The sequence below is a fragment of the Ceratotherium simum genome, chromosome 8 (assembly GCF_057802395.1).
Source record: "Ceratotherium simum simum isolate JZ-2026a chromosome 8, ASM5780239v1, whole genome shotgun sequence".
NCBI classification, from domain to species: domain Eukaryota; kingdom Metazoa; phylum Chordata; class Mammalia; order Perissodactyla; family Rhinocerotidae; genus Ceratotherium; species Ceratotherium simum.
In genome coordinates this window covers 34740223-34801170 of record NC_141907.1, presented here as the reverse complement: position 1 = coordinate 34801170, position 60948 = coordinate 34740223, and the positions used below count along the sequence as shown (strand labels likewise).

The 60948-nt window shown below is 37.8% G+C and overlaps 1 protein-coding gene across 1 annotated transcript; it reads right to left on the bottom strand.

Moving 5' to 3' along the window:
* Nucleotides 1-11004: 11004 nt before the first annotated feature.
* On the bottom strand, nt 11005-33839 carry TMEM33 (transmembrane protein 33). Its single transcript, XM_004419015.3, has 8 exons — nt 33708-33839; nt 33444-33515; nt 30552-30646; nt 29877-30064; nt 26070-26137; nt 24843-24976; nt 20009-20092; nt 11005-16971 (listed from the first exon to the last, which is right to left on the bottom strand). The coding sequence occupies exons 2-8, from the start codon at nt 33486-33488 to the stop codon at nt 16842-16844; spliced, it is 744 nt and encodes a 247-aa protein (XP_004419072.1). The 5' UTR covers nt 33489-33515; nt 33708-33839; the 3' UTR covers nt 11005-16841.
* Between the last annotated feature and the right edge of the window lie 27109 nt (nt 33840-60948).

Below are 60948 nucleotides of genomic sequence, written 5' to 3'. Positions count from 1 at the left end.
GTCACTTGTTTCTTTTTAATGTTTTTAATGTGCTACTAGAAAATTTAAAATGACATACGTGGCTCCCATTTGTGCCTTGCATTGTACTTCTATTGGACAGCGCTGCTCTATACACACACACAGTCTCTTAGTCCTTCTGATAGACTCACTCTTTCCCTAAAGTCCCAGCTCCAGCTCTTTTTGGGTCTTGCCTCCAAAGGATGTTGTCAGTCTTTCTCTGCTCCAGCTGGTTCTGCTATTGATAGTGGGCAGGTTTCAGAGCTAGAGTATGCATGAGGCAGGGTGGGGAGAGGTCCTCATGGCGGTCTGACCCCCAGATAAAATATTGCAATTAGATCCTTCCTCATTGCACTGATGCTTTTTCTCCTTCACCACTTTAGGTAACATTATTTAAAAAACACTGTTCTATTAATGTAGCCTTTAGAATTTAACATTCTAGAAAATAGAAGGGAGTTGTAGGGAAGAAAATTTCATCCCACTGTACATTCATTAATGCTTTTGATCCTATATCATTCTCTCTATTTTTCAAAAGAGGAAACATGTGAAGAGTGGTTAAATGCATTACTCAAGGTCACAGATCTGTATGAAGTAGTTGCTACTAAAACCTGCGTTCTGACCCTTACTCTATGCTCTTTCCATTATAACACAGTATCATGTAATCTCCAAAATTTAAACTTTCTTTGACAATTCAAAATTTTACAGTACCTGGGTAGGGGAGAAGATGGGAGGTGGTCATGGTTACAAACATCAATTATTACTAAACATACCTGGAAAATAATTATAGTTATTTTCTGACTGGGATATAGATAAGTGGCAAATTATGTTAACAACTACTTCATTTATTCAATAAAGCTTTCCACACAATTGTTCTAAATTGCAGATGATGACAGCCAAAATGTTGTGAGCCCTTGTATGTGGAGCACTATGCTAAACAGTATGTGCTTGAGCTCATTTTATCATCTCACAATGTATGGGGTATTATTATCCCCATTTTACAGGAGAAACAGAGATCACACAGCTAAGAAGTGACTGAAACCAGGTCTGTTAGACCTCAGAGCCCTAGATCTTGGCCATGCTCTACTGCCTTCCAATGATAATGGTCTTATCTCCACAACATCCTAGGTGTCTCACCTAGGATGAGAATCAAGTCACTTCCAATTTCTGGCAGATTCCCTAAAGAAGACAGAATTGTAATTCTGGGCCTCATTTTCTGCACATTAAGATAAATTTAGTTTTGAGCATTTCTTAGACTATTTTTTTGCATCCTTCTTATGCTTTCATTTGGGATAGTTTAGAAAGAGCATGCTTTGGAGAGGACTTTTAATCATTTACTGATTTTGAAGATGTACTTCTAGAGAGAGCTCTTACAGAGGTTGATCTGATTTTGCCAAGTAATAGCACTTTTGCTCTCTGTCCCTTGCATAAGCCTCTATGTCCCTGGAATTGTGAGAGTAAAAAAAATATCTAACCATCAACACAAGGCTTTGTATTTTAATGAGGGAAAAAGAAAAAAAAAATTCTCTTAACAGGTCCAAAATTTCTTTTTTTCCCAGAAAGGTGTTGAAACATGGTAACATAAGTTCTAACCAACACTGACTCATCAAGTAGGATCTTGAGGGATGTTCTTTAAATTACAAGAGTCCCAGAATCTCCTAAGGTAAAATGAGAAGCATAATTTTATATAAAATGTAGCTATTTGTACAAACCTTTACAGTATACAAATATGTTCACCTCAAACATTCCTCAAAATAATTCTCTACTGCACCACATTCTACAAATGAGGAAATTGAGGTCAAGGGAAACTAAGAGAATGTCTAAAGATTGGAACCACCATCTATGGACTTTCTGACATTACTCCTGATGTTATATGTATTTGTAACTCCTTGATCATGTTTTTTTTTTGCCCCCTGAGGAAGATTTGCCCTGAGCTAACATCTGTGCCAGTCTTCCTCTATTTTGTATATGGGACACCGCCACAGCATGGCTTGATGAGTGGTGTAGGTCCACACTCGGGATCCAAAAGCCGTGAACCCAGGCCACCAAAGTAGAGTGCGCTGAACTTAAGCACTGTGCCACTGGGCTAGCTCCTCATGTTTTTTTTGTTTTTTTTTTTTCCAGAGAGGAAGATTGCTCCTGAGCTAACATCTGTTGCCGATCTTCCTCTTTTTGCCTGAGGAAGATTGGCCTGAGCTAACATCTGTGCCCATCTTCCTCTATTTTGTATGTGGGAAGCCGCCACAGCATGGCTTGATGGGCGGTGTGTAGGTCCGCACCTGGGATCCGAACCTGCGAACCCCAGGCAGCTGAAGCAGAGTGCGCAAAGTTAACCACTATGCTGCTGGGCTGGCTCCCCCTCACGTTTTAACATATGAGCTGATATGTTGCTTGAATCCATCACCAGAAAGAAAACTGGAAACATCCTGAATAAAAAGGGAACCCAGAGAATATGGCAAAACATTTATTTACTTTTCCCATGGAGTGTTTTATCAGATCATCTCAGAGTCCACCTCAGAAAGACAGTAGTCCCATTTCTGTCTTGGCTCCTTACCTCTCCACTGTCTCCTTCCCTCTATCCATCCCTTCTTCCAAATCTTTTCCTGCCCCCTGCCTCCCATTAGGTTCCCATCTCTACCTTGGACTGGCAATAAAGGATCATTCAGGTTCCATCTATCTTGGGAGGAGGCTTTGGGTTTTTCAGATTCTAGAATGAAACCCTCTAAACCAACGTTTCTGTTGTTAATGCTGACCAGTTCTCAAATCTCAAAGCCTAACTTTGGACTGATTCTTTTCTAGTAATATGGTTGACTAGACACCCCAAATAATCTTTCAGCTAAAATCAACCTAAAAAAATCATGTTAAATAGGAAAAAAAATACCCTCCCCACACACACCTTAAAAGCAACCCCAAGTTGGAAAAATGTAAAGAATTTTCAGAATGAGTGAATACACACGGGTAATCTATTCTAGCTCCTCATAAACTTGGGGTAAGGGGTGGGAGCCAGTACTGGACACTGGAAGGCAAGAGATGAAGAGGGACCACTCAGTGTGGGGAATCTAATAGATGTTTGCATAATAAACCACTGCATTTATTTTATTTATTTTTAATGATGTTTTTATTTATTTATTTATTTATTTATTTATTTAGTGAGGAAGATCAGCCCTGAGCTAACATCCATGCTAATCCTCCACTTTTTGCTGAGGAAGACCGGCTCTGAGCTAACATCTATTGCCAATCCTCCTCCTTTTTTCCCCAAGGCCCCAGTAGATAGTTGTATGTCATAGTTGCACATCCTTCTAGTTGCTGTATGTGGGACGTGGCCTCAGCATGGCCGGAGAAGCAGTGCATCGGTGCGCGCCTGGGATCCGAACCCGGGCCGCCAGTAGCGGAGCGCGCGCACTTAACTGCTAAGCCACGGGGCCGGTCCTAAACCACTGCATTTAAAGTCTAAAGAGACAGCTAGGAAAGTTGCCTTTTTTTTACCTTGGTGCCAGCCGAAGGGAAGAAGAATCTCGCTAAGAATTCATAACCACAAGCCACTATTCATAATGTTTGTGCCCAAATTTACACTTCCTATATTAAAAAAAAAAAATCTAGGGCCGGCCCAAGGCTTAGCGGTTGAGTGCTCCCGCTCCGCTGCTGGCGGCCTGGGTTCGGATCCCGGGTGCGCACCGACGCACCGCTTCTCCGGCCATGCTGGGGCTGCATCCCGCGTGCGGCAGCTGGAAGGATGTGCAACGGTGGCATGCAACTATCTACTGGGGCTTTGGGGAAGATAAGGAGGAGGACTGGCAATGGATGTGGGCTCAGGGTCGGTCTTCCTCAGCAAAAAGGGGAGGATTAGCATGGATGTTAGCTTCGGGCTGATCTTCCTCACAAAAAAAAAAAAATAAAACATCATTTAAAAAGAAAAAATCTAGAACTAGAATTTTTTTTTTTTTAAAGATTTTATTTATTTATTTTTTCCCCTCAAAGCCCCAGTAGATAGTTGTATGTCATAGCTGCACATCCTTCTAGTTGCTGTGTGTGGGATTCGGCCTCAGGATGGACGGAGAAGTGGTGCCTCGGTGCGCGCCCGGGATCCGAACCCGGGCCACCAGCATCGGAGCGCGTGCACTTAACCACCAAGCCACGGGGCCGGCCCTAGAACTAGAATTTAAGTGGTCTCAGTTTGGTAGTGTCCCAAGGCACCTTGCAGAAGCAAATTTAAATTCTTTTAACCCAAAACTTTGTTAAGTAAGCATGTTCAAATTGCTAAAGTTTAATGGAGAAAAAAAAAAGCAAGTGTGTATACATTCCAAAATGGTAGAGGGGGAAAAATGGGGTAGGAAAAAATAAAAAAAAAAAACCACCAAGCAAGAAAGGAAGTAAAAAGGAACAGAAAAGCCAGGACAAATAGCACAAAATAAGACACTAGAAATAAACCCAGATATATCAGTAATAACAGTAAGTATACGCGGATGAAACTATCCAGTTAAAAAACAAAGTTATTGAGCCAGCCCTGATGGCCAAGTAGTTAAAGTTTGGCACGCTCCACTTGGGCAGCCCAGGTCTGGTTCCTGGGTGCAGAACCACACCACTCATCTGTCAGTAGCCATTGCTGTGGCGGCAGCTCACACAGAAGAACTAGAAGGACTTACAACTAGAATGTACAACTATGCACTGGGTCTTTGGGGAGGGGAAAAAAAAAAAGGAGGAAGCTTGGCAACAGATGTTCGCTCAGGGCGAATCTTTTCCTGCAAAAAAAAAAAGGTCATCAAACTATTAAAAAAAAATTAGCTATACATTATTGTCAGTCAGGGAAGCAGAGCATTGTGTTATGAGACAAGGGATTTATATTGAAAGTAGACTTTATACAATTGTGGGAGGAGATGAACATCTGGAATGGGGAGATGGATAATCAGACAAAGATACCAACTAGTGCTCCTAAGCACTGCTGTGAGTGTTGAAGATTGTAGGGAAAAACTGAGAAACCAAGCATATCTCATCCAGTTGCGAAGTGGGAACACAACAGGAATCTGTGGAGAGTTCTATGGGAAGCTATTGCCACTCTGCAGCTACCACCTCTGTGGGTCCACAGCCAGGCATCTGAGGGGCTCACTGGGCAGCGTCAGGAGGAAGAGCTGGGTGAAGCCCAAAGAGCAAGAACACGCTGGACCCTGCCAGGCACCTCTCGCAGTTTATTCATCACCTGGTCTTCAAACCTTCAAAGTAAAGGCCAGTCCTTCACTTCTGCCTGTCAATTCTCACACAAATTTGTCTTTGGGCCAACTCTAACCCAGAAAAGTGAATTCTGGGAAAATGTAGTTCCCAGCTTGACCAAGCTGACAGTATAACAAACCAGAACAGCTGTTTGTAAGAGACACACCTAAAGCGTAAAGGACAAGAATGGGAAAAGACACATGACGCAAAAATGAAGCAAAAGAATAATATAGGTGCACCTATATTAAACAAGGGTACCTATATTAAAATCAAACAAAATAGACTTTCATGCAAAAATTATTTTCTAGAGTCAGAAGGTCATTATATAATGATAAAGTGTTCAACTGGAAGATAAAATTCTGAAGTTGCAAACACGTAATAATATAGCCTTAAAATACATAAGGCAAAAATTGAGAGGATTACAAGGAGAAACTGACAAATGTGTTATCACAGGGAGAAACTTTGACATACTTTCTGAGATTTAATAGTAAAAGCAGATGAGAAATAATAACGAATATACAAGATTTGAACAACAGTAAACAAGTGTAAAGGAAAAATAGTGCTGTGAGAGAGGATGGGGGACATATACTTTAGATTGAAGGTTGAGGCTTTGCCAGGTAAATGCAACAGGACAGCGGGGCAAGTGTTGAGGATACTGCCACAAGACAGGTTCAAGAGATGTCCTGAGGTACTTGGAGAAAAAAGGAAATAAAGACAGGACAAAGGTGAGGAAGAGGGAAAAAGTAGGAGTGTCTGTGGAATGATGGTTCCCCCACAGGCCTTCCAAGGATGCTGGGGGGTGCTTTTCACCTAAGCTGAGCTCTAGACCTTGGGGAGTTCTTTCACCTGGATTTGTCTTTCTCTACCTCAGAGAAGAGGGGAATGGTGCCTGGGAGCCATTCAACTAAGCCTCAGGCCACAGGGCCCTGAGGATCTCCCCCTAATTGAGAGGAGCCCATTCTCCTTTCCCTTCCCTCCTCACTCTGGTCAAAATTGAGAATTGTTGGCAAGAGAGTATGAATAAGATTGAAGCACTGCAGGGCTCAAACTTAGGTATTTTCTCTCCCAAAAGGCATCTGGGTCAGGGACAAGATCTGTGACATGGATGGAGCACAGGGTAGAGAGATGGGGAAGAATCTTTAAGCCTGTTTTAGTCAGCAAAGGAATGAGTTCTTGGGGTTAATGTAATCCAGCCCAATTTACCAGGATGGGAAGTCAAAGAGGGTCTGGGTCAGAGCCCTTCACTGTTAAACAGTGTGCAGTGGCCCAGGACAAGACCACAAGCTGGTGGCTTATAGCTAAATTGGGTCCACAGAGTGAGACTGGCAGTGTTTAAAATTGTTTGAATTTGAATTTGAATGCCTTTAGGGGAACCATGTATTTTCCTGCTCAGTTCAGTCTTCCTGATAGTCTTGTCACTAGCCAATTCATCTATTCTTGCCAGGGCCCCTAAATACTTTGGTGGGTGTGGCATTATCCTTTCAGTTTATTTTCTTTGGGTAATAGTAAATACCTAGTTGAAAACTTGGGATCCTGACCATCAGTTTCTTTTTAAGAGCCTTCATCAACACTCAACAGCAACAATAAAAAATAAAAACAAACAAAAAATCTTCAAAAGATTCTACGTGACTTTGCACTGTGATTTATAACTAGATTTACTGAGTTGTTAATTACAACCCAAATTTGTTTTATATTTTTCAAATGGCTTTTTGTATATTCCACTTAATAGTGAGAATAAAACATGAAAATATAGTGAATGGGCTAAATAGTCTATAAAAAACAGATTATACAGAAATAACACTAAAATAATTAACCAGTGTTAAGTTTTACTGATGTCTGTAAATGATAATGCATAATTTTGAGGAAAAAAAATTGAATATTTGGTGTACACCGTTATGCAATACTTTTTTTCTTGGCATAGTAGTTAGGAGCTCCATTTATAAGAGAACCATAATTGATAAAAATGTTCATTTACAGGAGAAGAGTATCTCCTCTTTTCCTTGCTCAAAACTTTGAAGACGTGTCTAAGATGACTTTCTGAGGCTGGGCAAACAGCAAATGTATGGAGGCATCTCCTAAGTAGTGAATCATTCATTTTACAAATTTTAAAAAAAGAAAGACCTAATCATATGAATACCCAAATTATGCTGTTATCTTAAAAAACATCCATGGGCTGCTATTTCCTATGACTGTCACTTAGACTATAAAAATGCACATTCAGTGAACATGGTCTATGTGAGGGTTGTACTCTATGATTTCCTTCACAAATGATCAGTCAGGAATTCCCAGCTTTCTCAGTCTTAAAATAGAGACAAAACAAAAAACAAAAAACAAAAAAACTCTCTACTTGTCTCATAAATATAATGAAAAAATTCATTATCTTACTTAGATATCTTGAAAACTATTAACCAATGATAATGGTCTAAAAACTCTTCATAACATTAAAAGGTTGAAATCATGAGTAAGAAGCCCTTTATAACCTTGATTGGTGTGTAACATAAAACCAACTGGAAATAAATCAAGAGTCAAGCTGTTTCTCCCCCTGGCCTCCCTCCCACAGTTTGTTACTATATGCAAAATGAGAGCCACTAGAATTATTTTTCAGAAAACTTGCCACCAGGGGGCAGTTTGCTTGTAATTAAAATAAGATTCTAATATTTTAAAATTTGAGAATCTAATAACTACCAGTATATAGAAAACAAATTTAGAATGAGTTTATAAACCAGCTTGTATTATTTGGTTATTGTATTTTAATGTCAAAGGGTTAAAAGATATTATTATTGAGCATATTAGTACTATATAATTATGTACAGTTAACTATAGCTGTCACAAAACCATTTCAGAGCAAGTAAAATGGACATAAAAACCCAAACAGAGTTGTAATAAGCCTTACAGGTCCTTTGACCTTACCACAATATTAAAAGTCAAAGAAAAAAAATCCTCTGGTAGGTTCTAATTATTAGGGTAAATGTTTAATTACTCACTTTGAAAAAATTCTTTATTCCCAGCAACATATCCATGTAACTAAAAATATAAAAGAGCTCAGATTAAAATATTTTTCTAAAAACTGTTCCAATATTTTTGTAAGAAATGTTCTGCTTTTATTTTGAAATTGAGGATTGTCCTCAGGAAAGGGAAATATAAAGTTCATATAAAAAAAACAAATTCAAGGGGCTGGCCTGGTGGCATAGTGGTTAAGTTTTTGTGCTCTGCCTCGGCAGCCCAGGAATGGTGGGTTTGGATCCTGGGCATGGACCTAGCACTGCTTATCAAGCCATGCTGTGGCAGGTGTCCCACATATAAAGTAGAGGAAGATGGACACAGATGTTAGCTCAGGGCCAATCTTCCTCAGCAAAAAGAGGAGGATCGGCAACGGATGTTAGCTCAGGGCTAATCTTCCTCACCAAACAAAAAAACCCCACCAGATTAAAAATAAGCCCAGGGGCTGGCCCGGTGGCACAACCCTTAAGTGCGGGAGCTCCGCTTCCAAGGCCTGAGAGTTCGCGGGTTCCAATCCCGGGTGTGCACTGATGCACCACTTGGCAAGCCATGCTGTGGCGGCGTCCCATATAAAATAGAGGAAGATGGGCACGGATGTTAGCCCAGGGCCAGTCTTCCAGGGCCAGTCTTCCTCGGCAAAAAGAGGAGGATTGGCATGGATGTTAGCTCAGGGCTGATCTTCCTCACAGAAAAACAAAAAAAAAAGCCCAATAGTACAATTAGCCCAAAAAGGAAGTGTAGCCTTTTAGATAAAGGGTTTGTAAAAGGGTAATTTCTAAACACTTCAAAAGATGAACTATATGCTTTAGATATTATATGAATCTGACAAATTCATAGTATTATGGACCATTATTTCAGATGGGAGAAATCTGTATACAACTGTATTTTTGTGAGTTAATGACAAAAAGACATATCCATTTCATTCTCAATCACTGCAAGCTTCATTTGTCTTGAAGGTTTTTGGTTTGTTACTTCAATGAAATGGCCTATTGCTCTAGGAACTCTAGGTAATAATGGTTATAGCGCTACAAATTTAAAGAATTTAATGAAAAAATACTACAGACTACTAGGTATTTTTTTTTAAGGATATAAATTTAAAAATAAAATAGGGAATAAAGTGCCCTAAATCTCACAATTTAATTATTTGGAAATACTTACATTTTTAAAGGCTATTTAATGAGAACAATGATTCTAATATTAAATCCCTCTTAATTTAGTGGCATAGCCCCAAATTACCTACCTCTTCTTTGGTTAACAGCACTCCCTTCCTTTGAAGAACTGACCTGCCTCCACTGTTTCTGGTAAGACCGCCAATCAAAGTCCCACACTCCCATGTTTTCAAGGAAAAATCATTGGATACACTATCTGCTTTAGGAGGAAGAGAGCAGAGTGGGAAGGCAAAATCTCCTATCACTTTGCCAAGAGGTGGTGGTCTCTGTGTCTTTTTCTGAGGGCAGCAATATAGGGAAAGAAGTCTTCCTTTTACTGAAAAATACTAGAATTTCTCCCTCCCTTCACATTATGCCTGTTATAAATCATGTAAGCCTTTTTCATATCAGGGCATTATTCTTAGTCAATCACTTCTAGTCATCCAGTCTACAAGACCTGTTATTTATTGTTAAATTTTTTATATTGATCTTAAAAAGGGTCCTTACCTTTTAGATATATATAATGAAAAATTTTAAGTGATATAAAATTATTTAAACCAGGAAAAGAGAAAGTCCACAGAGGTGAAGATAAAGCAGGGTTGGCCATGATGGAGGATTATGAGGCCTGGGTGCTGATAATACAGAGGTTCATTTTACCATTCTATTTTTATGTATGCTCAAAACTCACCATAATAAAATAAATTTTAAAAAATTTTGTTGACAGATCACCTGTTTAGACTGATAACTTTCAAGGATCTCAGCTGACCACTTCTTTGAGGAGTCTCTCTGTTCAACCAGCCTTGAGGAATGAGATGACCTTTCCCTTCCCAAAGCACAGAACTATTTTATAAACAGCTCCATATATTCCCATCCGCTAAAGGAAAGAGCATTATGAATCAACAGTATGTATGTCCCTAAAACCTTACACCATTAAATCTTTAGGAAATCAATTTTTCTAATACTCTTTTTATTTATTGGGCTACCAAACACTTTTCCCCTTATGTGGACAACTCATTTACTAATTCAATATTTATTCACCTCTCAGAATTGCTTTATACAACTGATTTCCATTATGCCCCTTTGATTATAATCTCTAAATGGACAAACATTTGTTTAGCTTGCTTGTACAGTGTTTTGCTTAGTATTAGTTGTTAAAATTGTCACAGAAAATATCTGCCAGGTAACTCTAAACACCTAGACGGGAAATATATTCCTCTATGTTACCCTGTGTGGATTTATCACTTCAGATATATTGTATACTGTGAATCATTTTAGGGTTATAAAGAATTCATCCACTAGGCTGTAAATTTCACTAAACAAAAAAGTACAGAAGCAAGCAAACAGCTGAGAGATCCAATATAATTCTTTTTTTTCTTCCGGTTTCACCGTAGGCCACATTTTGTTTCCCAGTTTCACATTAGACCACAAAATTACACCACTTCTATTATTTGGGAAGAGCTGAGGTCAACAGAAGTGTTCAAATTCATCTGATTCTAACACTAAGGCAATGAAGCGCAATGGAAAGCTGAATTCTAACTGTAAATGTCTTTTTGCAACATATTTTCAAATCTGCTTAAATCCAGAGAATTTATTACACAATTTGATTTTTATTACACAATTTCATTTTTACATCAATAAAGTCTTAGATACAACAATATAGATGAAAGAACAATTTAATTCGTACTGAAATAAATATTAGATATACAAAGCACGTACAGTGAAAAGGGTCACAATAAATTACAAGTGGAGACATTATTTTGCTCAATCACCAAAGAAAGCCCGTGACACTTTCAATTTCACACCATCAAATTTATCATTCTTGCTGATTTAAGCAGAACACAAAACAAATATGGATCCCAGGGCTTACTTTCACAGGTACCAGCATAGATAATTTACTACAGTGATCCAATTTGGCAATCAGTAGGGACCAGTAAATCGCTGCATAAAAGAACGAGCGAATGAGGTCCTTTTTCCTTCGTGTCAGCAGGCTATGATTATTATGTTTATTAGATTTTCTTGAAAAGACTTCACATTTTCTCAAATATTCAGGAGAAATATATTTTCCCTCTGAGCCCTACATTAGCATTTATGTACTTTGGTCTTGAAAACAGGGAATGATAAATTTTTCAACTTATTTTATAAATTTATACAGTCTGGATAGTATTGGCTGAAGAGTATAACTCCCCAACCTGTACAATATTGGATATTAAAAACGGATTCAAGAGAAATTACTAAGAAATGCTGACATTCTGTATATACAAATTTTCTAGTTCAATATATCCCATTATATAGAGCACCAGAAGAAATGCATTTATAAATCAAGCAGTTTTTTCTGACTCTTTCTAATCTTTGCGACCCTTTTCCATTTGTTCCAATACACACACTTCACTAACGTTACCTGCCCAAGACTTTGCCCATTTGGTCTTAATTTACAAATATATATGTAAGCAAAAATTCATGTCAAAAGCAATTGTTCTATTTTAAAGTTACGAAAGAAAATAGTCAAAGTTTGGAATTAAACTTTCATGAACCAAGAAAAAAAGGTCTGTTTACAAGTACTGAGCATGGGGCTGGCCCGGTGGCGTGGTGACTGGGTTTGTGTACTCTGCTTCAGCAGCCCAGGGTTCGAGGGTTTGGATCCCAGGCGCGGACCTAGGCACCGCTTATCAAGCCATGCTGTGGCAGGCATCCCACATGTAAAATGAAGATGGGCATGGATGTTGGCTCAGGGCCAATCTTCCTCAGCAAGGGAGGAGGATTGGTGACAGATGTTGGCTCAGGGCTAGTAATCCTCACCAAAATTCAAAAATATATATATTAAAAAAACAAAAAGTACTGAGCATATCAAAAAAGTAGCTTCAGAGGGCTATGAAGGAAAAAGTAAAATGATTCTTGGGCATGCTTTTGTCCTGAAATATGAGCTAATTTTTAGATTCCAGCAAAGACATCCATCAATAATTTTTTTCCTATCATTTTCTAAGAAAAAGAATCTGCTTTAGATTAAAAAATACTGTACTTCATCTCTTATCAAATCAACTCAAACTCAATGCAGGTCAGTTTTCCTATCTGCACTGCACAAGAGAAAGACTACTCTAGGGTTAACCCCTTACACAAGAACGTGTTCCTTCTAAGAACCCACCTGAAGACCACATTAGAAGATACACATGTCCTAGAATAATCACTACCAGGAAACCTCCCCAAATTTTAGCAGCTCCTTTCTTATCCTTAACGCCAGATCCAGTAACAACTTTCCACCCAGAATACTTTAAGAGGACTGCTCATCAAAAACTCTGGAAATAACTCCTGGATTTATAAACGGGTGCCTTTGGTAAACCATCTGTTGAGCTATACTATCATATAGCTCTGTAAAATTGTCCTAATCCTAGAGAAATTCCAATGAGGTGTTATGAGAAACTAGTTGTCTCTGCAACTCAAATTGGATTTACAAACCTAGGTACCATTCCTGATATAATATCCAAAGATTTCAATATGCTTTTATTCTGTGAGAAGTATAAATTTTAAGAGAAACTGGCTATAACTTGTGTACCTACAAAATGACCATGAAAAAATTTTAAGTACCATTTTTCTACACACCTGAAAATGAAGGAGAAAGAACAATTTTATAATTGATGTGTTCAAGTGATTTAGGCACTTAATAACGAAAAAAAAAAAACAGACCATAATCTGAATAATGCTACTCCCAATTGTGGCCTATTTTACAGTTTACCTAGAAAGCAGATATTAACAGGGTACTTCTTCCAACTTTTGGACATTTCGGTATTTAAAAAATCTACTCATAGTAAATGCTTACTAAATATTTGTTAAATATTAAATAATTGCATATTAAAAAGGGTTATGGAATTCAGATCCTTAGTTTCATGGCTGACTCAGCACTTAAAGTGGCATTTAACCTTCCAATATGGCATGTGAACCAACTCCGGGGCTACTTGAGGAAAGAGTGCCACCTACTGATCATAAACATAACTGTCCGTGGTTATTTTCTCCTTGAGGTTTTCACTTTACAGAATAAGTATCAAAACTAGTCTAGGGCCCAGCCCCGGGGCATAGCGGTTAAGTCTGGCATGCTCCGCTTCGGTGGCCCCAGGGTTTGCAGGTTCGGATTCTGGGCTCGGACCTACACCACTCAGCAAGCCATGCTGTGGCAGCAACCCACATACAAAATAGAGGAAGACTGGCCCAGATGTTAGCTCAGGGCTAATCTTCCTCAAGCAAAAAAAGAGGAAGATTGGCAACAGATGTTAGCTCAGAGTGAATCCTTCTCACCAAAAAAATAAAAGGTAGTCTAAATTTGGGTGATAGCTTTGAGGGTAGCAGATCCTAAGGGGATTTGGGCAGGGGTGGTGGGGGAGAAGTTTCAGAATAACTATAGTAATCAAAATAAATTCCTTAGCATTAGATATGGAATCTCTCAAAATTAATTTCATTCATTCTGCTATCAAACCTTCAAAAAACCTAAGTCTCAGTTCCACTTGTCTTATTACATATACACTCATTTTCCTTTCCAGGATGAATAATATTCATGCCCTAAACTTACAAACCTAATCTGATTTTTTGATTCTGATTTTTAGGAAGAAAGGAAGTTTTTTGATAGCTTTACAATTCTTAGTTATACAACAGACCTTATAAATTTTTCATAACTTCTGGTTTAATATTAGCATGCTTTGATCTTCCCTGTAAGGAAGGTTCCTAAATATTAAATTTAAATTTTAAAAAAGTTAGCTTTCTTTCTTGCTTATGTCCAGGAACATCTACCTTGGTGAAAATTTAAATATGAATTGTTATTTAAGAAATTTCTCTTTGGAATGATGGTAAATGGAGTTTAAATTCATGATATAAAAGGTATATAAAAGGAATACAGAATTCTTGTTAGAATTAAGTAGGTTTTGTATGAGGCTTCCACCTGTCCAAGGTTTAATATCTAAAAGTGCTAGAGTGCTAGAGAACAGCACTATACCACTTCCTAAAGAATTAAGACGTTCTGGATGTTAAGTCAACTTTTTTTAAACCTGTAAGTAAAAATAAGTTCAGCTCTGCAGCCGTAATTTCTCCTACTGCATTCATTCTCTATACTGCTAATGTATTTCCTTAATTGTAATTTGATAGGTGTACATGTTACACTATAATTTCAGATGCCAAATCAGCTGGTTGTACAAATTCATATCACGGAATTTCTAACTACAAGTTCATGCAAACAAAACATCTAGTAATGCTCAAATTGTAAAATTTACTTTTTCATGAGTTTAGGAGTATTTTATTTATAAATCAATCCTTCCTTTAAAGAAGAGTCAAATGTGAGCATATCAGAATTATAGTCCTGCTATGTTATAAAAAGCTTTGACTTTTAAAACTCTGTTCTAAATTATAATAGTTTTAATGTTAAAATTCTTTTTGTTAAAACCAAATAATTATTTTCCTTAGGAAAATCTTTTTGACCAACAGAAATTTTCAAAAGAAAGAGGAAAAACTCAAAACTCATACTTATAAGGTCATTAAAAGTAAAAGAACATCATGGTAAAAACAGAAGACGCAAAAAGAAAATTAATAAATGGAAAAACTGGTGAAACCTGAATAAGTTCTGTACTTTAGAATAGTATTGTTTCAGGGTTAATTTCTTAGTTTTGAGGAATGTTGTATAGTTATGAAGGATATTAACCTAAGAGGAAGCTTAGTTAAAGAGTATACAGGAAGCCTCTGTACGATTTGTTATTCTTCTATAAATCTAAAATTATCTCAAGATTAAAAAAAATTACAGAAAACAAAATAAACTAGTAACTTAAAAATAAATGCCTTCAGCTGCCAAAATTTATTGACATAATTCAAGACAATTTTTAAAAACATTAGAAATTAATAATATACTGTTTACTTAACATTATAGTCACTTTATTGCTCTAGAAAATTTAGTTCTTAAAACCATCAGATTACCTATATAGTGATAACGAGGCTAGCCACAGACACACACACACAGACACACACAAAATCAACTGCATATTATGAGGCTGCTTCTCTAACTTAGTAGATAAATATTACAAAAATACAAAAATAGCTGATTACAGTTGAACTATCAAGTAGTTATCACATTTCTATAGATCGGAAAGTTGAACAAAAAGAAAACTGACGTTACTGATAAATTACTAATGAATGTATTTGAGAAAATCCAAATTACATGCAGACAGAAGAAAATTGGTTACAAAAACCATTATTACATTATTTTGTACTAAAATTTTGGCAATGTTTTAAACATTTCCAATCATGCAACAGTAATAAAGATCAGAATGAATTTTATAAAGGAGTTGATGGAAGCTCAATGAACAGGATTTAACATATTATACAACTCAAATCACAGTTGCATAATATATCCAATTCCCCCAAATTTATTTACGAAATGGAAATATACACTATTCCCCCACAACTCCTCCTCCAGCCCTGTTCCCAACTACCTTACCTATAAACCTTTCCATTTAACCTTTTAAATCAGATTTAATGGGTAAGTATGTAATCTACAGGATAATCTTCATTATTATTTCAGAACAGATACCAAGTATAGTCATATGCTCAATCTTCAGTTACATTCCTTTCAAAAGGCATCTGAACTGCTGCAACTGTCTATAAAAATTCAAGCCTAAGAAACCAAGAAAATTGGCAGTCAATAATCTGGTCTAGGTAATTCTATAAACTATAATAATATTAATAAAACCCATGTGTCCACATTTGTAAAACACGGATTTCCTATTTGAGAAATGTTACTCACTGGCTCTCTGAAAAGAAAGCTGTATGACTATTGCTTTCTGATGTAAAACGGTTAGGTGACCCCAGACATTTACCCAAGTGGCTAACAAGCTTAAAGTTGAGCCTTTTTAAAAAATATTCAAAGCCACAGAAATAATTATGGAAATAAAATTTTGGAAGGTCATAGCCTAAGATACACGCAGAATTCCTCCTATAATGGTACATCCAAAATAAATCTGTCCTAACAAAGCAACAAAAGATCAAATAACAATAAAATACAGAGGAAAGTGCTTCTGTTAAAATTATCAACCAAAATTACTGAATGGCAAAAGAATACTGCCTCAAAATATACTGAATTCACATATGTTAATATTACCATAATGAACTCATGCCAGATATAAACTCAAGTTACCAATTAAGTTGAAACAAATTTTAGAGCTATTTTTGCAAGAGAAATAAATGTACTTCATGATAAAGGCACAGTAGCATCTAAAAACAATTTGATACATTTATCACTAGATACAAATTTCCTTAACCATTAACAACACAGCACAGTAAAATTTTCTTGGAAACTTTTTGAAAGGCTTGATTTAACATGCCAGGAAGATGATTATTTTTCCACTGAGATGCATTTATGTAGATTATGTAAATTGGACTGAGGTCAGTTTTACACCTGGAATTAACAAACCCTAGCAGAAGTACCAGCTGCTAATAATGCTTATATATATAACTTAGCTGGATGTTAAACTATGCAACTGTTGGTGCCAGTCTGCTTATAAAGGCAATGCTCTGGAGACAAAGTCTTCTTACAAACAGTGGGCAAGCAGGTTTCATTATTATATGTTCAACAACAATCCTCAGTTCATTAAACAAGGTCCTGCAAGATAAAACAGTTTTCTTTCAGAAACACAAGAAAAGAGCAACATAATGCAAAGCAAATGCTGATGAAGGAATTTCCCATAGCCGTTAAAGAATTTTTTTTTTAAATAATTTTATTTATTTATTTATTTATTTATTTCCCCCAAAGCCCCAGTAGAGAGTTGTATGTCATAGATGCACATCCTTCTAGTTGCTGTACGTGGGACGCGGCCTCAGCATGGCTGGAGAAGCGGTGCATCAGTGCACGCCCGGGATCCGAACCCGGGCCGCCAGCAGCGGAGCACGCGCACTTAACCGCTAAGCCATGGCGCCGGCCAGCCATTAAAGAATTTGAAGAAGTAAAAGAAATAACTAGAATGTACTGCAGGGAATACACAAAATAAAATTCTCAAAATCAACACCTGTATCTTTTGGGGGGAAAAGTTCATTTAACAAAATCTCTGAGGGCTGAGATTACGGATGATTTGTATCTTCTTTACAGTAGAATTACATCATTTTCTCATTTAATTTAGGCAAATTCAACTAGTTCTAAAAAAGACAGCAATAAAGTGAAAATTATATAATATGGGTAATCCCACCTACTATTTCCTTAAATGAACATATTGCCTCTTAGGGCTTTCCTCATCTGTAAAATAGGAATATGTACTTCACAGAATCGTAGTAAAGTTTAAATGAGACAACATGCAAGATACTCAATACTAATGCCCTCCAGAATCTGGTCTAAATCAAATTTTCTCCTTTAACTTCTGCCACTCTCTGCCATGACCCCTATGTTCCAGTGATGTTGCATGTTTGTGCCTAAAACAGGTTGTAGACTTCCACTCTCTGCCATGACCCCTATGTTCCAGTGATGTTGCATGTTTGTGCCTAAAACAGGTTGTAGACTTTGACTTTGCCTTAACTGTGTTCATTTCCTACAGGGTACTCTATATTACATACATTGTACAGGCTAGCAGACCCAAAATCATGTACACTGTACTGTAATTTATAAGTGATTTGAAAGAACATCAAGGGTAATTTTAACTATTCACAATTTTCACCTTATGTGCTGATTAATCCTGCATAAAGACAAAACTCCTGTTCCACATTTCTGTATTATTTTTATGGTTAGAAAAAAGTAATAACCTACTGTTTTAAAAAAGGATGTAATAAGCTCTCACACAAAGACAAGAAGGAAATTTAGAAAGATGCACATTTATCCAAAAACCTGTCCTTCTTGTAGCTCCTATCTCTGTGACAGCCCCAATACTCACAACTCTCTTAGGTTGCCAGGCCAGAAACCTAGAGGTCTTCTTTACCTCATTCTTCTTCCCCAAGTCCTAAGCTCCTACCCTGCTGGATGTCTTTCAAATTTATCTCCTTTTTCCTTTACTACTGAATTAGTTCAGGCTCTGGACTACTCTAACAGTCTCCAAATTGGTCTATCTTTTTCTCCTCTTGGTGAGCCTGCAATCTATCTTCTGGAATGATATTTCTAAACCAGATGTCATCACATTCTCAACTCTTCTATGTTAACAAACTTCAGATAAAATCCAGACCTTTCATGATCTAGTCCCTGTCTACCTTTCTGGGCACAGATCTTTATTAATTCCCTATACACTTTCTCAACTCATGCAACATGTAACTACCGGTATGCAAGCACTTTCAGGCATCCATGTACCAGAACTCAAACTTGAAAAGGCCTGGCTTATATTACCACCTCCTCAGTGAATTCTCATCTGTCTCCCTCTGTTCTCTGTGCTTCCACAGCACCTTCATCGTCATATTGACTTATACAGCTGTCTAATTCACTCAGCTCTAGGTATTTCAACCCTACATCAACTTGTTCTCATCAACATACAATCACTGTCTTCTGAATAAAGCTAAAAGGCATCTTGAAAATACTCTATTCACGGCCGGCCCCATGGCTTAGCAGTTAAGAGCATGCGCTCCGCAACTGGCAGCCAGGGTTCAGATCCCCAGCGCGCACCGACGCACCCCTTCTCCGGCCATGCTGAGGCCGCGTCCCACATACAGCAACTAGAAGGATGTGCAACTATGACATACAACTATCTACTGGGGCTTTGGGGAAAAAAAAGGAGGATTGAAAATGGATGTTAGCTCAGAGCCGGTCTTCCTCAGCAAAAAGAGGAGGATTAGCATGGATGTTGGCTCAGGGCTGATCTTCCTCACAAAAAAAAAAAAAAAAAAAGAGAAAATACTCTATTCAAAGCCCCTCAGGTTACAGATGAGACCCAAAGTCACATGGCTAGTTCTCTTATTCCTGACTCTATCACTGGCATAATCTAGACCAAGCCACAGAGATCCTTCAGAGCAATACTGACAATAGAACTTGCGCTGATGATGAAAATGTCTATCTGTGCTGTCCACTACAGTGGCCATCAGCTACACAAGGCTTTTGAGCTTTTGTAATGTGGTTAGTGTGACTCATAACTGAGTACTGAATTTTATGAATTTTAATTAAATGGTCAAATGTGGCTAGTGGCTGCCATATTGGACAGCACAGGTCTGGACAATCTACACTAGACATCTACAAAGGACTGATACCACTGACTTGAGAATAAATATCATGATAGGCAAAAACGGTACCAACTGTTGATACTGACTGTCTTAAAACCCTTAACAAAAAAAGTATAGTGTAGAAAACGTAGTTTTATAAACCTGTTTGTTGGTATTTTATTTATTTATTTATTATTTTTTGTGTGTCTGTGTGTGAGGAAGATCAGCCCTGAGCTAACATCCATGCTAATCCTCTTCTTTTTTTTTGCTGAGGAAGACCGGCTCTGAGCTAACATCTATTGCCAATCCTCCTCCTTTATTTTTTCCCCCAAAGCCCCAGCAGATAGTTGTACGTCATAGTTGCACATCCTTCTAGTTGCTGTATGTGGGACGCGGCCTCAGCATGGCCAGAGAAGCTGTGCATCGGTGCGCGCCCGGGATCCGAACCCGGGCCGCCAGTAGCGGAGCGCACGCACTTAACCGCTAAGCCACGGGGCCGGCCCAATAAAACAGATTTAAATTAATCACCAGCTTACCGACAATATGGATTTCTTCGAGAGGAATATCGAAGAGTAAGAAATCTATAGTATATAAAAGGCTGCAGCAAACTTCCTTGACCACTGAAATAAACAAACACAAGGGTCGTAAATATACATCATCAATTCATATGTATACTCTCAAAACTTAAAAGCAATTTTATTGGAGAATATGTGCGCCTTCATTCATCAAATAGTCATAGTAATATCTATCATATCTAAATCAAAGTTATTCTTAAAAAGGAAATAAAAGAATGTAAATGATTGGTAAGGAATGAAATGTACTGGTTAAATTTTTATAAACATGTATTCATGTATTACTTTTTAAATTTTTAAAAGCTACTAAATAAATCAGAAAATGTTATTAAATGCTTCCATAATTACCACTAATAATTGATAATCAAGTTTTAAAACTTTATAACATATTAAAATGAAGTGGTTCATTTTATACAAATAAAAAAACTAATAAAATCACACAGTCTTACTAGTAAATTTACATAGCCTATATAATTATTTTTCTTGGTTAAAAAGCACAATCACATTACCCCAAGAGTCATATATAAGTTTATGAAATCCTAAGTCTGGAATTCTTTTCTAGGAAAAACTATCCGGATAAGATATTTACTGAAATAACTACAAATAAAATGTCGGAACAATCTAACGTGAATAGTTAGGTAGCAGAACTAAGTAAATTATGTTTATCTGATGGACTTAGTACGCAACTACTTAAAATCTTGATTATGAAAACTATACAGCAACTTTGAAAAAAGCAGAATATAAAACTATACATAGTATTACAACTATATTTTAAAACTTTTTTAAAGGAAATACATTAAGATGCTAAATGTGGTTTGTTTTTTAAGTTAATTTTTTAGCCTTTTTTCCTAAATTGTGTGATTTTACTTTCATCATAAAAATAATTTACATGATTACAAGTATCACTAAACTAAATGTTACATCCATTTTTCCCAATAAATCATGGGACAAATCTTTAACTCTTTTTTTTTTTTTTTTTTTTTTTAAAGATTTTATTTATTTTATTTTTTCCCCCCAAAGCCCCAGCAGATAGTTGTATGTCACAGCTGCACATCCTTCTAGTTGCGGCATGTGGGACTCGGCCCCAGGATGGACGGAGAAGCGGTGCCTTGATGCGCACCCGGGATCAGAACCCGGGCCGCCAGCATTGCAGCGCGCGCACTTAACCACCAAGCCACAGGGCCGGCCCTCTTTAACTCTTTAAACTGAAAAATATACATACTATAGAAAATATAGATAGAAAAGAATATTCAATGAAAAACAAATTTTCCACCAAGTTAGCTCCTTCCTGAAAGTTACAGCACAGTCTCTAGTAATACCCTTCCAGAAATTTATATACACAAGAGTATATAATGAGTAACACTAATACAGTGCTCATTTTATAATTCACCGCATCTGTTGAACAACTCTAGGAGGGAAGTGGTATTATCATTCCCATTTTAAAGATGAAGAAACTGAGGCAGAAAGAAATACACGCCCTTAAACACATAAACACACATCTGAAAATATAAATGGGGAATACCCTACAGTTTTTTTAATAAACTTTTTTTTTTTTTTTTTTAAGATTTTATTTATTTTATTTTTCCCCCCAAAGCCCCAGTGGATAGTTGTATGTCGTAGCTGCACATCCTTCTAGTTGCTGTATGCGGGACTTGGCCTCAGGATGAACGGAGAAGTGGTGCCTCGATGCGCACCCGGGATCCAAACCCGGGCCACCAGCATCGCAGCGCGCGCACTTAACCACCAAGCCACAGGGCCGGCCCTTAATAAACTTTTAAACTTATTGTATCTTGGAGTTCATCCCCTATCACAACACATAAATTTACCTCATTCTTTTTACAACTTCAAGTATTCCATCTTATACATGTACTAGTATGTAACAAGCTCTCTACTAATAAATAAAACTACAAGGATCATCCTTTTACCTGGCTTTGCACACATGTGCATGTGTATGTAACATAAACTCACAGACTATGTTTTTTTAAATACAGACCTTTAAGCATCATTGCTACAAATATAACTTAATAAAGCTTTCTAATATTAGACTGTACTTCTACCATGAAGGGTAGCATTTAAGGAATAATGAATTAGTTGTTTTTAATTTTATAGTTTGTGTTATTTTCAAGTGACATACTTAAAGCCTTAACAGCTTTTCCTATTAGGGATTGAATAAAACTTCATAACCTTATTTTAATTTTTTAGAATAACAAAGTGATTTTTCTAAATATTTCTGGTGAATTCTCATCTCCTTTACAATAATCTTAAAAATTAAAATCAGTTTGTACATAAGTGTTTAAATAAAAGATTAAGTAGCACAATTGAGTTAAAGTACCAATGCAGTCAAAACTTGGTGCTCCAACCAAAAATCCACGGCAGTTTCAAAAATGAGGCTTTTGTTTAAGTGTGCATGGCATCTCAGCATCACATTATAATTATCTTAGGCTGATTTAAGAGAAGAATAAATTATTTTGCTTATTAAACAGAATCTGGAGGTTTCAGATGTAGACATCAATGATCTCCACATAAAGAACTAGTTTCGGTACCTACATTTTAATTTTCACCCAGTTAATAATGAAACAATCACAGAACCTTGTGTGACCCAAGAAAACAGAAAAACAAATAAGAAAGAGGGCAAAAAGTTCCCTTTAGTAATTAAATGTTTAAGTGTCTGATCAGGATCACAAAGAGAGAGAGAAACTAACTTCTAGGGCGAAAGTTTTAGAGTGGAATAATAGACAAATAAGGCTGTATCCAATCCTTTGTTCAATGTTCATAGAATGATGGGAGGATTTTAGGCAATTACTTATTTCAACTACAACTAGTTTTTTAAATGTGGAAAATCAAGGCTCAGAAGGCTAAATTAATTGTCAAATCAACTAGAATCCAGGTCTGTAACACCTAGCAGGAAGTCTTTCTGTTGTATCACTCCAGAACTTTTATATTATATTATCTAGTTTGCGACCCCACAACTTAAGCAACACGTGGTGATCCTGGAGTTTTCAAAGGAAAACATTTCTTAAAAGAATGGAACAGATGTATTTATGACGAAATCTATAAAACTCTGTTACTAGCTTGAAGAGAGACTGCTCAAGAAAGGAGTAACTGTCAGGTATATAAAAACCTTACTAGTTAATCAAGGTGATGAACATTAAAATGAAATAGTTCATAAATGAAAATAAGTTCGTAACAAACTAATGAGGTTATGGAAAAAAGGTAATAAAGACATTTCAGGGCCAGCCTGGTGGCGTGGTGTCCACGCTCTGCTTTCGTGGCCTGGGATTCACAGGTTTGGATCCCAGGCACAGACCTGTACACCGCTCATCAAGCCATGGTGTGGTGGCATCCCACATAGAAAATAGAGGGAGATTGGCACGGATGTAAGCTCAGGGCCAATCTTTCTCATCAATAAAAAATAATAATAATAATAAAAAAAAAAAAGACATTTTAGAGGACAATCTGGCATAGTCTATTAAATATAAGATGCCCGTAGCTTAGAATCAGCAAAATCAATTCTCATATCTATGTTAGAGAAAACACTGGCACAAAAGTATAAGCAGACAGGTAAAAAGATGTTTACTGCATCAATATCTGGACAAGTAAAAGTCTGGAAACACATGTCCATTAATAGAGGAACGGGTAAGGAAATATAGCATACTAATATGATGGAACACTATACAGCCCATTAAGTGAAACAAATCAGAACTGTATATGTCAACAAAAATAGGTCACGAAAACATACTATATGAGTGAAAAAAGCAAAATGTAGACAACTGATGCATTATGACACTTATGATGTAAAATAAAAACTAAACAAATAAAACTCCACACTCATAATATAAGAAGTAGTATTTTCTACATATCTGTATAAGTATTTGTAAAGAACTGCACACAAGTACACATACCAAACTCCTTACCTCTGGGAAGTAGAGGACAGAATTGCAACTAGGATTCACAGTCAAATGATATTTTAGCTTTTATCTGTAATGTCCTATACTTGTAAAACTAAAAATTAAAAAAGCAATAATCCAGGCAGAAATACAGTTTTAAAATGTAAATGCAAGAATATTGACGGAGAGGTCAATACTCTACTATTCTAATGTTCTAACTTTTAAAAGGAAGGCTTTCTTTTTTTTTTTTTTGTGAGGAAGATCGGCCCTGAGCTAACATCTGCCAATCCTCCTCTTTTTTGCTGAGTGGAAGACTGGCCCTGGGCTAACATCCATGCCCATCTTCCTCTACTTTATATGGGACGCTGCCACAGCATGGCTTGACAAGCGGTGCATTGGTGCACGCCTGGGATCCGAACCAGCAAACCCTGGGCCTCCGCAGCAGAGAGCGCGCACTTAACTGCTTGCGCCACCAGGCCGGCCCAAAGGAAGGCTTTTTTTATTCATACGTTACTTCTATAATTAAGATGAAAACAAATATGGAGGTGACAGTAGACAGCTATAAATACCAGATCATAATTTTTCTCTAGTATAAGAAAAATCATCTCAATAATGGCAGAATGGAGTAAACTAGACCTCCTAAGGTTCTTTCAAACGTAGTAATTCTGAAATTAATTTTCAAAATGTTAAATGATAAGTCACAAGGAATGACAAATAAGATAAGTTCCTAGGTTTACTATAATGTCTCAGGTTTTCTACTATAAAGTTAAAAAATGATGGCTAAGATCCATGTAGCTCTGTGTATCAGTATCTCCTTCAACTGATTTAAGCAGGATAAAATTCGAGTTAATATATTTACTATGTTCACTTAAGCCACCCACCTCCCAAAACAAATATATTTTAATTCTTACCTAAAAAGCATAAAAACTGTAGCAGGCATCAAGAATATTTCATTACAAGCAATGAATTTCAGAATATTCTGTTGATTGGAACTTAATTTATCCAAGATAGATCTCAGCAGAGGTAAACTATTTGAACCCTTTGCCTAAAACATAAGAGCACAAACATTAGAAATACCGAAGCATTTTTGATCACTCACCTATTTTCTTTCTTTAGATAAACAGCATATCCAACAGGCAATACAACCAAAAGACAATTATTTGGAAATGATGACATAAAAGCTTACAAACTATTTAAGAACAAAAGTTAGTGTATCTTCCTGCTTTATTGAAGTTTGTTATTTGAAGAGTTAAAAGTCATTTTCATGCTTTTTCTCAAGAAAGATTAGATTATTTCACAAAAAATGTTTATTTCTCTCCAACCATAATAAAATCTGACTACCTAGTAATACAGTTAAAGTACCTGTGACTCCCTAGCTAACTAAAGGTAGAAATTATGGACTCCAATTACCGCTGTGAAGAAAAAGGCCAACACAAGGCAAAAATATGACTATTTTAATTCAAATTTCAGTACATATGGAGCCAATCTGTCTGGCACACTGAAGTCAGGCTTAATGTTCCAACCCAGCAATAAGAAAAAATTTTAGGAAAGTAGAAGTTTTGAACATCAGTGTAAAAGATATTCACTGTCAAAATACTGACAGAACAAGACATCTCTGAAAACCTATCAAACCTAAAAGATATGACTTTTTTTTCCCCCCTCCCCAAAGCCCCAGTATATAGTTGTATATTGTAGTTGTAGGTCCTTCTAGTTCTTCTATGTGAGCCAATGCCACAGCATGGCTACTGACAGATGAGTGGTGTGGTTCCAAGCCCAGGAACTGAATCCAGGCCAGTGAAGCAGAGTGTGCCGAACTTCAATCACTAGACCATCAGGGCTGGCTCAAGATATGACTTTTTAAAAAAATAAAAGGATCTATTTCAAACTTCAGAAATTCCTCTGGTGACTGAGGGGTAATCTTAAATACAATCCTTTATGTACAAAATGGTACTATTTTATGAAACTTAAACAATAAAAAATTCTAAACTTAAAACTTTCAAATCACTGAATAATTCGGAACAGGTTTGGAAGGAATACGGGAACCTTTTGTGACAAATTCCCGAATGTCCTAGAGCTCAAATTCATGTCAACTATCTGTAATCCAGGAGTTTAAAAAAAACAGCATAGTTTTAACTTACATCAAGGACTTTTTTTGTGTATGTGGCAGCATGAAGCAAAGAGAATAACAAGACTGGGAAAATACTCACTGAAGAAAACAATTAAGGAAAACATTTAAAATTCATCAAATACTTTGCAAAACCGGCTACGTATTATGTCCAAATATACAGATCTGAGACGGCATCTGCTAAAATGAATTCAGTGATGGCTTTTTTTATTGATACACTTGGTAACCAAAGTTTTTTTTTAATCTGTAAAGAAGAAAGTTAACTACTTCATTTTTTAAAGCTCACAGTTCTTTCTATGAAGAAAACAGTGAAAAAAGTTTATTTCTATTGGATAATAAAATATTGTAAATGTTTGCTAAATTAAATTGAAATACAGGCCACCTCAAACTGTTCAATAATATAGCTTTTAACCCCACAGTGGCCATCCTGACCAGAATAACTTAGCCTTCAAATACAAAGATAGTCCTTTGTACTGCTTTCATTATCTCAACTGCTTAGTAAAGAGTCTGGGGTAATGGTTTAAAGAGTAGTTCCCAAATTCTCCTCAACTAAAGATCCTTTTATTATTTATTTCCTACAACGACCCCATTATTTTGAGGTACTGTACCTATTAACCTTTTACAGTTAATGTGTTCTCAAGTTGTACAAATAAAAAGAGTATATACTTAGGTTTGTATATACTCAATTGAGAGTCTCACCAGCTTAATTACAGACATAAGCAAAGAATTCTTACATTAGAGGTCAACTGTCTGGCTCTAGGTCATGAATAAATATAACAATTTTCATTCAGTTTTTTGAAAAACAGAAATTGCTCAAAAGACCCTATTCACCCCAATTTCTGCCAGATGGATAACAACAACAAAAACTTGTCAAGTATGTCCATAAAATGATACGGACCATTAGTCAATCATGAATGGCAACAATAGTTGTCCTAAAAATAGTAACAGTTTCTAAGAAATGAATTTTTATATATTTTTCTACATTAACTGAAAGCTTGTTGTGACAGGAAATGGTGACTGCTGTAACACAATCCGAGTATCAAATTCATTATAACCATCACTCATTTAGGACCCAAAGGTTCCTAATCTCCAAATGGCAAGCAAGATACTGACCCATACCCAAGTGTTATAAGAATCCTAACTCTCTAACATAGCAGTTCTCCAAATTAATATCTTGGCTAATTCTTCCCTAACACTTACAAGAATTAAGTAAAATGCCAATTTCCTGAGTAGTAATCATATACATATACATAAAGTTTCACATTTTCTAATGAATCATAGATCCCTTTGAAACTGATGAAAGCTACAACCCTCTCCTAAGGCCACTGTAAAACTCTGTTGCTTTTTAAATAATTTAATTTAAACTTGACACAGATCCTAACTTGCAGCCTGATTCAATAAAGAGGCAACGTCAGGTAGTGAAAACAGAACCCTGAATTGAGAGTCAAGATATGTGGGTTCCAGTCATGGCTCTGACACTAACTTCATTTCCCTAGGCCAAGTTTCATATTCTGTCAAATGAATATGTAGTGATAAAGCTAGAGATTTCTAACATGTCTTTTACCTCTAACACTCTATAGCCCACAAATCCTTGCTAAGAGATTCATAGTCTTAGCTTTCAATGTCACTTTTAAACTACTTAGAAAATCTAAGGGGTGAAAAGTCCACAATTTAAACCTAAGTACCTGTCATTGTTAGAGCCAGGACAATATATCACCTTTGTAAGAGCAAAGATCATAACATAACTTTGTAATACAACTTTGGTCTCACCTTTATTTATTAACACAATACCCAACTACGGTAGGAATCAGATGAGTGTTTCCTGCCTATTACTAGTTTGTGTTATTCCCACTGCTAACTACTCCTCCCACCACCGTAAGAGTTTAAGGAACGTGAAATCCTCAATCTTCAACATCCCCATAGAGAAGGGCTAGCAAATAACCAATTCCATAGAAAAGGCAGAGAGGTTGTCTTCACTGGTTATGAGTCTCATTTGGCACCATCTAAGGACTCACTCAACAAAACTCACTGACCACCTGCTCTGTGACATGCACTGTCCCAGAGGTCAGTATTGATGTATTCAATCTGCTCTGTAAATTACCTGGAAAACACACTTTCTATTTCTCTCTCCCAAGAAATTTTAAGCTACCAAAGGGCAGAACCAAGAACCTCTACATACGTTCCCATTTTATCTCAGAAAGGCAAGAATTTTAATATTGGTGATTGTAAAGGACCTCAATAAATGTGATTGACAAAAGCAGGTCAATCCAATGATGTGCCAAACAAATGTGACTGTCATTTACAGTTGTAGTACAACAATCATCTAGTAAGTTTTACCTAAAAATTAACAAATATAAATGATGATGGGACATTACAGACCCATACATGCACTGAAACATGAAAAGCTATCCTTGCATTCCAAACCACTTATATTTTCTTGGTAAAGCAAAGAATTTAAACAGAATCTCCATATACTGTAGTATATGTAAGTGGAGCAACCAGCTTTGTCCAGGTACAGACAGAAATATTTTTTTTTTAATAATTTTATTTATTTTTCCCCCCAAAGCCCCAGTGGACAGTTGTATGTCATAGCTGCACATCCTTCTAGTTGCTGTACGTGGGACACGGCCTCAGCATGGCCGGAGAAGCGGTGCGTCGGTGTGCACCCGGGATCCGAACCCGGGCCACCAGCAGCAGAGCGCGTGCACTTAACCGCTAAGCCACGGGGCCAGCCCCCAGACAGAAATATTTTAAAACTATACTTGAGTGTTACCCATTAACTGTAGATTAGGTAAACCTTTGAAATGAGACAGACCTTGTCAGCATTACTAACTTGCCAATGTGACATCAGGAAAGTTATTTTAAATTCTTTGAGCATCAGTACTCTTATCAATATGATGCTTACAATTTTTTCAGATTGCCGCAAGGATTAAATATGTCAAGTTTGTATATACTGGCAAAATAGGGTGCTCAAAGAATTTCAGTTTCCTCCTATTCTCTTTTCCTTAAGACTTACAAAAACCTATTTAAAATTTGATACTCCACAAACATAGAAAATATTATCTAAATAGGTAATATTTAGTCTTAGAGACATTTTATTGTGCTTTCCATTATGTATAGTTATATCATAAATATTCAAGAACTCTTAAGAGTTCTTGAGTTCCCTTCCCTCATCCCTCTCCCTCCTTTTTAGAATACCTATTATCATCCCACAACACTCTTAAAATGTGTGAACATATAAATTCCAAATGAGTTATTTCTCAGTAGCTCCAGATATTATCAATGTGTCCTTATTTTCTACTCTAATCATAGCAAATATTAATTTCTTTTTATTTTATTTATTATCTCATTCTCTGCTTAAGTAAGTTATTTCTTGATGAATTTCCATTTGTTTCTGGCTCCCTAGGAGTTAAAAGAAAGAGCTAAGGATTACTCTTTTTATAAGGCAAGACATTTGGACATTTTCCCAAAGAAGATGTGAATTAAATGAAAGAAAAATTTAAATATTAAAATAAGTCCTCCATAGGCTTGTGCTATGAATCTGAATTTTAAAATACCCATTGCTAACAGAGAAGTTTACAAGAGGCAAGAACAAAGATCCAAAGTTTAAAATTCACACACCAGCTCTTCAAAATTTAGATTTCACATTTTACAGTCAGAAATTCTTACACTAAATGTATCTTCATTCAAATGAAGTGCCAACAAACCAACCAAACCAGGCTTCATGGAACACCCTCATTTCTGAATCCTTCCTATAAAAATAAAAAATCAGAAAAATCTTCTATATGCTCAGTAGGCAATTTCACAGTATAAAGGATACTTGTAACGGGGTAGGAATTGACAAAGATGAGTGAATATAACAGGTAGTGGCAGCTGTCCTCTAACAAAGCCTGGGCCAGGAATGCTCTGCTTAACTGGAAGTGTGGTAATCTTTGGTGCAGCCTCAGAGCACTGGTAAGAGCATTTGCCAGCAAAGCACGTTGGTAAAAGCTTGCTGCTTCATGCAACCTGCAAATTACCAGAGGAGAGGTTATCATGAGACATAAACAACTACCATGGCTCTTCCTCCTTTGTGAATTGCATCATAACTGCACAACACCTAAATCTATTACTTGTCAATAGAAAAAAATTACTTGAATCTATCGTACCTTCTTAGAAGCATCACTTCATATATATTCCCAACTGAATTTTATACAGCAGTCATTCTTCTGGTTAAGTTGAAACATCAAAAATGCAAAAAACATGAACTTATCTCATCCCCACATATCCCTTTTCTCTCAGATTTTCAATGTGACATTTGTTTTCACAAAGCACACAATATAAAATATTCCTCCAGCTGGTAATATTACTAGGTTTTTAGTATCTTAAGGATGACACTTGCGTTTTATTTATCCCTGAACCCTTTACAGTTTAACAAGTCTTGCACCTAAAATGTATTCCATAAAAACTGACTCAACAAGTGAATGTCAAAGGCAGAAATACACATAATACATACCCAAGAAGAGGCAGGACAAACAAAGCAGAGCAGTAAACTGTGAACAAGCGAGAAATCCACATGGCCGTGTCCAGTTTATTGGTCATCATGAATTGCTGAATTTAAAAAGACAAATATTGTAGTAAACTAAGCCTGTTTTTAAGGATGAAGATTATGTAGTTTTATTCCTATTCAAAATGTTTTAACAACCTTGTAGCAGTTGTTTTTTTAAAACCATTAAGTGAAAACTCTCAAGGCGATTGTTTCATGTATATGCCCGGTAACAAATCCAAAGCACAGGAAGTACTTAAACAGAAAAATACTAGTTGACATAAAAAAGATAAAAAGACTAATTAGGAAAGAAAAATTTGAACAAAAATTTAACTACAATTGTCTGTGTTCCTTCAACACTTCTAATACTGGCTTCATCTATTTTAAAGAACGTTAAATAAGAACTAATTGCTCTCAAGAGAACCATCAAGCCTATTCTTAGAAAAGCTCAAATTCAAATAGGTAGGTCTCAGATCTGAGTGAAAAGGCACCACAAAAAGCCAGTTTGGATTAAATAAACCTTACAAAGCAAAAATGTAAAATCACAGTAATAATAGTCACTCACTATTGAACTCATTATTGAACTCGTTAGTCTATGGACTATTTGACTACGTAGACACAAGGGCCCAGCACACTGTAGGTGCTCAAAATATCGCTGTCAGGTGTTAAATGGCACCTGCCTCTCTGATTTTATGACTTTCTTCATCCCCTCGAAGCTCCCCCAGAAGTCTTACCCTGGTTTCGGTGGCCCTAGATTAAACTTCCATATACCACTTTCTTCTCTATTTTTTCTCATTCTCTTTTCCTTTGCTGCATTTTGCCAATAGATGTGTCCATTACCACTAATGCAATAACTTAAAATGTTTTCTCATTCGAAATGTATCTTATATGCAAATTCTAAAGTGGCTTTTACGTTTTAGATAGAATCTACATAAATAATTTTTACATCAAGACCCCTTAGAAACGTAAGTGGATATATAAAGTAAATAAATGTTTCACAAAACAATACTTATCTTCACTATGTGTGAGATTTTAGAATTTTGTATTCTATTTAATGTTTTAGAAATATGTAGTGTTTCCACTAAATTGATTTCAAAATTCACTAATGGGTCTGGAGTCTAAAACACTACTCTAAACAATCTAACTTAATTACCTTTTGAAAGAAGATATAAAAAACTTTTGGAAAAAAGAAAATGCAAGTACATTTTAAAATTCAAGGATGTTTTATTGCATGTGTTTTTAACAGTATGCAGGTAATTACAGAAATATGCCTCTGGTTTATTCTATCCAAACCTACTATACCGTAACTCCTCTAAATAAAGTGGAAGGATGAATCTAGCTTACTGTGCTCAGTTTCTTTACCAATATTCAGACTCTACATCACAGTTTGAAATTTAATTTTAGAACATTTTCTTTAAAACCTACTTGTTTAGGGCGTTCATTTTGTACACTTTTATGGATGTGTATTTTATTACGCAATAAAAAAGGCTTAAAAAAGTGTATTGGTTTATATTTTAAGAGTGAACTGCCCAACCATGTTATAAATAGTTTGGGCAAAAAATATCAATGAATCTTTGGGTGAAAAACTATCTTCACAGTTTCAAAGTTATCACACCATAGAATACTTTTTAATTACAAAAGGAAAAAAGGTATCTTTACAACAGAGAATCTGGTGGACACCACCTTAACCAAATAATCAAACTTAGAATCTCCAACGATGGGATAAATCAACATAAAATGTTCCTGATATATATAATGCAATGAGAAGGACAGAATATCACTTATGTAATATTCCTGCCAAAATGTTTACCCTGAATCTAGTCGTGGGGGGGCGGGGAATCACACAACTCCAATTTGAGGAGCATTCTGCAAAACAACAGGTCTGGACTCTTGAAAGACAAAAATGGGAGAAAGAGGGCAAGGAAACTGTTCTAAACTAAGAGATTAAAGGCCAGAAAATGCAATGCATGCTTTTTGATTGATTCTGGATAAGGAGGAAGCCGCTTTAAAGGGCAACTGAGGAAATCTGAATATGGATTGTATATTAGGTAATAACATATATCAATGTTAAACTTCCCAAATTTAACTATAAAAATTCCTGCGATGACTGCACTGTGGTCATGTAGAATAATAATGAAGTATTTATGGGTTAACCATCATGATGTATGCAACTAACTCTCAAACCGTTCAGCAAAATAAAGAACAAGTGTGTATATAATAATCAGAGATGTTGCAAAATGTTTAAAAAGAAAAAAGTGACTCATTCAATTCACCTACTCATAGTGTTTAAAATTAAAGGCAATAATGCTTCGGGTACATATAACGAGTAAGCAGCAGATCTGCATCTTAAAAACAAAAAATTTACGAAAGCGTAATGACATTTCTCTTTGTTAAAAAGTAAGGCCAAAATGAAGAAAGGAAAAAAAAAAGACCGCTCTCCTCCCTGTGCGTAATTTCTATATAATGGCATAAAATGGGCAGAAACGTTTTTTGCCAGCACGCGTGAGCGAAATGAGGCGTGTGTCACGGCACAACCTCAAGTGGCACCTTCAACCTTGAGACCTAGAACAATCAGAGACCGAGGGGTGGAAAAACGCAAGGGGACCCAATTTCCATGGCATACAAGTGACGGCCACGAGCTCCGGGCCCGCCTGTTGTCGCCTCCGAAACAAACTTGTACTTCCCTCTAAATCTTCGGTCACCATCTCCCCTCTCCACTCCACCCCCAACCCCCACCCCAGTCACTAATCCCAGTCCCGAAACCTAGGAGCTTCTGGAACGCCTCGAACCCGACTCGCAACACTTCCTGCTCCTTCCTAACTCTTTGCTAATCAAGCCAGACGACCCTGCCTGCTCACTTACCACTGCGCCCGCCCCTTGGGGGCCGTTCGGGGCCGTATCCGCCATGGGGAACTCACACACGCGTCTCGGACGCTGCAATTAGAAAAGAAAAAAAAAAAAGGGACGTCACCACCGGGGGCCACGACTCCGGCAACCGGCTTCCCTGCCCCGTGCCACAGGCCCGCCGCGCCCTGCGGCGACTCCGAGCCTCCACAGGGCGCAAAGCTCTCGCCCGCTCCCGTGCAGCCGACTGCCACGAGAGGACCCGCTGTGACCAGAAAATACCTGTCCGGCACGGTCAACAGCAAAGCTGGGTTTCCAGAAAGACCGGAGCGATGGCGGAGCTTCGGAGCAAGCCCCAAGAACACCGACCAAAGGCCGCCGGCTCCAGGTTATTGCTGACCCTGGAACTGCTCTTTTCACTTCCGTGGGGACAAGGCGGGGACAAATAGGAGGAGCCGGAAGCTGTGCCCTGAGGCATGACGGGAAGTGTAGTTTTTCTTGTTTCCGCTTCGCGTGTTCTGCACGCCAGTCGGCGAGGCTGGCGAATAAACTTTTTTCGTCTCTAGCGCGCAGATGAGCCTCGTTGCCCACGCGCAAACCACGAAATCTCTCCACTCCGTAATACAGAAGCCTCAGAAACGTGTTCTTTGCTGTTTTCCTATAGGAACTCACTAAGCCCTTGGTTCTAATTCTAAAATTAATTCTTTCAACAAGCACTTAATGAGGCCTATGTGACAGGCCCCATGCTTGACATGGAGGATAAAAAGATGACTATAACACAGGTTGCAGAAGAGACAAGTAAACGGAAATCACAGCACAGTGCTTGTGTAATATGGGCAGAGGCCGAGTTAATCACGGGGAGGGGACCTGAATCAGAAGGGATCTGGGAAAGTTTCCTGGAACAGGTAATTCTGGCCCTCAGTTTTGAAGGACAAGGAGAATTAAGGGGGTGGAGGGGTGGGAGGGCATGTGGGGTGGATCAGGGGGGTTGTGAAAGATTTGAGCTAGAGAGTCAAGCAGGTGTGCTAAGGAGAGGATCTGAGCTTGACCCTGAAATCCGGGGAACCGTGGTACAATTTTAAACAAGTGTGACATCGTGAGATTTATAAAGATCACTCTGGCAACAGGATAGAGGATGATCTGAGGGGCAAACTAAAAGCCAGGATCAATTGGCAGGCCATTACATACATATAGGAGAGAAGCGATGAGATGCTGAAGAAAGGCAATGTTGTAGGGGAAGAGAAGAGGAAAGATGACTTGGTGAGGCCATCCAAGGTTTGGTGACTGTAGTATGGATACAGGTGTGCTGGAGAGGGAAGGTCATCTTCTGAGATCTAGAGAAGAGCTGTAGAGAAGGAAGAGTTAGAGGAGCAATGGATTCAGAATAAAATTTGAAGGGGTTAAAGAGAGGAAGATGACTAGAGATACACAGGACAGCTGGTACCCACTTGAAAACTATGAACCTGTAATACTCTGACTTTCTCAGATGTGTAGTTTTCCTCCAACATCCATGAACAGTCCAGGTGCTAGTCAGCTGTAGCTGAAAAGTCAAATGGTGCCCTCTTGAAGAATGTAAACTTCTGTTTTTCTAAGGCCACTGCCCAAGATCAGGTCCTTAGGATCTCCAGCCTAGATTACCTATCCCCCTAGCTGTGATAAAATGCCACGTCCTCTGCACTCCTCACATATCATTTACTCCATATTTTTATAGCAGTTATCATTTCTTATCATTATTTGTGTACCTACCAGGAGTGCATGTGTATATGTGTGTGTGTGTGTATGTGTGTGTCTAAGCTTTGGCTGCCATAACAAAATACCTTAGGCTGGGTGGCTTAAACAACAGAAATTTATTTTTCACAGTTCCGGAGGCTGGGAAGTCCAAGATCAAGGTGCTGGCAGGTGGGTTTCATTCTGAGGCCTCTTCTCTTGATTAGTAGGTGGTTGCCATTTCCCCTGTGGGTGCATATGTGGGGAGAGGTAGGAAAAGAGAGATCTTTCTTCCTTTTTTAATAGGGCCACCCAGTCGTATCAGACTAAGGCTCCATGCTTATAACCTCATTTACCCTTAGTTACCTCCTAAAGACGGTATCTCCAAATATAGTCACAACGCATCGGGGGTTAGGGCCTCAACATATGAATTTTGGAGGGACACAATTCAGTCCATAGCACTATGTGTGTATATATATATATATGTTTTATTGATTTAAAAGATCTTCTTGTTAAAAAATATTAAAATATAAAATGTTCTCTATTGTAAATTCCATATGGCCAATTGATTCTCACAGAATACTTTTGTTGATTTTTGCTGAACTTTTGCATCCATAGTAACATGTTTGCAATTGATGAACCAGTGTAATTCCATGACTGTTGCTTGATATTTTTGTTAAAGAATGAGATGAAAGTGAAACAACTAAGGCATATATTGAAATTTCACTGTTTCAACGATGATGTGATCAACTTCTTTGCTGAATTGAATAATAGTTTTTGAATACTGAAAGAATATTTACTCAATTTTTCATGCTATTCACAATGTAACAACTACAGACATAACACATCTCTAAGTTTAATCTGCGTTACTAACATTCTCTCCATCACTTTTAAGTCTAGACAATCAAGAAAACAATAAATCAAGCCTGAATTTGTGGTGTTTGCTAATATTTCCATGGTTTAAATGCTCCCACCATGATCTATTTCGAACTACGAATATAATGTCACTGAACATGGAGTTGGAAGTGATGTGCATAGCACACCATTATATAATATTTTCATCATGCAGATACAATAGACATAACCTCAAGAGCATAGACAATGGTAAGATGTAAAAATAATCAAGAAGTAATGAGTTTTGAATATTTATTATCTGTTTTTAATATAACTTACGATAAATTTATATAATTTAATTATTAATAATGACAGTGCATAACAACCAGCTCACAAAATTCTTAAAAATTTAACAATCAATCAGCTCTTGCAAGCCAATAGGAGCTGGCTTCAGCATCCCACTATGTGCCCTTGTCCATGATATTCTCTCAGCCCTTCCCCTAGACTTCCTTTAGGTATTGGAATTGTCTTTAAACTTTAATGCCCACTCAATCCCATTTCCCAGTGACACTATCACCAATCTCTCTTTTTCCCATGAGAAAAATCCCTCATTTAAACCCCTGAATATATTGCTATTGTATTAGGGAATTTATTTTAATTCTCTTTTGTATTATAACTTGAGGATTTTATATTCTTATCAAAGATTTTAAGCTTCAGAAAGGAAACATGATAAACTGTTAACAATGGAAAGTAGAAGGTAAAGGACTTTTTGTTTGGTAGTCTTACATACTGCATTTATGATTTTAAAAAATTTAACTATTCAATTAAAAAATAAATATGTTAAAAACTAGTCAGAAAATAATACTGACAGTAAAAAGACTCAGCAGTGATTGGTAAAACCACTGGGTGAAACGTTGATGGGGCACAATATTGAAACAGTTCCAAAGTGTCACTCTAGAGTTTTTTTTTTTAATAATTATAAAAGAAAAGATTAATCTTTTCCATGGAGCAACATGGCAATTAAAACCTTAACCAAGATGCTAAATTTAGCATCACGAATATAGTAGGTTATCCCGACACTATCTCCTGATGTGATGTAATACAATATTCACAACATGCCCTGTGAGAAGTTCTTGGCAGGATATTTACTGTGAATCTAATCAAGCCCTTCTAGACCTAATATCCAGTTTACAGAAAATGTGAAGAGATAGAGTAACAAGTTAAACAACTCCATGAGACAAAAATCAAAAGTCAGGACCCTGTACAAAATAACTGGCCTGGACTCTTCAAAAAATAAGTCTCATTATAAAAGGTGGGAGAGCTATTTCAAATTAAAAGCCTGTACAAAGTCATAACAGCCAAGTACATGGTTCGATTGTCTAGATTCTAGGTTGGGAAACAGCAATAAAAGAAATTTGGGGGACAATTATAAACGTTTGATTATGGGATGGATATTAGATCATATTATGTCGTTATTGTTAATTTTTTTGAAGGGTATGTGATTTAGAGGTAAAGTTTCAGGATATCTGCAATTTATATTCAAAAGTTTCAGCAAAAAACAAATGTCTCTAGGTAGATGGATATGAAACTGGCAAACAGTTAGCCATTGATGATTAAGCAGCTGGTAACTAAGAGGGATCAGAATCAGCCACCTCAAAATATGTCTCTGCCTGAAAGACACTTTGGCCCCAACCCCCACAACTGACCAAAGGAATTTGGGTTGGGAGACCTGCTCCCAGAACAGGCCATCACCATAGACATCTCCAGGTATCTGGGAGGGTCCTTGCTAAGCCATTCTTAGTTCTGGTTACCCTTTGTAAGAGACATTTACACTTGTAGAGGAAATCTCTGTTTGCAAGGATGTCTTCTTCCCTGTGCCAGGAGGAAGGGGAGGGATGGCCTTACCTGAAAACTTATCAGAATGGAAGGTGAGGACTTAAATCTGCATGATGCACTTACCCATATATTAACTGTGCTGTTTAGGCAGTATGCTCTCTGACTCGCACTAGGTTCCTGTGGATGACATCTCCCTGGAGCCTGGGTCACCATGGTAATGGCGTTTGAGCTATTTGTTTTCAGGCATTGGAACCCCTTGTCCACCTCAGGCCGGTTGAGACCACTGTTACCACCCAAAAAGGGGTTTCGTCTGCCCGCCACAAGACGTGCCAATAGTCAAGAGGCAAGGTGGTAGGAGAAAAAGGACTTTTTATTACAGCTTGCTAGCAAGAGGGAAGATGGCCGACTAACATCCAAAAGAACCGTCTTAAGGGGGCACAAAGTCTTACAGCAGTTATATAGGCTGGTGGGTTAGTGGGTTATTGGGGGGGAGTTAGGAGTGTTGACCTTCTAGTGTTACAGACTGGGAGTCACCAACCAGATCTTTCAGTTTTCATTGATGATGGCTATTAGCATAGATTCTCTGTTCGGGGGTCATCACATTCCTAAGGAACTCAAAAAACCAAAGTTATCATCTTATCACCGCTGGGAGGTACGTGCACAAGCAGGGGTCACAAAATCAACATAGCAGTTAGATCTCCTGGAGGGTGCATATCCAGCTGGGTTAGTTTGTCAGAGGTCATTCAAAGTTACAACAGGGCTTCTTTCCTACAACATGGCTTCCCTCATGTCAACCTTGTCTTGAGCCAGTATCACCACCAACCCCTCAACTGGACCGACGCAGATGTGTCTGATAAGCGACCTTTCGACATCAAGAGGTTAGAACTCTGCCCTCAGGGCATGCTAATACCACCATTCTGTGAACATGCATCCTATCAAAGAGGCATGAAGCCTGACTATGCTTGTGGAGATCATCAATTACCTCATTTCTCCTCACCTCCAATCATTTCAGACCACCTTGCCCCATACCTCATAAATATTCCTGATTCCCCTTTTTCGGGGAAGTGGATTTGAGATTCATTCTCCCATTTCCACACTTGGCTGCTTTGTTTTAATAAACCTTCTCTCTCTCTGCAATCTTGTCGTCTCGGTGATTGGCTTTCTGGGCGGCGGGCAAAAACGGGCCTGGTACAGTAACAGATAGAGAACAAAAGCAAATGTAGCAAAACATCAATAACTGTTTAATCAAAGTAAAGATATGAGTATTCATTCTATTATTCTCTGATCTCATCTCTGTGTTTAAATTTTCCATATTAAAAAGTTTAGAACAGAATAGAAGGAATTTTGTTATAGCAATGTAATGTTCTCAGTTTTAATATGCCAAAAATCATATAGTAATTTATTATCAAGTATTATATCTAATGATCAATCAATTGACAACTCAATTTGTTCTTCCAATGTTTTCAAAAACAAATAATTGATAATGAACAGTAGCAAAATACACCACCCCAAAATATGCCACTTTGGCATAAGGATTATTTTGAGCTGAAAGCAATTGAGAAGAAGCAGATACAAGAAAAGCTCTCTGCTCTCTCTCTATTTGCCTAAAAACAGGACATAAATTTGTAAAGTTGCTCCCCCTCCTCTCTCTACTAAGAAGGACAAAAGTTACCCTTATCAGCCCAGAGATGCACCAAAGCAATCTACATAACAAAATTTACTAAGTAGTCCTTATTTTCCACTAGTTTCTGTATATATATGCTACCCTAGAGACTCAGAGTCCTTTTCCTTTGTCTTGTCACTTCTCTAAAAATGTATTGTCATTTTGTTAAGATGCTACTGTAGGGGAATAGGGAGAATCCCCCTCTGCTCTTTCCTATAAGGTTCTTTTTTTTTTTTTTTAAAGATTTTATTTATTTATTTTTTCCCCCCAAAGCCCCAGTAGATAGTTGTATGTCATAGCTGCATATCCTTCTAGTTCCTGTATGTGGGATGCGGCCCCAGCATGGCCGGAGAAGTGGTGCATCGGTGCGCGCCCGGGATCCAAACCCGGGCCGCCAGCAGTGAAGCGTGCGCACTTAACCGCTAAGCCACGGGGCCGGCCCTTTCCTATAAGGTTCTTATGGCTGGCCAAATAATTAACAAGACAGGTTAGCAGGAGAAAAAAATACCAAGTTTAATAACATGTATACATGGGAGAAACTCAGAAATGAGCAGCTCGTCCTTCTTTCTGAGCTGCTTGCTTAAGTATTGTAGCTAAAAGCAAGGAAGGTGTTGGGGGTGGGTAGTGGTTTGGGATTTCAGAGGGGAAGAAGACAATTCACATGGAGATAGAAATGCCAGTGTTTGTCTGACAACTCTTTTCAAGGCCACCTATAGAGAATGTGGCCAGGGAGAGACAGAATTTTTGATAAAAGGGGCTTGGTGCCTTTCCTATTGTAACATCTATTTTACATTATATTATAGCCATCAAGATAGTGACTTCTTCCTGAAACAGGTCTTTTATGTTAAATTCTTTAGGCAGTTTGGGAGGGGAAACTCAAATGTTCTTCCTGAGTCTTCTGAGTCTTTATTGTCTTCAGCTCGAAATAATCCACGTACCAGAGTGGTGCATCTTGTGGTGGCCTGCCCTGAGCACCATCACTACATAAGCCCAAATTCTAATCACCTCTTTGAACACGTGTTGTTTTTCTCTTGTTACTCTCTTTTGTCAGTCTAATTTACAGGACCCCAGGCAATTAACCTAAGATGGTTAGAGGGAAAAGAGTTTTTTCCTACCCTCCAAGAGTCACCTGAGTTGCAAAAGGATTTGTAACAGTTATTAGAGTCATTTTTTCTTAACATCTAACCTGATATTTCAAATTGTCACTTTGTTTGGTGCCCTGGAAAATTTGACCGCTACTAAGATTTAGAAGATTGAGTGGGATGCCTTTCAAAATGTGAAAAGGGAGGTGGGCAAGAACCGGTGTGACAAATTCTCAGAAAGGTAACTTTTAGGAAAGCAAATACATGGAAGTTATGGTTTGGTTCATTCCATTAAAAATATCAGTGCCAGTACATCTTTTAGAAAATCTTCTTGTACTCCCAGGGATACATGTATCACAGAAGTTAATCTTTTGCCATATTTACTTTATATTTTTTCTTTTTTTGTAAAACAATACATATACAGTTGAAACCCATCCCCATTCCATTATCCTAACTATCCAGAGCTACCTCTTCACTGAAGTTACTGTATTCCTTCTGTTCATGTTTTTGTACTTTTATTTCTTGTGTATTTATTACCTATATACCTGCACAGTAAGCAATATACAGTATAGTTTTGTATCCTTTTACTTTTTTTTTTTTTTTTTTACTGAGGAAGACTTGCCCTGAGCTAACATCTGTGCCAATCTTCTTCTATTTTGTATGTGAGTCACCACCACAGCATGGCTGAAGAGTGGTGTAGGTCCATGCCTGGGAACCTGACCCTGGGCCACTGAAGCAGAGTGTGCCAAACTTAACCACTAGGCCACTGGGCGGGCCCCTCCTTTTACATTTTTAGTAGATGGTACCATACATCACGTATCCTCTTGGAACCTACTTTTTTCAGTCAACATTGTGTTTAAGATGTATCCCTGTTAGTACGCCTAGGTTTAGTTCATTTATTCTAGTAATAAATACTATATTCTATAGTATTCCACTCATGAATTATCAAAATTAATTTGTTATCTTAGTGGTGGACATTTAGTTTTTCACCTTTAAAATCAATTCTATAATGAACAGCTTTGCATGGAAGTTTATCTAGAGTAAATATTTAGAAGTGGAATGGGAAGCCATAGCATATCTTCAACGTTATGTATTAAAATAATTGCAAATGTACTCCCTTAAGTGGTTGTGCTTAGCTTATGAAAATATCCCTAATCCCTGGTGACATTTGTTATTCTTAGTTCTTACCAATCTTATGTACATGAAATGGTATATTGTTGTTTTAATTTGCATTTTCCTGAGTAGCAATGAGGTTGAGCATCTTTTCACGACTTTGTTGACCATTCAGATTTTCTCTTCTGTTGCCTTTTTCTGTTGTGTTGTTTTTCTTTTATTATTATCTATTATTGTTGGTCTGTTGGAGTTTTAAAAATTTATGTTTAAATGTTAAAGTTATGTTTTGATACTAGTCCTTTGTTATGAGCTGAAAAATTTCCTTTCCCTTTCAAAGCTGAATAAAAATACTAAGTGAATATATAGGGGGAGGATGGAGGAACAATCTGTCGCACAACCTTAGACCCCAAGCTGAACTAGGAACTGCCAGACCATGGATCCGTGAACCTGCTAAATTAAGATAAATGCAAAGGGGGCACAAACTAGGTTTCTTTCCAGATGGTTCATGGTTTGCTTTCCTGATTTCTGAAAGATAGTACTCCCCATTAAAACTCTTTTTTAATAGTCTGACTTCATTTTGCTGACCAAATCAACTTAATCATGTTTTCTAGTAATTGAGTTATTTTGATTTCATTTTCTTTGCTTCTTCTGTATTCTCGGATATGCTGAATATAGACTAAAAAGGACCACAGATGTAGGCCTACGATGGAGGTTCTAGAAAGATTTCAAAGAAAAAATAATTTGTTTTGAATAGATAAAAATAAAGGGATGACAACTTATCAGATTTGTACTATACTTATTCTTACAAATGACACTCACTTTTAATGACAGCTAGATTTTCTTCTTCTGTTGTCCATTCCTAGAGCATAGGCATCTCAAAGGCAGACTATGTTTTCTCTGTTTCTCTGTCATTCCCCCAGGCTTCAAACAAAACTATAGATGATGATGTGGATTCCAGGACAGTGTTTCAGGCAATTTAGGGACAGTATAAAATAGACTGAGGTCATAGTGGAAGCCTGGAAGTTGAAGCCACTCTGCCAAGATACTTGATTTAGTAAGAGCTTCCAGTGGTTAGGGTTAACTGTTGAATGCTGTGACAGCCATCATTTGTCTTCTGCAAGAAGTATCATTTTATGTTTTGTGTTATGTTTAGTCTATGGATGATATTTAACCCCCACTTCATTTTTTTGTTTTTGTTTAACAATTGGATTTTTCTCCCTAGTGTATTTCTTTACTTTCTTCCTTGATCAGTCTGTTTGGTAGTGTTAAATTAACTAAACAAGGAGGCCATTAGACTGAGGCAGCTCTAATACCTTATTGCCTATGTAAGCAAACAAAACCTAAGCCTGTAAATGCCTCAAGGTTAAAGAAAGCAAAACCTAAGAACTAGGGCCGGCCCAGTGGTGTAGCAGTTAAGTTCTCACGTTCTGCTTCGGAGGCCCAGGGTTCGCTGGTTCAGATCCTGGGCATGGACCTACTCACTGCTCATCAAGCCATGCTGAGTGGCGTCCCACATAGAAGAACTAGAAGGACCTACAACTAGGATATACAACTTTGTACTGGGGCTTTGGGGAGAAAAAGAAAAAGAGGAAGATAGGCAACAGATGTTAGCTCAGGGCCAATCTTCCTCAAAAAAAAAAAATTAAAAAAAACAGTTTTAAAAAAAAAACCTAAGGACAATTACAAACAGCCAAGTAGACCTTTCCAAATATGGCAAACATTTAAGCCACAGCCAATCAAGTAATTTCCTCGCTTTGCTTGTGCCTTTTCTCTACAAAAGCCTGTCTCCTAGCTCCTGTCAGTGGAGCACTTCTAACTGCTTCTGGTTTGGTGCTGTCTGATTCAAACTGATTTTTGCTCAGATAAACTCTTTTAAAATTTTTAACATGACTTAGTTCATCTTTTAACAGTAGTGAGATAACTTATCAAATATACGTGGTTGTCTTCATCAGGACTCTCTTAACTGCAAGTAAGAGCAATTAAGCCCAAACAGACTTATGGGGGAAAAAGAGAAAAACAATTGATCACTTTGAAAAGACCAGAGGTGGAAGATCTTTTAACAGGCATGACTGGACTTAAGAGTACAAATGATATCAAAGGCATCTGCATTCTTGTTTCTGCTTCCCTCTGAGTTGACTTGTCAAGCTGATTCTTCCTCTACTCCAATTCATATTCCACCAGCTTAGCAAGACCAGCCCGTAGAAAGTGCTTCTTGCCTGATACTTTCAAATAATGATCCAAGCTTGATTCTGTAGGGGAGGAAGAACTATTCCTCTACCCGCTAGGTCCTTCTGGTTGGTCTAAAAATTAAATTTTTTTTTTTTTGTGAGGAAGGTCAGCCCTGAGCTAACATCCATGCCAATCCTCCTCTTTTTGCTGAGGAAGACCGGCCCTGAGCTAACATCTATTGCCAATCTTCCTCCTTTTTTTCCCCCTTTTTCTCCCCAAAGCCCCAGTAGATAGTTGTACGTCATAGTTGCATATCCTTTTAGTTGCTGCATGAGGGACGCCGCCTCAGCATGGCCGGACAAGCGGTGAGTCAGTGTGCACCCAGGATCCGAACCTGGTCTGCCAGTAGCGGAGCGCGCGCACTTAACCACTGCGCCACAGGGCCGCCCCTAAAAATTAAATTGACATGAGACAGAATAACAGGGGAAAATCAAATAAAGTTTAATAACATGTGTACACAGGAGAAACCCAGAAAAACTGAGTAACTTGCCAAAATGGCTGAAGCCACCACCTTAAATACCATCTTCCGCTAAAGACAAAGAAGTATGTTGGAGTAGTGATTTGGGACTTCAAAGGGGAAGAAGGCAATTTACATGGAGATGGAAAAGCAAATGTTTGATAAACAAATGTTTGCTGGGCCATCTATAGACAATGTGACCTGAGAGAGAGAAATTTGATAAAAATGGGCTTAGCAAGGATCCTCCCAGTCTAATATACCCAGAGTTATTTATGGTCAAAGCTCCTTTCTGAGACAGGCCTTCTATTTTAAATTCTTTTAGGCAGTTAGGGGGAAGGTCCAAGTTTCCTTCAGAGTCTTTTGTCCTTGAAAATAATCAAGCCAAAGAGACACATTTTAGGGTGGCAAATTCTAATCTCCCACAATTCTCAGTGGGGTTTATCTGGTCCCATCAGTTCTTAAACCAATCATTGAGATAGATGGGCCAGGCTTGGGTCATTCACCTACTATTCACTAACTACTGAATGGAGTAGTGAGAGGAATATGTGTGGGATCAGCCTCATCTGAAACTCTAAGTGTGTTGCTATGAAAAGAATGAGGTATGGATGCCCAGAAAGCAAAAACAATATAATTCCACTTCAATCATCATTTATTATCTGATGCATTTTATATTTTTGCTTTTTTTTTTCAGTGCCTATCAATCAATTTCTACTTGATAAGAGTTTCCATAGGATGAAGGTCAAGTCCTAAGTGTTACCCAGCTTATTTTAATTGAGGAAAGAAAATTCTATTGTAACACAAATCTGAAAGCTGAAGCAGTTGGCTACCAAGAGGCCATTACTCATTTTGGCTAGAAATTGGCTGATGGAGCAAGAATTGACTCCAGAATTATTGATGATTTGGCTTTCCCAAGTTTTCAAGAGGGATTCTACTGAACCATCAAGTCATCAATTTGCTCATTTCTGCTTCCATCAGTGATTAATGATCCTGTGGTTGGACAGGGCATCTTTGCAATTGCTAAGTGCTGAGTCATTTATCTCATTATGAATACATTCCTACTTTTATTCACTGCCTGAAAAGTAAGCTCCATAAGCTCTGTGGATATAGCATGAGTATGAGATCTTAATTGTGTGCGTGCGTGTGTGTGTGTGTGTGTGTGTGTGTATGCACCTTTGTCTTTGACTAGGCTATTTTTTTCCTTTTTTCCTTTTTTTTGGTGAGGAAGATTGTCCCTGAGCTAACATCTGTGCCAATCTTTTTCCATTTTGTATGTGACATGCCACCACAGCATGGCTTGATGAGTGTGCTTAGCAAATCAAGAGGATTTGGATTGGTAATAAGGAAGTATCAAGTTCATTGTCTCCTATTTCCTTGTTTCTTCTAGATGACTAGAAATGTTGATCTATTGGGTTGTTGTGTTTCAGAGGGTAGGGCCAAGTTTATAGTAAGCAATTTTGTCAAGGTGAGTTGAGGCGCTTAAAGTGAAAGAAAACAGGGCTAGGGTAATTGCTACGTGTCAGAACAGGGAACTCTCCAATTTCCTTGTGGAGAGTAACTGGATACTTTACACTTTTAAGCAGAAATCCTTAAAAATTTCATTTAATCTTGCAAAAACTCTATTTATTGGTCAACGACTCGAGGTAGAATAGTAGCTAATTGTCAGCTTTCTTTTTAAGAAGTAGATTGCAAGACTTCTGGGATCCAGCTAGGGTAATGAGCAGGTGATTTTAAACAATTCCCTTGAATTGATTGTGGTATAAACTTGAGTTCCAAATTTCAGGGGGAAGTAACCTGATCTCTGACTTTCAACCAGTAGGCATTACAGTCCCAGCCAGGTTCATCTCCCCTGCCCATGTTGAAATTTATAAGAAGATGGAAGAGAGTGAGGGATAGTTTCATTTTCTGAAGCCCTAAAACATATCTCTAGTGTACACAGTATATATATTTTTCTATCCCTAGTAGCTAAGTCTCTGATAAATTTTCAAAACAGGGTAAAATTATGACGTACATAACAAATATGTAATTTTTATAAAATAATAAATTATGTTATATTATGTTTAAAATACACACATGTCAAAGATTGCGTGTAGTTAATTAAATAATATGAGAAATGAGAAATTTGTTAAAATTGGTTCAAAGGAGAAGTCAAAGAACAACAAATTTATATGGAGTAAAGGAATGTTGAAATGAGTTTACAAATCAAAGCAAAACTGGAATTTTCTATAGGAGCGGGTGAGTAGAGAAGTCCATTCAATCTCCACCAGGCAGAATTTATTTGCATGTCTACAGATGTGGAAGGCAGAATAATGCCTCCCTCCCTCACCTCCAAGATGTCCACATCCCAATCCTCCGAAAGTGTAAATATGTTAAGTTACTGGCAAGGGGAATTAAGGTTGCAGATGGAATTAAGGTTGCTGACCTTATTACAGAGAGATTATCCTGGATTATCTAGGTGGACCCAATAGTAATCACAAGGGTCCTTAAAAGTGGAAGAGGGTGAGCAGAAGAGAGTCAGAGGGAGCTGTGACCACGGAAGGATGATCAGAAAGATACAACATTGCTGGATTTGAAGATGGAAGAAGGGGTCCAAGAACCCAGGAATGGGGTGGCCTCTAAAAAGTTGGAAAAGGCAAGGAAATGAATTTTCCCCTACAGCCTCCAGAAAGGAGTTGGAGCCCTGCAGATACCTTGATTTTAGCCCAACGAGACCTGCGTGGGACTTCTGGCCTCCAGAACTGTAAGATCACAAAGTTGTGGTGGTGTTGTTGTTGTTTTAATTTTATTTATTTTATTTTCTTCCCCCACAGCCCCAGTAGATAGTTATATGTCATAGCTGCACATCCTTCCAGTTGCTGTATGTGGGACGTGGCCCCAGCATGGCGGGAGAAGCAGTGCGTTGGTGTGCGCCTGGGATCCGAACCCGGGCTTCCAGCGGCGGAGCACGCACACTTAACCGCTAAGCCACGGGGCCGGGCCAGTTGTGTTGTTTTAAGGCACCAAATTTGCAGTAATTTTTAAAGCAGCAGTAGAAAACTAACATAATAGACAAGAATTAGTTGCATTGCTAGTAGTTATCTACAATTTACAGAGTTTAAAAATAGCCTAGTTGGGGCCGGCCCAGTGGTGTAGTGGTCAAGTTTTCGCTCTCCACTTTGGCAGCCTGGCAGCCTGGGGTTTGCAAGGATCCTCTCAATCTATCATACCCGGAGTTATCTATGGTGATGGCCTGTCCTGGGGACAGGCCTTTTATCTTAAATTCTTTTAGGCAGTTAGCGGGCGAGGTCAAAGTCTCTTTCAGAGTCTTTTTTTCTGTCAAGACAAAGAGGCACATTTTGGGGTGGCCAATTCTGATCCCCCACACCACTTTATTACAGACGAGTTGGCCAGTAGTTCTACAGGTCAGATTGTGCTATCCAGCTGTGCTTTAATTATAACAAAATTTCAGTAAAATAAAAATGTGAATAATAAATAATAATAAAAATAATAATGAAATGAATATCAGATCATGGGATCTGTAGGCTTGTTAGGAACCTGAAAAAGTCAGCTTTGGGTGCTAAATGGTACTTAAGTGTATTTACCCTTCTGATCAAAGTCCAAAGGAATAATTTTTATCCTTATTTCTCTACAATATACATATTTTCTCTCCATTAGTGAAGAAAATCATTTGTATATTACATGATAGATTTACTAAGCTTTAATATTTCTTCATTATGAAAATAATATATGCTTATATTAGAAAATGTGGAAAAAGTTTTTTAAATAAGAGAAGTTATTCACAGTACAAGTATCCAAACAACCATTGGCTTTTATTAATGCCTAAGTTTCTATTGGACTTTTTTCTTACATTGTAATAATCATCCATATATAAAAATTTTTCATCTTGCTCTTTTCACTTAATATAATAGGCAATTCTTATGTCATTGTTTCATAATTTTTTATTGGCTATGTAATATTTCACTTGCTAGGTATTCCACAGTTTAAGTTATATTTGCCTATTTGCTATCTTTATGGCCATAATAGGGATTTGACTATTGTGGTGGCTTCAGAAAAATTTATTTAATGTTTTATTTCTGCTTATTGATAATTAAACAATTCATATAAGTTTATGAAGAAGAAAATTCAGTAGTTATGTTAACATTTTCAAAATATAAAATTCTGATTTTGTTATTTTAAAAATTCTCCAGTAGAGGCTTTAAAAAAACCCATTAAAAAAAAAACCCATAAAAGTCAATATAAATCCCTAGAAGATTTGTCCATGAATTCACCAACAGTTTTATTTACTTATTTATTTATTTATAATTTTATTTATTTATTTTTCCCCCAAAGCCCCAGTAGGTAGTTGTATGTCATAGCTGCACATCCTTCTAGTTGCTGTATGTGGGATGCGGCCTCAGCATGGCCGGAGAAGTGGTGTGTCAGTGCGCGCCCGGGATCAGAACCCCAGCTGCCAGGAGCAGAGCGCGTGCACTTAACCGCTAAGCCACGGGGCCGGCCCTCACCAACAGTTTTAAAGACAATTAGAAATTCTCCTTCTCATCCAAATCATTGTTATCCATATTGTATAAAAATCAACATATATTGATCACTGACAAGTTTAGTAAGAACAGCTTGTAAAAGTAGGCAGTGAGCACATAATACAAAAATAAAATAAAAGTCTGTTTTAAGCACTACTCCTTTCCATTTTATTCAGAGCTGGTTTTTCAATATTTATTCATTTATTCATTAAATATTGAAGGAACACTAACTAAGTACCAGACATTGGAGAAAGGACAGTTAATAAGAGAGACAATGACCCTGTCCTCCTATAGCTTCCATTCTAGGGCTGGCTGGATCATCTTCAAACTCTTTAGCACGGTATATACAATGTCCCCTGGGATCTGGCTGCTAATGATGAAGAATCAGAACCCTGTGCTGAGTTACCCAAAAGGCACTGCCCCTCTCTCGGCACTCGTGTCCTCAGTGGAAGCTAGTTAATATGAACGTGACCACTCCTGGGCTTGATGTTGTAAAGGGGGGGAATGTTTACGGGAGCTTAGGAAAAGAAAGTCATGTGGAGAGGGCTGCCTTGGCAGCAGCTGTAACCTTTGGTCTGGGAGGCAGCCATTCTGCAGCAACCCCACAGGGAAGAAGCTAGGAATTAGAAAAAAACCCACAAAAACCCCAACTCTCTTTTCCTACCTCCCTCTGATCTCCTACCAGAGATCCCCATTGGCCAAATCCAAACTGAAGCTAGAGAGCAAGGAAGTCTATTGGTGCAGCCCACACATGTCAGATTCCCAGGGCCAAGAAGAGGGCAGAGAAAGGTAGAGAGTGGATCTGCAGAGACAAACAGAAGATATTTAGCACAAACCTTATGATATGGGTAGTATTTTGCCCATTTTACAGGTGTGGAAAATGAGGTACTGAGAGGTTAAATAATTTGCCCATAGATAATAGGGGGGCAAAACTGGCATTTACCTCCAGAATCTGTGTGTTAACTAGCTATACTGCCATTTTTTTTCTCCGTGATATCTCCCAAATAGTGCCATATACAGTAGAAATCCTCAGTAAATACTTTTTCAGGGGCCAGCCTGGTGTCGTAGCAGTTAAGTTCAAGCACTCCACTTCAGCGGCCAGGGGTTCACCAGTTCAGATCCTGGGCACAGACCTACATGCCATTCATCAAGCCGTGCTGAGGTGGCCACCCACATAGAGCAACTAGAAAGGTGTACAACTATGACATACAAGTATCTACTGGGGTTTTGGGGAGGAAAAAAAAGGAAAAAAGGAGGAAGATTGGCAACAGATGTTAGCTCAGGGCCAATCTTCCTCAAAAAAAAAAAAGAGTTGGTTTAAAAAAAAAGTTTTTGAAAGGAAGGAAAAGGAAAGAGGAAATAAAGGAAAATATTTGTGAAGAACTTAAGTTAGCTTTCTGGAAGAATGTCCTGGGTTAACAAAGGCAACAGATGCTCATCTGGAAAATTTTCATGAACTTGATAAATCCTTGTCGTTAAGTATTGCTCAAGTATACTCTGCCTGAAGGTGAGGGGTGTGAATCAGAGAGGCTCTATCCAAGGCCCTATGTCTCCATGATTCTATCTAATCAAATTTTTTTTTTTTTTTGCTGAGGAAAATTCACCCTGAGCTAACATCTGTGCCAATATTCCTGTATTTTGTATGTGGGTTGCTGTCACAGCATGGCCACCAACGAGTGGTATAGGTCCGCGCCCAGGAACCAAACCCCGGGCTGCCAAAGCAGAGCACGCTGAACTTAACCACTAGGCCATGGGGCCGGCCCCCCAAACTTTGTTTTATTGTGGTAAAATACACATAACATAAAATTTATTGTTTTAACCACTTTCAAGTGTACATTTCAGTGGCATTAAGTACATTCATTTTGTTGTGTAACTGCTACCACCATCCATCTTCAGAAATTCTTTACCTTCCCAAACTGAAACTCTGTACTGTTAAACAATAAATCCCCATTCCTCCTTCTCCTCAGCCCTTGGCAACTATCATTCTCCTTTCTGTCTGTATGAATTTGGCTTCTAGTTACCTTATGTAAAAGGAATCATACACTATTTGTCCTTTTGTATCTGGCTTATTTCATCTGGCATAATGCTTCAAGGTTCATTCCATGTTGTAGCATGTATCAGAATTTCATTCCTTTTTCAGGCTATATATTGCATTGTATGTATATACCACATTTTGTTTATCTATTCACCCATTGATGGACATTTGGGCTCTTTCCACCTTTTGGCTATGGTGGATGATGCTGCTGTGAACAATAGTGTACAAATATCTGTTTGAGTCTTTGCTTTCAATTCTTTTGGATATATACCCAGAAGTGGAATTGCTGGATTATATGATAATTCTATATTTAATTTTTTGAGGAACCATCATACTATTTTCCACAGAGGCTGCACCATTTTACATTCCCACCAGCAATGCACATGGGCTCCAATTTTTGCCTATCTCTGCCAGCACTTGTTATTTTCCATTTTTTTGATAATAGCCATCCTAATGAGTGTGAAGTAGAGGCATCTCATTGTGGCTTTGATTCACGTTTTCCCAACGATTAGTGATGTCAAGCATCTTTTCCTGTGTTTATTGACAATTTATATATCTCCTTTGGGAAAATGTATATTCAAGTCTGTTACAGCCTGAACAAATTTCATACGTTGAAACCGTAACCCTCGGTTCCTCAGAATGTGACTGTATTTGGAGATAAGGCCTTTAAAGAGGTAATTAAGTTAAAATGAGGCCATTAGGTTGGGCCCTATTCCAATCTGACTGGTGTCCTTGTAAGAAGAGGAGATTTGGACACACAGATAGACACCAGGGATGTTTGTGCACAGAGAAAGGACACAGTGAGAAAGCAGCCATCTCCAAGGCAAGAAGAAAGGCCTTAGGAGAAACTAAACCTACTTGCACCTTCATCTTGGACTTCCAGTCTCTAGAACTGTGAGAAAATAAATTTTTGTTGTTTAAGCTACCTAGTCTGTGGTATTTGTTACAGCAGCACTGGCAAATAAATACCAAGTTCTTTGCCCATTTTTTAACCAGTTTGTTCCCTTTTTTGTTGTTGAGTTGTAGGAGTTCTTTATATATTCTGGATATTAATCTCTTATCAGATATATTATTTGCAAGTATTTTCTCCCATTCTGTGGGTTGCCTTTGCACTCCGTTAATAGTATCCTTTGATGTGCAAAAGTTTTTAATTTTAATGAAATCCAATTTATCTATACTTTCTTTTGTTGCCTGTGTTTTCGGTATCATAGCTAAGAAATCATTGCCAAATCCAACGTCATGAAACTTTCTCCCTATGTTTTCTCCTAAGAGTTTTATAGTTTTAGCTCTTACACTCAGGCCTTTGATCCTCAAAATGTATTTATTGGGCACCTAATCTATTTACAAAACTAGGTATTGAAGGGGCAACAAAAAATGCTAAACTTTCTTTTCAATAGGCAAAGTGTGACATAGACACTAATGCAAATAAGAAAGGAACATGTACTATAAAAAATTACAAATCAGGGCTGGTCCAGTGGTGTCCTGGTTAAGTTTGCATGCTCTGCTTCGGCGTCCCGGGATCTGCAGGTTTGGATTCTGGGTGTGGACCTACACATTCCTCATCAAGCCATGTTGTGGTAGCGTCCCACATACAAAATAGAGGAAGATTGGCATGGATGTTAGCTCAGGGACAATCTTCCTCACACACACACAAAATAGGTAAATTACAAATCAAGTGCTTTTGGAAGGTTCAAAAGAATGACAGATCACAGAGGATTTCATGGATGACATCTGAGCAAGCACTGGAGGGATACTTAGAATTGGACTTATGGAGATGGGGTGTGAGGGCATTCTAGGCGGAGGGCATGTTGTGAGCATCCATGGGAACTAGTGGTATTTCCTTGGCTAAAGTGTCAGGTCCTTGTAATGGAAGAGCGGGAGTTAAAGCCAAAAAGACAGGCCTGATGCGTGCATGGGAGAGAGGACAAACCAGATAATACTAAATCCAACACATTCCTAGTACAAGGGTTCCACGTTACCTTTCTGATGTTAACATTTCGGTTAACAGCCAGAAACCTGGGAAATCCATCCTTCTGGACAGCTTATAGACTAATGAGAACATCCCTTCCTGAAAAATAAAATTTTATTAAAGGAAAAGGAAACCTACAGCTATGAGGTATTATGTCATGGATAAACTTCTGAGGTCCATAGTCTCACCTTATTCCATAGTAGGCTTGGGAAGGGTCAATCATACGGGCATACCCTGGTCCAGAGCTAGTTTAGCAGAATCTGTTTAATCTAATGTCTCTGTGTTCTGGCTGAGCTGCCCCAGGAAGCTGAAACCTGACAGTATTGCTGTAACGAGGCCTAGATTGCTTTCCACAGCAAGTGAGGTGCAGATTCTAGGTCTTTGGTCTGGATCTTCCCACACACTGCAGTAGGGATCAGCCTTGCTATTTCTGGATACATCTCCCAGTTCAACTTTCCACAGGACTCCACAGCTTTCCCCAGGCACTGCCTAATATTTTGGGAGGAACCCTTGCATTTCTTCTTGGATGTACAACAATTAGCATGTTTTTGAAAGTAACTTATAAAAATATACAAAATAGGGTACATGTTGTTTGTAAAAAATTACAGCATATATAAATAAACAATAATAATTTTTATTAAAGCTACCAGAATCTATTTGGAGATAATCCTTGTTTATAGTTTAGTATTTATTTTTCCAGAATTTTATTCTATGCATATGTTTCACATGTGTCTGAAACCTCTTCCTTTTAATAAGTCCACCAATTCTGCCTAAAAGTCCTCCAAGGAGTGCCTCACTTCTACTTAAAACCTTTTTAGGACTGGGTTTCCTCGTCTGCCAAGAGTGGGAAAATAAAGTAAACACTCAAATAATATCTGTTATCATTAGCATTATGATTAAACCAGTCTATCAGCTTCAGTCATCACATGGCTGAATTCCTGCCTGGCAGCATCTGCCCCTAATCCAAATCTTGTGCCTGAAAGCCCTTTGGTAAAGCCTCATCTTGGACACTGTCCCTAACGTAAATGTCAACATTCATGCCAGAGGACATTGTCCATCCAAGCCTCTGGTTCTTCTCAAATCTTCTAGTGCTCACATGCCAGTGCTCTCTGAACAGAGATAGGGAAAAGGGCCCACTTTGGACCACATGTGGTCATTGAGCTTTGCAAAGCAGCTCTGCCTTCATCAGAGGTGAATTTACTGTGAAGTTAAAGAAGCTTAAGCTTCAGTTTCCTTTACTTGCATGGGCTCTTTCCAAGACCCTGGGAAGGGCCCTAGCACTGTGTTTACAATTAAGACTGCTATCTCAGCCAAAACAATCCTGAGAAAAAAGAACAAAGTTGGAGGTATCACACTCCCTGAATTAAAAATATACTACAAAGCTATATGGTACTGGCAGAAAAACAGACACGCCGATCAATGGAACAGAATTGAGAGCCCGGAAATAAAACCACACATCTATGGACAGCTAATCTTTGATAAATGGCCAAGAACATACAATAGAGAAAGGCAGATCTCTTCAATAAATAGCGTTGGGAAAACTGGACAGTCACATGCAAAAGAATGAAAGTAGACCATTATCTTATACCATACACAAAAATTAACTCAAAATGGATTAAAGACTTGAATGTAAGACCTGAAACCATAAAACTTCTAGAAGATAATATAGGCAGTACACTCTTTGACATTGGGCTTAGCAGTATCTTTTTGAATACCATGTCTACTCAGGCAAGGGAAACAAAAGAAAAAATAAACATGTGGGACAACATCAGACTAAAAATCTTCTGCACAGCAAAGGAAATCATCAACAAAACGAAAAGGCAACCCACCAATATGGAGAAGATATTTGCAAATCATATATCTGACAAGGGGTTAACTTCCAAAATATATAAAGAACTCATACAACTCAACAACAAAAAAATGAACAACCTGATCAAAAAATGGACAGAGGGGCCTGCCCGGTGGCGCAGGGGTTAAGGTTGCACATTCCGTCTTGGCAGCCCGGGGTTTGCTGGTTTGGACCCTGGGCATGGACCTACTCACAGCTCATCAAGCCATGCTGAGGTGGCGTCTGACATAGAAGAACTAGAAGGACCTACAACTAGGATATACGACTGTACTGGGGGCTTTGGGGAGAAAAAAGAAAAAAAAGGGGAAGATTGGCAACAGATATTTGCTCAGGGCCAATCTTCAAAAAAAAAAAAAGGCAGAGGATATGAATAGACATTTTTCCAAAGAAGATATACAGATGGCCAACAGGCACATGAAAAGATGTTCAACATCACTAATTATTAGGGAAATATAAATCAAAACTACAATAAGATATCACCTCACACCCGTCAGAATGGCTACAATTAACAAGACAAGAAATAACAAGTGTTGGAGAGGATGTGGAGAAAAAGGAACCCTCATACGCTACTGGTGGGAATGCAAACTGGTGCAGCACTATGGAAACAGTATGGAGATTTCTCAAAAAATTAAAAATAGAAGTAATATATAATCCAGCTATTCCACTACTGGGTATTTATCCAAAGAACATGAAATCAACAATTCAAAAAGATATATGCACCCCTATGTTCATTGCAGCACTTCACGATAGCCAAGACCTGGAAGCAACCCTAGTGCCCATCAACAGATGAACGGATAAAGATATCTATATATATACACACACACACAATGGAATACTACTCAGCCACAAAAAAAGACAAAATCATGCCATTTTCAACAACATGGATGGACCTTGAGGGTATTACGCTAAGCAAAATAAGTCAGACAGAGAAAGACAAATACAGTGTGATTTCACTCATATGTGGAAGATAAACAAACATGTAGAGATAGATTAGTGGTTACCAGAGGAGAAGGGCGTGGAAGGAGGGCAAAAGGGGTAAAGGGGCACATATGTATGGTGATAGATAAAAACTGGACTGTTGGTGATGAACACAATGCAGTCTATACAGAAACTGAAATATAATAATGTACACCTGAAATTGCACAGTGTTATAAGCCAATATGACCTCAATAAAAAAAAAAAAGACTGCTATCTCTTTCTACTCCAACTTCGCCGCTGCCGCGCTTCCTCTCATGTCAAGAGGACTTAGTGGCTGTAGGAGTTTGGGGAATCCAGCAAAAGGGAAGTCGATTTGCAAATGCACCTAGTTTAGGTTTAGTGGGATGTGGTTAGGTGGTTCCTAGTCACTTTTATGTTATGTATAGTTAAGTTATTTAGAGAAAGACCAAATATGAGATGGATTGACTCCATAAAGGAAGCATGAGTCTACAGAAGCTGAGTGGGGCTGTTGAGGACAGGACATTGTGGATATCACTCATTCACATGGTCGCCAGGAGTCGGAGCTGACTTGATGGCACATAACAACAAAGTTATTTAGTTATATTAAGACATCCAGGTGTGGGAATGGTTTCCAGGAAGATTCCTATCATCCTCTGTGTGGAATTACCAGTGTTGTGACATGAAGATGCAAGACCAGAGATGATTTGAATATGACCTACAGCACCTGGCAGTAAAAGGTCTAAAATGCATGGAACTAGAAGCTGCTCTATTGAAAGTTCTTTCAATCATCTGACATGTGAAATGGAGAATTGGGTTTTCATTAAGACCTAGTCAAAATGGAATTTCTATCCTGTCAGAAATACACCCAATAATGCAGCTTTTGTAATTAAAAATGTGCCACATAGAATTGCTTGATAAACTAATGAAAAGGAGTAAATCATATGAATACTTTGGAAAAATATTTAAATTTAAATTTCTTGCTGCTTAGATGTGCAATACTGCCGTCAATGAAGATAACAAAACCCATAATGTCCCACTACCATGAGTCTCACTAATTCAAAGATTATGTATTCATCACATAAGAACAATTAGTTAAAAGGCCCTTATATATTCTTATAGTTCACACACGAAAGAAACTTGATTGATGTTTTCTCAAATTTGATAATAATTCTAAAAATTTAATTACCAATAATGTCATGTGAAGATGAAAGGAAATGTTCTAAATTATTGGTAATAATTTTTTTCAATCAATCATGCTAAAGGAAAGGCTGAATGATCTGTCTGATTTCTCTACAGAAAATAAGATTGCAAAACTGTTGTGTTGTGAAGAGGAGATCAAAGAGTTTGTGGCCAAAACATGTATGGAAAAAAGTATTATAGAGGTGAGTCAGGCCATTAATTAGTAAATATACTATGTTATTTTCCTAGATGTGGTATTTTTGAATCCTAAAATCTAGTAATATTTTGAATTTTTTCTTATTCTAAATAAATTTTCATTTTTGTAATCTAACTTTGTATTAGTAATGTGGGAGTTTTTTCCTTAAAGAATGTCCCCAAATATGTATGAGCTTCCAGCCCCTTAAAACCTGGTTTTCATTTACCTAGTCAACAAATACCTATAGAAGACCTACTATGTGTCAGGCACTGTTTGGTGCTGAGAACACAAGCAGTGAGCAAATCTGACACATACTGCCTCACGGAATTTCTACCTGGAGTTTCTCAGCATCTCTCCTAAAGAGTTGCATCAACTTCTGGCCCTCACTTGCCGAATTGGAGGAGCTTAAACTCGGTTCTGGGGCAGAAGGGAATACAGACACCATACTATCCTTAGTTTTTGGCCACCTTCTAGGGGAAGATTTTCTTCTCACTCAGTTTACAGTCCCTAAAGGGTGAGCTGTGGCTCTGCTCTGTGTTGTCTTTATTCTGGTACCCAGACTGCAGGAGCTGCTCCTCTATGGGACATGTGGTCTTGTGACATTGGGAAAAGAGAGTTGGTAGATCATGTGATAGCTTTTAAGGCATCTACTCAGAGTGATATATGTCATTGCCACTCACATTTCGTTCACCAAGTCACATGACCAAGCTTGAAGCCAATGGGGTGGGAAGTATAGTTCTCCAATAGCAAGGGACTTCAAATATGACTGTACATATTTGGAACAGTAATACAGTCTACCTCATAAGTCCACTGAGGTTGATAAAGATATTTTAAATGTTTATAAGATACACCTCGAGAATGTTGGCTTTCAATTATCCATTTGTAGGATGTAATTAAAACTAACAAACAAATGTGATCACATTGTCTTTACTGAAGTACTTTAAAGTAGGTTATAGATCAGAGCTGTCCAACAAAAATATAATGCAAGCCATGTATGTAATTTAAACTATTCTACAAAGTAAAAAGTAACACATGAAGTTAATTTTAATATATTTTATTTAACCGGTGTATCCAAAATGCTATCATTTTGCCATGTAAGCAGTATAACAAAATATTAGTGAGACATTTTACATTCTCTTTTTCATATGTCTTCAAAATCTGGTGTATATTACAGTACACTCAGAGCACATCTCAGTTTGGACTAGCCACATTTCAAGTGCTCAGAAGCCACATGTAACTAGCGACTCCCATATGAGACCGTGCAGGTCTAGACAACCCAACCTCTGTATATTCTCGTAGAAAGAGATTCGTTAGTTGCTAGATAGACCCCAAAACTAGAGGTCAACGTTCTTCTTTGTAAAGTGCAGCCTCAATACTTCTCAGGAGAAGCAAGTAGAATTCAGGTATAATTATTTTATTATTGAATACTTAGTTATATCCTCTTTCACCTCATAAAGAAATATATCAAAGCAAATTAAAACTTTTTTCCAACTTTTATTGATCTTTCATCAGCTTTTGATTTGGCGAGCAGGAGCCAGCTGGGCCAAGAATGTATGAACTTGACATAGATTCCTAGTTATTAATATTTCTGCCAAATCTACCTTCTGATACCATCTACAGAACTAGGGTGGCCAGGAATGGCGTCTTGATGGACCACGTTATTTTAAGTGTGGTTATAAACAATGCGTCTTCAGCACCGCTTGCTTTAATGTATATGTTAGTAACTTGGTATCACTTTTGGATGAAAGGAAAGAAACATTTACCTTCTCTTTTGAAAGAGTAATCAAGAGTGTCCTTATAGACATTGATGAAATTATTCTATTGTCATGAATCAGCATTAGCATTACAAGACAAAGTTTCCAGCATCAGCAAGATTAAGTGATCATCAATTGTGAAAAAAAAGAAAACTAAAAAAACCAACAAATAAACACTAAGCTAGTGGTTCTCTAATTTTTTTTTCACCCCTTGTGCCCATCCCCCACCCCTGGTAACCACCAAACAGTTCTATCTGTCCGTGTGTTGGTTTATCTTCTACAAATGAGTGCAATCATGCAGTGTTTGTCTTTCTCTTTCTGCCTTATTTCGCTTAACATAATACCCTCCAGGTCCATCCATGGTTCTCTAATTTTTTTGTGTGTGTGTGAGGAACATCAGCCCTGTGCCAACATCTGCCAATCCTCCTCCCTTTTTGTTGAGGAAGACTGGCCCTGGGCTAACATCCGTACCCGTCCTCCTCCACTTTACATGAGACCCTGCCACAGCATGGCTTGCCAAGCGGTGAGTCAGTGCGCGCCCGGGATCCAAACTGGCGAACCCCGGGCCTCCGCAGTGGAGTGCTCGCACTCAATCGCTTGCGCCACCAGGCCAGCCCCCATGGTTCTCTAATTTTTTTAATTTTTTTATTTTTTAATTTTTTAAATTTTTTTTAATTTTTTGTTTATTGCAGTAACATTGGTTTATAACATTGTAAAAATTTCAGGTGTACATCATTGCACTTCTATTTCTGCATAGACTACATCATGTTCACCACCAAAATACCAGTTACAACCCATCACCACACACATGTACCGAATCATCCCTTTCACCCTCCTCCCTCCCCCCTTCCCCTCTGGCAACCACCAATCCAATCTCTGTCCCTATGTGTTTGTTTATTGTTGTTACTATCTACTACTTAAGGAAGGAAATCATATGGTATTTGACCTTCTCCCTCTGACTTATTTCACTTTACATTATACCCTCAATGTCCATCCACGTTGTCACAAATGGCTGGATTTCATCGTTTCTTATGGCTGAGTAGTATTCCATTGTGTATATATACCACATCTTCTTTATCCATTCATCCCTTGATGGGCACTTAGGTTGCTTCCAAGTCTTGGCTATTGTGAATAACGCTGCAATGAACACAGGGGTGCATGTACCTTTGCAAATTGGTGTTTTCAAGTTCTTTGGATAAATACCCAACAGTGGAATAGCTGGATCATATGGTAGTTCTATCCTTGATTTTTTGAGGAATCTCCATACTGTTTTCCATAGTGGCTGCACCAGTTTGCACTCCCACCAGCAGTGTATGAGAATTCCCTTCTCTGCACATCCTCTCCAACACATGTTGTTTCCTGTCTTGTTAATTATAGCCATTCTGACGGGCATGAGGTGATATCTCATTGTAGTTTTGATTTGCATTTCCCTGATAGTTAGTGATTTTGAACATCTTTTCATGTGTCTGTTGGCCATCTGTATATCTTCTTTGGAGAAATGTCTGTTCAGGTCTTTTGCCCATTTTTTAATTGGGTTAGTAGTTTTTTTGTTGTTGAGATGCATGAGTTCTTTATATATTTTGGAGATTAAGCCCTTATCAGATGTATGGTTTGCAAATATCTTCTCCCAATTGTTAGGTTGTCTTTTCGTTCTGTTGATGGTTTCCTTTGCTGTGCAGAAGCTTTTTAGTTTGATGTAGTCCCATTTGTTTATTTTTTCTATTGTTTCTCTTGCCCGGTCAGATGTGGTGTTTGAAAAGATGTTGCTAAGACCGATGTCGAAGAGCGTACTGCCTATGTTTTCTTCTAGGAGTTTCACAGTTTCAGGTCTTACATTCAAGTCTTTAATCCATTTGGAGTTAATTTTTGTGTATGGTGTAAGGTAAGGGTCTACTTTCATTTTTTTGCATGTGGCTATCCAGTTTTCCCAACACCATTTGTTGAAGAGACTTTCTTTTCCCCATTGTATGTTCTTGGCTCTTTTGTCAAAGATTAGCTGTCCATAGATGTGTGGGTTTATTTCTGGGCTTTCGATTCTATTCCATTGATCTGTGTGTCTGTTTTTGTGCCAGTACCATGCTGTTTTGGTTACTATAGCTTTGTAGTATATTTTGAAATCAGGGAGTGTGATACCTCCAGCTTTGTTCTTTTTTCTCAGGATTCCTTT

What these genes read in the sequence shown, in the direction of transcription:
- TMEM33 (XM_004419015.3), bottom strand. Translation starts at nt 33,488, where the DNA reads ATGGCGGATACGGCCCCGAACGGCCCCCAAGGGGCGGGCGCAGTG. An exon ending in ACAGTTTTTATGCTTTTTAG is followed by an intron (nt 20,093 to 24,842) that starts GTAAGAATTAAA and finishes TGTTTATTTCAG; the next exon opens with TGGTCAAGGAAGTTTGCTGC. An exon ending in CGAAGAAATCCATATTGTCG is followed by an intron (nt 16,972 to 20,008) that starts GTAAGCTGGTGA and finishes TTTATCTTGCAG; the next exon opens with GACCTTGTTTAATGAACTGA.